The sequence below is a fragment of the Salmo salar genome, chromosome 25 (genome assembly GCF_965601325.2).
Source record: "Salmo salar chromosome 25, fSalSal1, whole genome shotgun sequence".
Lineage (NCBI taxonomy): Eukaryota > Metazoa > Chordata > Actinopteri > Salmoniformes > Salmonidae > Salmo > Salmo salar.
This window is the reverse complement of record NC_138315.1, coordinates 41,462,776-41,532,017: the sequence shown is the minus strand read 5'-3', so window position 1 is coordinate 41,532,017 and position 69,242 is coordinate 41,462,776. Positions and strand designations below refer to the sequence as shown.

General features: G+C 43.9%; 1 protein-coding gene, 1 long non-coding RNA gene and 1 pseudogene across 2 annotated transcripts; 2 read left to right on the top strand and 1 right to left on the bottom strand.

Annotated features, from left to right (window-relative positions):
- Positions 1–14,538: 14,538 nt before the first annotated feature.
- Positions 14,539–23,043, bottom strand: LOC106586767 (uncharacterized). The gene is made up of 7 exons (XM_014174373.3): positions 22,943–23,043; positions 22,770–22,812; positions 17,989–19,995; positions 16,965–17,047; positions 16,679–16,819; positions 16,466–16,577; positions 14,539–16,285 (listed from the first exon to the last, which is right to left on the bottom strand). The coding sequence occupies exons 2-7, from the start codon at positions 22,810–22,812 to the stop codon at positions 16,218–16,220; spliced, it is 2,454 nt and encodes an 817-aa protein (XP_014029848.3). The 5' UTR covers positions 22,943–23,043; the 3' UTR covers positions 14,539–16,217.
- Positions 23,044–28,191: 5,148 nt separating this feature from the next.
- On the top strand, positions 28,192–34,663 carry LOC106586739 (junctional adhesion molecule 2A-like; annotated as a pseudogene).
- A 3,751-nt stretch (positions 34,664–38,414) lies between these two features.
- Positions 38,415–39,417, top strand: LOC145864081 (uncharacterized). Its single transcript, XR_014382658.1, has 2 exons — positions 38,415–38,707; positions 39,123–39,417. It is a non-coding gene; the product is annotated as an uncharacterized LOC145864081 (long non-coding RNA).
- The last annotated feature ends 29,825 nt before the right edge of the window (positions 39,418–69,242 follow it).

The window sequence follows — 69,242 nt, the reverse complement described above, 5'->3', positions numbered from 1 at the left end:
TAAGATGGTGTTAGTATCAGAAATGGAGCAGCATTAGTACCAAGGCTTTTACAGACTCAAATTATGCATTTCCATACAGGATTTTCCCCAGTGTTTTAGCCCAAAGGCTAGGACTTTTCTGTTTCCATCTAAGCGGGCCGGCACCCGTGTCTCTCTGGGCCATGGCTCTGGTGGACCAGCTCTCACTTGGGGATAAAGCCAGGCCACTGGTACTTTTCAGCTGGTATTTACATAACAATTGTTAACCGTAAACTTCAATACCTTCTCACAAAGCAACTGTTCTGATTATGCAGAAGTTGTTGATTCTGCTCTTCACAAGTCCTCACTGTCAGCCCTAGCTATGGAAACACAACATAAGGGTGTGTATACACTAGTGTAACACTGGTGCTACAGTCAAAAAGCAGCAGAAGACACTGATGCAAACACATAAATACCCACATATTGATGTTTACGGGGGCTTGCAGACTCATGCTCCAGAGAGATTAATAAAGTTCCATGGAATTGAACAGAATCAACGGGAGGATGTTGTATGTGATACAGACCTGTATGAGGTGGTTGTCTCTGTCTCTGTCTCTCTCTGTCTTTGTGACTGTCCTACTGCATCCTGATAATACCTGGGCAGCATTCCTTCAAACACGCCCCCAAAATCACTGAGCTATAATGGAGAGAGAGAGAGAGGCAGAAAGTCAGAAAGACTAAGCTAGTATGATAGTGACAGACCGACAGACATAGAGAGAGCGAAAGATATACTGCCTAAAGTGAAACTCCCTCTTTGATCCCACTCACATGGAGCCAAGTAAAGTCCACATTTTCAGAGACGTGTGTGTTAGACTGAGGCTTCATCGTGATGACGAATCTGCCATAGTGCTAAGCAGTAGCGGCTCTGAGTCAAAGCCCTTCACTGGGGAGACATGGGTCAAACAGAGCTGTATCATCGCGCCTACCCTGTTTGCTGTCTTCATTGCTGCCATCCTCCACCACATTGGCCAAGACCTGCCACAGGGAATTAAAATCATGTGCTGAACAAATGGCAGGCTGTACAACCTCAACAGGTTCAAGGTCAAAACAGTCTTCACCATCACCATCATGGAGCTTCAGTATCCTGACAACAATGCCATTGCAGCACACTCCGAAGCAGACCTCCAGTGTGTCCTGGATGCCTTTGCCAAGGCATAGAGGCTCCTGGGTCTAGCCCTGAATTTAAAGAAGCCTCAAATCCTTCAACAAGCCCCCTACTCCGCCCACAATACATGTTGACAATAACACCCTTGAAAATGTGGAACACTTCCCATACCTCGGCAGCCTTCTCTCCTCCAAAACCCACAATGACTCTGAAATACACCTGTTGTATTCGGTGCATGTGACAAATAAAATTAGATTTGATTTGATTTTTGATTTGACTGAGTGAGTGACAGCAAACTTGGCTGTCCCCTGCAGTTGAGGACAGACACACAAACACATCCATCCGCGCGCTGCTCCTAATCTGCAGGTTTTTATGCAGTGACAATGTGCAGGGAGTTATTTGACAACATCTATTTAGGTATATTAAAACACTTCCGTTTTTTTCCCCGATCAAGAGTATCATCGAATCCGACTATCAACTGTAAATTTACGCATACGAACACGTGTACAGCCATGCCGGCACACATCATACTTTACATGCTTGTACACTTAATTAAGGCACTATTTAAAATGTATAGCACACCCCTACCATTTAGTCTTATAGTCTCCACTGGCACAGTCAGAAGAGGACTGGCCAAGCCTCAGAGCCTGGTTCCTCTCTAGGGCCAGTAAACAAAAGGTCGCTGGTTCGATTCCCTGAGCTAACTAGGTAAAAATAATCTGTTGATGTGCCCTCTACAGCCGGCTTCTTCACTTGTGGGATCATCTGAGACCAGCCACCTGGACAGTTGATGAAACTGTGGGATCATCTGAGACCAGCCACCTGGACAGCTGATGAAACTGTGGGATCATCTGAGACCAGCCACCTGGACAGCTGATGAAACTGTGGGATCATCTGAGACCAGCCACCTGGACAGTTGATGAAACTGTGGGATCATCTGAGACCAGCCACCTGGACAGCTGATGAAACTGTGGGTTTGCGCGACCGAAGAACTCTGACACAAACTATCATAAATCGTCTCAGGGAAGCATATCTGCGTGCTTGTCATTCTCACCAGGGTCTTGACCTGACTGCACTTTGGTGTTGGAACTGACTTCGGTGGGAAAAATGCTCACCTTTGATGGCCACTGGCATGCTGGAGAAGTGTGATCATCACAAACAATATGTGAAATGCTTACTTACAAGCCCTTAACTGACAATGCGGTCTTAAGAAAATATTTACTAAATAAATTAAAGTGAAAAATAAAAACATAAAAAAGTAATAAAAAAATAATAACGGGGCTATATACAGTTGAAGTCGGAAGTTTACATACATCTTAGCCAAATACATTTAAACTCAGTTTTTCACAATTCCTGACATTTAATCCTAGTAAAAATTCCCTGTTTTAGGTCAGTTAGGATCACCACTTTATTTTAAGAATGTGAAATGTCAGAATAATAGTAGAGAGAATGATTTATTTCAGCTTTTATTTCTTTCATCACATTCCCAGTGGGTCAGAAGTTAACATACACTCAATTAGTATTTGGTAGCATCGCCTTTAAATTGTTTAACTTGGGTCAAACGTTTCAGGTAGCCTTCCCCAAGCTTCCCACAATAGGTTGGGTGAATTTTGGCCCAATGGTCCTGACAGAGCTGGTGTAACTGAGCCAGGTTTGTAGGCCTCCTTGCTCGCACACGCTTTTTCAGTTCTGCCCACACATTTTCCATAGGATTAAGGTCAGGGCTTTGTGATGGCCACTCCAATACGTTGACTTGGTTGTCCTTAAACCATTTTGACACAACTTTGGAAGTATGCTTGGGGTCAATGTCCATTTGGAAGACCCATTTGTGACCAAGCTTTAACTTCGTGACTGATGTCTTGAGATGTTGCTTCAATATATCCACATAATTTTCCTCCCTCATGATGCCATCTATTTTGTGAAGTGCACCAGTCCCTCCTGCAGCAAAGCACCCCCACAACATGATGCTGCCACCCCCGTGCTTCACGGTTGGGGTGGTGTTTTTCGGCTTGCAAGCCTCCCCCTTTTTCCTCCAAACATAACGATGGTCATTATGGCCAAAGAGTTATATTTTTGTTTCATCAGACCAGAGGACATTACTCCAAAAAGTATGATCTTTGTCCCCATGTGCAGTTGCAAACCGCAGTCTGACTTTTTTTTTGCGGTTTTGGGGCAGTGGCTTCTTCCTTGCTGAGTGGCCTTTAAGGTTATGTCGATATAGGACTCTTTTTACTGTGGATATAGATACTTTTGTACCTGTTTCCTCCATCATCTTCACAAGGTCCTTTGCTGTTGTTCTGGGATTGATTTTGCACTTTTCACACCAAAGTTTGTTCATTTCTAGGAGACAGAATGCGTCTCCTTCCTGAGCGGTATAACGGCTGCGTGGTCCCATGGTGTTTATACTTGCGTACTATTGTTTGTTCAGATGAACGTGGTACCTTCAGGCTTTTGGAAATTGCTCCCAAGGATGAACCAGACTTGTGGATGTCTACAAAAAAAAATCTGAGGTCTTGGTTGATTTCTTTTGATTTTCCCATGATGTCAAGCAAAGAGGCACTGAGTTTGAGGGTAGACCTTGAAATACATCCACAGGTACACCTCCAATTGACTCAAATGATGTCAATTAGCCTATCAGAAGCTTGTAAAGCCATGACATCATTTTCTGGAATTTTCCAAGCTGCTTTAAAGGCACAGTCAACTTAGTGTATGTAAACTTCTGACCCACTGGAATTGTGACACAGTGAAATAATCTGTCTGTAAACAATTGTTGGAAACATTACTTGTGTCATGCATAAAGTAGATGTCCTAACCCACTTGCCAAAACTATAGTTTGTTAACAAGAAATTTGTAGAGTAGTTGAAAAACGAGTTTTAATGACTCCAACCTAAGTGTATGTAAACTTCCGACTTCAACTTCAACCGGTTGTGAGTCAATGTGCGGCAGTACAGGTTAGTCGAGGTAATTTGTACATGTAGTTAGGGGTAAAGTGACACTGCATAGATAATAAACAGCAAGTAGCAGCAGGGGGGTCAATGTAAATAATCCGGGTGGCCATTTGATTAGTTGTTGAGCAGTCTTATGGCTTGGAGGTAGAAGCTGTTAAGGAGCCTTTTGGTCCTAGACTTGGCGCTCCGATACCGCTTGCCATGCAGTAGCAGTACCGGAGTGTATGTATAGTTCCTGGATGACAGGAAGCTTGGCCCCAGTGATGTACGCACTACCCTTTGTAGCGCCTTATTGTCAGATGCAGAGCAGTTGCCATACCAGACGGTGATGGAACCGGTCAGGATGCTCTCGATGGTGCAGGTGCTGAACCTTTTGAAGATCTGGGGACCCATGCCAAATCTTTTCAGTCTCCTGAGGGGGAAAAGGTGTTGTCATGCCCTCTTCACGACTGTCTCGGTGTGTTTGGACCATTGTAGTTCGTAGGTGATGTAGACACCAAGGAACTTGAAACTCTCGACCTGCTCCACTACAGCCCCGTCAATGTTAATGGGGGGGGGCCTGTTCGGCCCGTCTTTTCCTGAAGTTCACGATCAGCTCCTTTGTCTTGCTCACATTGAGGGAGAGATTGTTGTCGTGGCACCACACTGCCAGGTATCTGCCCTCCTCCCTATAGGCTGTCTCGTCGTTGTCGGTGATCAGGCCTACCACTGTTGTGTTGTCAGCAAACTTAATGATGGGGTTGAAGTCGTCTTTGGCCACGCAGTTGTGGGTGAACAGGGAGTACAGGAGGGGACTAAGCACACACCCCTGAGGGGCCCCAGTGTTGAGGATCAAGGTGGCAGAAGTGTTGTTGTGTACCCTTACACCTGGGGACGGCCCGTGAGGAAGTCCAGGATCCAGTTGCAGAGGGAGGTGTTTAGTCCCAGGGTCCTTAGCTTAGTGATGAGCTTCGTGGGCACTATGGTGTTGAACTCTGAGCTGTAGTCAATGAACAGCATTCTCACATAGGTGTTCATTTTTTCCATGTCTGCGAACTACAAAATAACTGTCATCAAGTGGTGAAAGGGTTCAACAGTATAATAATCTTCAGAGGACAACACTCTCTGTTTAGTGACTGTGACTAACACGGCTTGAATGTGTTGAATCTCCAGATATGATTGGATAAGTTCGTCATATTCATATATTGCGTTGTGAAGCTGGTCTAGAGTTCAACACCATGAGAGTTGTGTTGATGGGAGTTGTATTGTGAGGGCTGTTCAAAACGGCCCGGTTCTCTAGAAATGAACAATGAACCTGTTTCAGATCATCCAAACAGGCATCCCTTTAAGGTTGCCTTTCTCAACCACTGGGAGGGAGAGAGGGAGAATTTGTGTCATGACGTATGGGATATGTCTTTGTGTGTGGTAAATATTGATTAAAATAGAAAGATTAGACAGGGTTGATTGTCACCTGAGAGCTGATAATCCTGCCTCTGTCTCAGTAGCCCATAAATAGCCTCTGTAATCACACTCATACACAGCTATGTGAGTCCCAACATGCTTCATATTGTGTGTGTCAAAGGCTCCTAAGCTCCTGGGGGATGGGTGTGGATGGGCATACAGTTGTTTGGTCTATTCTCTCAACTACTCATACAAACTGGAACATATCACAAACAGATGCATACACACTCTTTGTCATCCCTGTGGGCAACGAGACGGAGAGTTGTAATATAAGAGCTGGATGTGAGCAGCCCTGGTCGTCATGGGAGACTGTTGGCCCGGGAACTAATGCTTGCTTGGACAGAGTGGCTCTTCCCTGATCCTACAGATGACATGCAGAAAACACTGGAACGTTTGGAGTTGTGAGGCAGATGAAGAGAGAAAGCCATGTATGGGTTGTATATGGGCCATGTAGCTAGTGGGTCGTTCCACAAAATGAGTGCCTTTTGCGTCCCTTTGATATTTAAAATAGAAATTGTGCACAAATATAGAATTTTAAAATCCTGTTATATTAAGTGCCTGTTATATGAAGTTCCCTTTAATATAGACTGCATGGAACATTTTATAAATCAGATTTTTAATAAAAATAAAGACTTTCTAAAGTGTCAAAATGAAGCATTTTGACATGTCCCTCTGTGCAACCTTTGTGACTTCTAGGAAGATTTTAACTGACTTAATCCCAACATTTCTCCAAGATTTCACCGTCGTTGTAAAGTTAATTTGTTGATTTGACAGAGTCAATGTCTGAAGATGATTATTTATTAGTGATTCATTATTTTAAGATCAACCTGCTGGTGAACCTGTGAACTGAACTTTCGTTTTAATATGGTGAAACTATTTTTCTTCTTAATTTATTTTGTACATCTATTAGTCAAATGATAGTGTAAAATCAGGTGAGTTGGTTACATTTACATTTTGGTCATTTAGCAGATGCCCCCCCCCCCAGAATTAACTCAAAATAATGTTTACGACCACAAATAACAATAACTGTAGCGAACCTGTGTTTATAAACGTGGATATAAACGTGGATTCAGCATGCTTTTGAGGCATAGTTGATGCTACGCAGGGCTATGGGCCAGAAGGTTGAGGTTTCGCTGACCACCACCGACAGCTAACTCTCCCTGCCTGTTTCATTACACTACGATCAGAGCCGGCAGCAGACAATGATCAGCTAGGTGGAAATTACATTTTCAACATTTTTATGCTATATTTATAATTTATATTATCCAGGCTGTATCACAACCGGCTGTGATTGGGAGTCCCATAGGACGGTGCACAATTGCCCCAGTGTCGTCTGGGTCTGGCTGTCACGACTTCTACCGAAGGTGGCTCCTCTTCCTGTTCGGGCGGCGCTCGGCGGTCGTCGTCGCCGGTCTACTAGCTGCCACCGATCCCTTTTCCTTTTCATTTGGTTTGGTCTGTCTTGTGTTTCACCTGTTTCTTGTTTAGGTTCATTAGTGGGGGATTTATTCTCGCCCTACCAGTTTGGGTTCGTGCAGGAATGTTTTGTTTTCCCTGTCATGGTTTTGGGTAGTGTTTTATGTCTTTGGCTCATTTAGACAGGTGTATTTTCTGGACTGCGTTCCGGACCATTGTGTGTGGTCTTATTCTGGTCCTGTGCCTGTTTATTTTGAAGGACTCTGGAATAAATGCTTTCTCTGTATATGAAGTCTCCTGCGCCTGACTTCACCCCCCCACCTCTCCTAGGGAGATTTGACACTGGCTGTTTTCCACCAGCAGGTTTCTGTGCCAATGCACCACAGCCAATAAGCAAAGCATACTGACTTTGGACGCTTCAACTTCGTGGTTTGCGTTTTCAGCACCACAATCTGCACAGTTTGGATGCTGGAATTCTATTTTGGATAACATGCGCAGCTACTGTGGTGGATTTAGGCGTAGGCAACATGTGCAGCTGCCCAGGGCGGCATCTTGCCAGGGGGGAAAGGTGCGTGGAAAATTCCAGAAAATTATGTCATGGCTTTAGACGCTTCTGATAGGCTAATTGACGTCAATTGGGGTGTACCTGTGGATGTATTTCAAGGCCTAGCTTGAAACTCAGTGCCTCTTTGCTTGACATCATGGGAAAATCAAAAGAAATCAGCCAAGACCTCAGAAAAAGAATTGGAGACCTCCACAAGTCTGGTTCATCCTTGGGAGCAATTTACAAATGCCTGAAGGTACAACGTTCATCTGTACAAACAATAGTACGCAAGTATAAACACCATGGGACCACACAGCTGTCATACTGCTCAGGAAGGAGACGTGTTTTGTCTCCTAGAGATTAACGTACTTCGGTGCAAAAAGTGCAAATCAATCCCAGAACAACAGCAAAGGTCCTTGTAAAGATGCTGGAGGAAACAGGTACAAAAGGATCCATATCCACAGTAAAAAGAGTCCTATATCGACATAACCTTAAAGGCCCCTCAGCAAGGAAGAAGCCACTGCTCCAAAACTGCCATAAAAAAGCCAGACTACATTTTGCAATTGCACACGGGGACAAAGATTGTATTTTTTTGAGAAATGTCCTCTGGTCAGAAGAAACAGAAATATAACTGTTTGGCCATAATGACCATCGTTATGTTTGGAGGAAAAAGGGGGAGGCTTGCAAGCCGAAGAACACCATCCCAACCGTGAAGCACGGGGGTGGCAGCATCATGTTGTGGAGGTGCTTTGCTGCAGGAGGGACTGGTGCACTTCACAAAATAGATGGCATCATGAGGAAAGACAATTGTGTGGATATATTGAAGCAACATCTCAAGACATCAGTCACGAAGTTAAAGCTTGGTCACAAATGGTCTTCCAAATGGACATTGACCCCAAGCATTCTTCCAAAGTTGTGGCAAAATGGCTTAAGGACAACAAAGTCAATATATTGGAGTGGCCATCACAAAGCCCTGACCTTAATCCTATAGAAAATTTGTGGGCAGAACTGAAAAAGCATGTGCGAGCAAGGAGGGCTAAAAACCAGACTCAGTTACACCAGAATGGGCCAAAATTCACCCAACTTATTGTGGGAAGCTTGTGGAAGGCAACCTGAAACATTTGACCCAAGTTAAACAATTCAAAGACAATGCTACCAAATACTAATTGAGTGTATTTAAACTTCTGACCCACTGGGAATGTGATGAAAGAAATAAAAGCTGAAATAAATCATTCTCTTTACTATTATTCTGACATTTCACATTCTTAAAATAAAGTGGTGATCCTGACAGACCTAAAACAGGGAATTTTATTAGGATTAAATGTCAGGAATTGTGAAAAACTGAGTTTAAATGTATTTGGCCAAGGTGTATGTAAACTTCTGACTTCAACTGTGTGTGTATATATATATATATATATATATATATATATATATATATATATATATATATATATATATATATATATATATATATATATATATATATATATATATATATACACTGCTCAATAAAATAAAGGGATCACTTAAACAACACAATGTAACTCCAAGTCAATCACACTTCTGTGAAATCAAACTGTCCACTTAGGAAGCAACACTGATTGACAATAAATTTCACATGCTGTTGTGCAAATGGAATAGACAACAGGTGGAAATTATAGGCAATTAGCAAGACACCCCCAATAAAGGAGTGGTTCTGCAGGTGGGGACCACAGACCACTTCTCAGTTCCTATGCTTCCTGGCTGATGTTTTGGTCACTTTTGAATGCTGTACCGCCAGGTGCTTTCACTCTAGTGGTAGCATGAGACGGAGTCTACAACCCACACAAGTGGCTCAGGTAGTGCAGCTCATCCAGGATGGCACATCAATGCGAGCTGTGGCAAGAACGTTTGCTGTGTCTGTCAGCGTAGTGTCCAGAGCATGGAGGCGCTACAGGTGGGGGTTGTGCTTACAGCCCAACACCGTGCAGGACGTTTGGCATTTGCCAGAGAACACCAAGATTGACAAATTCGCCACTGGCGCCCTGTGCTCTTCACAGATGAAAGCAGGTTCACACTGAGCACATGACAGACGTGACAGAGTCTGGAGATGCCGTGGAGAACGTTCTGCTGCCTGCAACATCCTCCAGCATGACCGGTTTGGCGGTGGGTCAGTCATGGGTGGGGTGGCATTTCTTTGGGGGACCGCACAGCCCTCCATGTGCTCGCCAGAGGTAGCCTGACTGTCATTAGGTACCGAGATGAGATCCTCAGACCCCTTGTGAGACCATATGCTGGTGCGGTTGGCCCTGGGTTCCTCCTAATGCAAGACAATGCTAGACCTCATGTGGCTGGAGTGTGTCAGCAGTTCCTGCAAGAGGAAGGCATTGATGCTATGGACTGGCCCGCCCGTTCCCCAGACCTGAATCCAATTGAGCACATCTGGGACATCATGTCTCACTCCATCCACCAACGCCACGTTGCACCACAGACTGTCCAGGAGTTGGCGGATGCTTTAGTCCAGGTCTGGGAGGAGATCCCTCCGGAGACCATCCGCCACCTCATCAGGAGCATGCCCAGGCGTTGTAGGGAGGTCATACAGGCACGTGGAGGCCACACACACTACTGAGCCTCATTTTTACTTGTTTTAAGGACATTACATCAAAGTTGGATCAGCCTGTAGTGTGGTTTTCCACTTTAATTTTGAGTGTGACTCCAAATCCAGACCTCCATGGGTTGATAAATTAGATTTCCATTGATTATTTTGTGTGATTTTGTTGTCAGCACATTCAACTATGTAAAGACAAAAGTATTTAATAAGATTATTTCTTTCATTCAGATCTAGGATGTGTTGTTTAAGTGTTCCCTTTATTTTTTTGAGCAGTATATATATTCCGAATAGTGACATTTAAGCTATCGGTTTTCTATCGCTCATTGGTACGTCACGTCAATGATATCATGTCACTGTGTGCGACTGTGGGTCAATTAACCTTGTCGGAGTGGGCGCCCTGATTCTAGTTTGTGAGCTAGGCAGGCTACTGTCTGGGAAGGTCTCCCACTCAGAAGTACGAGAGGGAGCGGAGGTAGTTTGACCTCAGGTCTCCCCACTGGAAGCCCGAGGTAGGGGGAGCAGGGGAATCTATCAAATGGCGCACCTCTAACTTTGTACAGTACTAATGCAATTAGTAATGCAATTAGTTGTGCAATTTAGTTTGTGTGTTTCTTGTTTGAAGTGCAATAATCAGGTTATCTTCTTTATAAGTGTGTTATTCTATTTGTGTAATATAGGATTTGTGCAATTTAGTTTTATTTGTGTGTTTTTTGTCTTTTTATTTGTATTTATATACTACAATTTGTTTCTATTTTTATTTTTTATTTTAGTTCACCTTTATTTAACCAGGTAGGCCAGTTGAGAACAAGTTCTCATTTACAACTGCGACCTGGCCAAGATAAAGCAAAGCAGTGCGACACAAACAACAACACAGAGTTACACATGGAATAAACTAACATACAGTCAATAACACAATAGAAAAAAAGTCTATATACAGTGTGTGCAAATGAGGTAAGATAAGGGAGGTAAGGCAATAAATAGGCTATAGTGGCGAAATAATTACAATTTAGCAATTAAACACTGGAGTGATAGATGTTCAGAAGATGAATACTTGTACATTAAAAAAAAAAAAAAAAAAATAACAGTGTGGGGATGAGGTAGTTGGATGGGCTATTTACAGATGGGCTATGTACAGGTGCAGTGATCTGTGAGCTGCTCTGACAGCTGGTGCTTAAAGTTGTCTTTGTTACTTCTTATTTATGAGTATATTATTTATATTTTTGAGTTTATTTATGAGTCTATGTTTATGAGTCTTATTTTTGTATATATATTTATATAGTTTTAAATGTTATGGTTACTTATTTGTGTTGTTCCAAATGTCTGAATAAAAATTACAATAAGTGCAGAATGGTGTTTTTTATTTGAAGGGGGGGGTTCGCCCAGAGAGCTAGAACTGCCACTGCCAGCGGAGGTAGCCCACAGGAGACTTTTGAAGCAACGTAATTAGATTAAAACATTGTGACTGGTTGTTTTTATGCCACACATAAAAGGTAATAGATTTTAAAAGATCAATTACAAAAATGTTGGCGATATTGTTCTAGGTGCACGAGGAATTGCCACTCGGATTGGAGAGGAGGGAGAGTGCTGTTGAAGCTCCTGAATAACTGGGTCTGCTGGGAGCATGTGTGGCCACATTATTACAGGACAATTTGGGAGAATTATGATCCACAACAGACAGCACATCGAAAGTAGACCCACATCTGATCCAAATGGAATGAAATATTCAAATCACAGGGCTCTTTTGCTCTGTTATTCAAATGACATTTTCACTGCAGTTTACAGCCTAGAGTAGCATTTTTTTACTCACTTGAAAACAATAATGCAATTATTAATTGTATTGTGGTGTTGTAGGCTAGGCTAGGAAGGATAATTGTATTGTTCCTAAACAAGATCGTTAGGTGAGCTTTTTGAGTTGCATGTTTAATGCGCAATGACGCACCTGGCCTCTCTGCTTATATTGAAAATTGGTGCAGCTTTGAAAGGATGTAATGTGTGGCGTCATTGCTAGTTAGCATATTGCAGATCTGGACAAACGATCAACCTACCACTATTGTCACTATGAATGGTGGATAGAAGGCAGCATAGACAGTTAGACTGGTACACGATACTGACCTATGGTAGAGTTACCGTGTGGAAAAGCATAGTGTGCATGAGGGAAGTTTCCAAAACACCTTGATATTGGGGAGGAGCATGCACGTAGATGAGGAACTTTAGCCAGGATGGAAGAAATGATTTAGTCAAACCTGCTGAAGAGTGAATGTAAAGCAGGGAAAAAACACACAACCCTCCCCCTTCACCGAAGTCAATTTCGAACTGTCCCTTAACCAGAGCAATTTAGGGTGCGTTTATTATTGGTTCTAACGTACGTCCTTTGTCCCGATCCTGTCCACATTCTGATTGGGTCCACATTTTTAGACAGGTGTAGACAATCAAAAGACACAAAGTGATCTGACTGTGATCAGATCTTCCTGCCCACTTCCAGAGGTAGTCAGACACGCAGTGTGTCTGGATATCTTTTTTTTCCTTCAGTTATTTCACCTTTATTTAACCAGGTAGGCTAGTTGACAACAAGTTCTCATTTACAACTGCAACCTGGCCAAGATAGAGCAAAGCAGTTCGACACATACAACAACACAGAGTTACACATGGAATAATCAAGCGTACAGTCAATAACACAATAGAAAAAAAGAAAGTCTATATACAGTGTGTGCAAATGGCGTGAGGAGGTAGGCAATAAATAGGCCATAGTAGCGAAGTAACTACAATTTAGCAGATTAACACTGGAGTGATAAATGAGCAGATGATGATGTGCAAATAGAGATACTGGTGTGCAAAAGAGCAGAAAAGTAAATAAAAACAGTATGGGGATGAGGTAGGTAGATTGGGTGGGCTATTTACAGATGGACTATGTATAGCTGCAGCGATCGGTTAGCTGCTCAGATGGCTGATGTTTAAAATTAGCGATGGAAATATAAGTCTCCAGCTTCAGCGATTTTTGCATTTCGTTCCAGTCACTGGCAGCAGAGAACTGGAAGGAAAGGCGGCCAAAGGAGGTGTTGGCTTTGGGGATGACCAGTGAGATATACCCGCTGGAGCGCGTGCTACGGGTGGGTGTTGTTATCGTGATCAGTGAGCTGAGGAGGAGAGTTTACAGTCTAGCCAGACACCTAGGTATTTGTAAGGGTCCACATATTCTAGGTCAGAACCGTCCAGGGTAGTGATGCTAGTCAGGCGGGTGCGGGCAGCGAACGGTTGAAAAGCATGCATTTGGTTTTACTTGATTTAAGAGCAGTTGAAGGCCACGGAAGGAGTGTTCTATGGAATTGAAGCTTGTTTGGAGGTTAGTTAACACAGTGTGCAAGTGTAGACAGAGCTGGACAAAGAATCAACTTAAATCATCATTATTCCACCCTCTAAAATCATTTACAGGTTGCACCATTAACTGATTCCATCAATGTGTGTCTTACAATAAATAAATAAATATTATTTTCAAAGAATGGCTCTGAAATAATTTGCATAAAGTAAGGAACCAGGAAATCTGGTCACAATGCAGACGCAGTGTCACGTCCTGACCAGTAAAGGGGTAATTTGTCATTGTAGTATGGTCAGGGCGTGGCAGGTGGTGTTGTTTTTGTGTTTTGGGGTTGGTTTATTTAGAGGGGATTTGTTCTAGTTGTAATTTTCTATGTTCGTTTTGTATGTGTGGTCGAGTATGGTTTCCAATCAGAGGTAGGTGTCTTTCGTTGTCTCTGATTGGAAGCCATACTTAGGCAGCCTGTTTTTCCTGTGTTTTTGTGGGTGGTTGTTTCCTGTATAGCCTGTGTGCCTTACGGAACTGTTTCGTCGTTTTGTTTATTTTGTTTGAGAGTTCTCTTTAAAATAAAGAAAAGATGAGCACTATACCCGCTGCGCCTTGGTCTGTCCCTTACGACGCATATGACACGCAGTGGACGGATAAAAGACAATTTTTTTTACCATTTGTAGACACATTTCTGGAAATGTGTGCACAATCAGAATGTAGATAAGGTCAGGAGAAAGGTCTCATGTTAGCACCAGGTATAAACGGGGCCCTACATACCCTACCCTTACAGTAGTGCATAGATGGTTCTACTCTTTTTGGAAATGTTCTGGTGTTTGTGGCGGAAAACTGAGCGGGACGTACATAACACATCAACCTTGTTACCCAGAGATAGACAGGCTAGAAATGTTTTATCAATTACATTTTGCATTCAATTGCCACTCTCTGTTGCGCACAACAAGCTTCCTTCCATTCCCCCTATCACAAGGGGATTTATGGATGATTTAAAATGAAGTCGTCAACCCTGTTACGGTCAACCCTGTTACGGTCAACCCTGTTACGGTCAACCCTGTACATTTATTTGGCACTTAATAGGCATCTACTACAGTGAGGGAAAAAAGTATTTGATCCCCAGATGATTTTGTACGTTTGCCCACTGACAAAGAAATGATCAGTCTATAATTTTAATGGTAGGTTTATTTGAACAGTGAGAGACAAAATAACAACAAAAAAATCCTGAATTTGATTTGCATTTTAATGAGGGAAATAAGTATTTTTAACTTTTACTTTTACTTCACTACATTCCTAAAGATAATTATGTACTTTTACTCCATACATTTTCCCTGACACACAAAAGTACTCATTACATTTTGAATGCTTAGCAGGACAGGAAAATGGTCCAATTCACGCACTTATCAAGAGAACATCCCTGGTCATCCCTACTGCCTCTGATCTGGCGGACTCACTAAACACACATGCTTAGTTTGTAAATTATGTCTGAGTGTTGGAGTGAGCCCCTGGCTATCTGTAAATAAAAAAATCAAGAACATTGTGCGGTCTGGTTTGCTTAATATAAGGAATTGGAAATTATTTATACATTTACTTTTGATACTTATGTACATCTTAGCAATTACATTTACTTGTGATACCTAAGTATATTTAAAACCAAGTACTTTTAGACTTTTAATCAAGTAGTATTTTACTGGGTGACTTCCACTTTTACTTGAGTCATTTTCTGTTAAGGTATCATTACTTTTACTACAGTATGACTTTTGGGTACTTTTTCCACCACTGCTCAAAAGCCACCTAATTGGTGGAACGACCTGATGTATGGGTCTAATGTATGGGTCTAATGTATGGGTCTAATGTATGGGTTTAATGTATGGGTCTAATGTATGGGTCTAATGTATGGGTCTCATGTATGGGTTTAATGTATGGTTCTAATGTATGGGTCTAATGTATGGGTCTAATGTATGGGTCTAATGTATGGTTCTAATGTATGGGTCTAATGTATGGGTCTAATGTATGGGTCTAATGTATGGGTCTAATGTGGGCTGTATGTGAGTCATATATGGGTCTAATATGGGCTGTATATGAGCCATAGACCCACGACAGTTTTCTTGCTGGGTTAACAGTGCTGAGCCAAAGCCCCTCAGACAGCTCTTTGCTATGACCCTGAAGCTTAGCTATAACTGGGTGCCATAAAAATGGAGTCATCTCAAATATGAGACCAGTGAGCAAACATGCACACACAAAGAGAAGTTAGTAATACTGAAAGACAGGACCAAGAACGTTTCTAGCAAAAATGTCCCTTTATAGAATTCATTACAGTCATTTATATAACTTTTACACAAACATATGATCATAGTTCTATCTTCAAAATATAAAAAGGGCTTTCCTATGGCTCTAAAATAGATTGTTTATCATTGAGAAATAATATCTTACAGTGTGAATGCAGTTAAATGTTTAAGAATCTCTTTCACCACTGAAGCCAGGTACTTGAATCCCCCATGACTCAAACTGGAAACCTCCTGAGAGGTTCAAAGTGCAAGGGTCATCAAATCTGACACCGCTGTGTTCCTAGAGCTCGGGATAGAGGATGCACTAATATGTACAGCTCTAGGATCAGTTTCCCCCCAAATCTTCCACACTGGGATGAAGAATGTAATCTGACTATAGATCAGTGTCTTTCTTGGGCGGTGGAGGACAGCTCAATATAATGGCTGGAATGGAGTTAATGGAATGGTATCAAAAACATGGTTTTCATGGGTTTGACACCATTACATTCCATCCATTATAATCCATTCCAGCCATTATTATGAGCCGTTCTCCCCTCAACAGCTTTATCCTACTGTTTCCTAGACAGGGTGAGAGCAGACAAACGCTCGCAGATCCCAGCACGGCATATCATTGAACTTCCCATTTCCTGAAAAGCAGAAAACAAACATCAATAATAGTCCATATAACAGAACAACAAAGTGTTATTCAACTGTGTAAGTCATCAATAATTATATTATCCATAGCTATCCTTCCATACTCTCAATGGCAGTATGGATGTATGCTCAAGAATACATTACACGATTAGTTAGCTTTCAGTGGGACGTACCAAGTGCCAGTAGCTCCAGACAGTTCTCAACCCCTGCCGTGTAATTGGGCTCACCAGGCAGCCAATCCTCATAGGACCAGTGGGCACCATCCAACCAGATGAAGCGACCAGTCTGACAGAGTAGAGGAGAAAATGTGTAAACAAATAAACAGGATAGTGACACACACACACACACACACACACACACACACGTACACACATTCACACACTCACGTCCAGGTAGCGTAGTCCTCCAACCCAGGTGCGTGTGTATCCTCCGATCTGTTGCAGCATGAGGTCCATGACCTGTCTGTGGACGGTCTGACTGGTGATGGATGCCAGGTGGCCACGAGGGAAGTTAGCCTGGCAGTAGAACTGCGGAGGAGCAGAGAAAACACTGGTTAAATGTTGACATGTTTGTTGAGTTAGAGATGGTGAACGATTCACTGAGAGACAAAACAGAGAAGAAACAGAGAAAACATTAAAACATGGAAAAAATAAGATATTATTTCCCACTCACCTCAGCATCTGAAGCTGTCTTTGGGCCTCTGAAGAACTGGTAACATTTCCCCTCCAGGACCACACCACCGCAGGAGCTCCTCCCTGTGGTAGAAATCAGCATTGCAACGTCATTCCATATTTAACACGTTTGTGTAAGTGTGTGTGTGCGCTCGCGTCAGAGGCCGCTGAGGGCAGGACGGCTCATAATAATGGCTGGAACGGAGCGAATGGAATGGCATCAAACACATGGAAACCACTTCTTTGATGTATTTGATACCCTTCCACTGATAACGCTCCAGCCATTATCACGAGCCCGTCCTCCCCAGTTAACGTGCCACAAACCTCCTGTGAGATGTGTGTGTGATTGTTGGAATATGTGGACCTCCCTCCATCTCACTGGTTGATGCTTATTTATAAAACCCTCTTAGGCCTCACTCCCCCCTATCTGAGATATCTACTGCAGCCCTCATCCTCCACATACAACACCCGCTCTGCCAGTCACATTATGTTAAAAGTCCCCAAAGCACACACATCCCTGGGTCGCTCCTCTTTTCAGTTCGCTGCAGCTAGCGACTGGAACGAGCTGCAACAAACACTCAAACTGAACAGTTTTATCTCAATCTCTTCATTCAAAGACTCAATCATGGACACTCTTACTGACAGTTGTGGCTGCTTTGTGTGATGTATTGTTGTCTCTACCTTCTTGCCCTTTGTGCTGTTGTCTGCGCCCTATAATGTTTGTACCATGTTTTGTGCTGCTACCATGTTGTGTTGCTACCATGTTGTTGTCATGTTGTGTTGCTACCATGCTGTGTTGTTGTCTTAGGTCTCTCTTTATGTAGTGTTGTGTTGTCTCTCTTGTCGTGATGTGTGTTTTGTCCTATATTTATAATTTTAATTTTAATTTTTAATCCCAGCCCCCGTCCCCGCAGGAGGCCTTTTGCCTTTTGGTAGGCCGTCATTGTAAATACGTAATTTGTTCTTAACTGACTTGCCTGGTTAAATAAAGGTTAAATAAATAAATACAAATAAAAATCTCTCACCTGTAGGTTCACGTTGGGCCATGTTCTCCATTAGCCCCACCTCCTCCATATTTAAAGACCGCCTCTCCCTCTCTGGTTCCACCCACATGCGCGCCTCTCCATCCATCATTTGGTCCTCGCCCATCATTGGCTGCTCCATAAGAGGCCTCTCTCTTACCCCCTCCTCCAATAGCAAACGCTCTTCCCTAAGACGCCTCTCCTCTTCTAGAGGTTCCAACTCCATCATTGGCTCCTCTACCATCACAGCTGAGTCTGTCATTGGATAATGCCCAGTGTATAGCCCCTCCCTCATTTCAGGTTCCAGCTCCATGATTGGTTCCTCAGCCAGGAAGTACTCCCTCTCCATCATAGGCCCCATGTCTTCCATCAGTTCCCTCACTGGCTCCTCCCCCTTGAAGGCGTAATCTGTCGTGATTGGATTCTCTCCAAAAGGCACATCCCTCGTTTCAGGCTCCAGCTCCATGATTGGTTGTTCCGCCATGACATACTCATCGTCTTCCTCCAGGCTAGGCCCCTCCCTTAGCAACGGCTTCAGTTCTGTCATTGGCTCCTCTTCCAGATCAAAATTATACATCATTTCTGGAGCCATCTTGTTGCCATCCATAGGACTGCCTCCTCTCCAATACTGTTCTGTCAATCTGTCCTCTGGTAGTGGTTCCAAATCCATGATTGGCTCTTCAGCCATGACATATTCACCCTCCATAAGAGCGCCCTCCTCTTGGTAGGTGAGCCCCTTGTCCATTGCAAGCACCATCTCTGCCTCTATTTCTACTTCAGGTTCCATTTTTACCCTTGGTACTTCTGGTTCCTCCATTTCTGGTTCTTCCGTTTCTTTTCCTTCCATCTCTAGTTCTTCCATCTCTGGTTGTTCCATATTTAATCCCATCTCTGCTTCTTCCATCTCTGGTTTCCCCATCTCAGGATCTTCCATCCTCAGTAGATCCTCCTCCATCTCAGCCTCCATCTCCTGCTCAGGCTGAGCCTCCTCCTCTGCTGCTGGGCCCACCTCCCCCAACTCCTCTTCAACCACAGGGGCCACATCTTCCCGTGGTTTCTCCTGCTCAACAGGGCTCAGTTCTTCTGGTTTCTCCTGCTCAACAGGGCTCAGTTCTTCTGGTTTCTCCTGCTCAACAGGGCTCAGTTCTTCTGGTTTCTCCTGCTCAACAGGGCTCAGTTCTTCTAGTTTCTCCTGCTCAACAGGGCTCAGTTCTTCTGGTTTCTCCTGCTCAACAGGGCTCAGTTCTTCTGGTTTCTCCTGCTCAACAGGGCTCAGTTCTTCTGGTTTCTCCTGCTCAACAGGGCTCAGTTCTTCTGGTTTCTCCTGATCAACAGGGCTCAGTTCTTCTGGTTTCTCCTGCTCAACAGGGCTCAGTTCTTCTGGTTTCTCCTGATCAACAGGGCTCAGTTCTTCTGGTTTCTCCTGCTCAACAGGGCTCAGTTCTTCTGGTTTCTCCTGATCAACAGGGCTCAGTTCTTCTGGTTTCTCCTGCTCAACAGGGCTCAGTTCTTCTGGTTTCTCCTGATCAACAGGGCTCAGTGCTTCTGTTTTTTCCTGCACTGGAAGGCTCAGTTCTTCTGGTTTCTCCTGGGCTTTCTCTACTTGTTTCTCCTGGGCTTTCTCTACTGGTTTCTCCTGGGCTTTCTCTACTGGTTTCTCCTGGGCTTTCTCTACTTTCTTCTCCAGCTCCAGCTTCTGAACCACTGCCATCCATTCAGCTGGTTTTTCATGTCTTACTGGAATCACCTGTAAATCCAGGCTGGGTTCCACTAGATTCTCCTGCACCAGGGGGCTCAGCTCTTCTGGTTTCTCCTGCACTAGAGGGCTCAGTTCATTAGGTTTCTCCTCCATCACAGAACTAAGCTGGGTTTGTTTTACAATCGCCTCAGTGTTCCAGCCAGCGGGTTTCTCTAGGTCTCTCGGGACTGGGTAGATCTCTCTCTGGTGCAAAGGTGGTTTCCATTCATCAATCCATTCATCCATGACTCCATGTGGTCTTCCCAGAGCCACTGAGAAAGAGAGAAAAATCAGAAGTGCTTCAATTGACCATTACCCATTTTAACCTGTGTAATCGGTGCATCGTTTTTTAAATGGCCCTGGACAAAAATAATGCACTTTGTAGAAAATATGGAATGATTTGAGATTCAGGAATTGAGTAACTCTGATCCCAGGTATACAGTAGTGCATATCAGTATTGTATCATAAAGTGGCGCAGTGGTCTAAGACACTGGTTCGAATCCAGGCTGGATCACACCCGGCTGTGATTGGGAGTCCCATAGGGCAGCGCACAATTGGCCCAGCATCGTCCGGGTTTGGCCAGGGTAGGTCGTCATTGTAAATAAGAACTTGTTCTTAACTGACTTGCTTAGTCAAATAAAAGTTACATGAAAAAATTTAATTCAACCACCTGATGGAGATAAAGTAAAGGATAATCAGGTAATGATAAGGGTAAATGTAATGCTGATATGAGCCTAGACAACAGAGTCATAAACAGAGATTAAGGTTTGATCACAAAGTCACAGTGACTCTTAACTTTCACTTCAGCCACAGTCTTAGACTTGTAAAAAAAAGATTTGAAAATTAATTATTAAGTTCTTCTTTTAGTAAGACCATCACAATCCAGCCCCCCAAGTACTGTACAGTGCCTTCGGAAAGTATTCAGACCCCTTGATGTTTTCCACATTTTGTTACGTTACAGCCTTATTCTAGAATTGATGAAAGAAATACAAATCCTCAGCAATCTATAGACAAAACAATTTTTTTTTTTAAATCCTGTTTTTGCTTTGTCATTATGGGGTACTGTGTGTTGATTGATGAAGGAAAAAACCATATGAATCAATTTTAGAATAAGGCTGTAACGTAACAAACTGTGGAAAAAGTGAAGGGGTCTAAATACTTTCCGAAGGCACTGTATATCTCAAAAATGTATATTAGCTAGAGTGGCCCCTAAAGTAAACTGTACTGGTATTGCAAACAAAATGCACACAACAATACGCACTAGCACAGAGGGGCCAAGCAACAGAAGAGCTGTAGCACAGTTTCGCGTGGCCCGCAAGGTCCATGCTAATGCTAATTTAGACATTTTGCCATGAGAGAAAATGTTGCTGTTTTAGAGCTTAGGGATTCTTGAAAGATGGGACAATCTCAAATATTTGTCTTAATATTAGCAACATTTGAAATATATATTGTTGATAGACCAAAGTATCAGCTATCACACCATGTAAAGGAACAACCACCCAACTAACTGGATATATATCAACTCCATCAGACACCATAAAATACATTTCATTTCAACAATTACTGTCCAAGTGTTTAAAGTCATTAATTGTCTAATTCTAACAGTATGTTATTCAAATATGTATTAATACAAATCTCTAAACTTCTTTTTATGTTTTTTTATAGCGCTATGAAATGTTCCAGGGCTAATTTCCATATCATTGTGACATGTTTTTCTACATTTAGAACATAACATTTATAAAGAAAGAACAGCAAATACTTCAGTTGTTTAAGCATATGTTGCAGAAAAGTGATGAAAATATTTTTCTGAATATTGACAAAGAAATTGATCATAAGGGTGTTAGCCATCAGTAAACGGAGTTGACAACAGATACTCAAAACATATATATTTTTTGGTCTCGTATAATGTACTTGTATAAAAGTTGAGTACAATCATTTGTAAAATATGGAAATGTTTTCAAATCCCCAATCAAAACATAACCATTATATCAGATCTTTCAGCACTCTGACGGAGTTGACATCAGTCAAAACTCTGACGGAGTTGATGTGATATACACAGTAGCAATATAGTTTTTCCTAAGTTGCTTTATGACTCTAAAACCTAATTAAATGTAACATATTAGAACCAAAATTAATATTATATTTTAATCTATCAGGCAGATGGAGTTGATAGTGTATGGTTGTGACCATGGTGATTCCAAAATTGTTTGTTTAAATCTATTAGCAGTATAGAACCTTCCAGACCATGAGTGATCTTGTTGCATTACATGTAATAAGGACATGAATAAGGGGTCCTTATTGTTTAGCTGACCCTGCCCATTCCTGATTCATTTAGGATTTCATACAAATGTGATGAAATGAACCAAATTTTCGGACACATCTTTTAGGGATCAAAGTTTTGAGAGAAATATCATTTGTCACAGAGGGCTATTGCAAGTTACTACATACAATCATTTTTCAGTGAATATACATTTTTGCCAGATTTGAGAATCTTTGCTCCGGACAAGGGTACTTCCAGGCATAGACCCGACATGGAAATGTATAATATTTAGAAAATTCCCAAACAAGTATTTTCCCTTTTAAATTCCCCTAAATGTAAACTTCAAGCTCAAATAATGACATATATAAAAAAAAATGTAGGATTGTCCCAACTTTCAAGAATCCCTGAGATAATTTCTTGCTATTCTACACATTTTGCCATTAGCCTTAAGGAACATTTCCTGTCATCCCCCCCCAAAAATCATGGCTTATGAGGGGTTCATATGCTATCTAGGGGGCCCGACATCCCCAAAAATAGATTTAGAAAGTTTGTGGGCCCCCCTGCCTTGCTGGGGCGGTGGGGGTGTGTGCTACGGGTGTGTGCTACGCCAATGAAGAAATGTAGTAGGTCAAACACATCTTTGAAATATATATTTTGGTGCTGTATCATGTGATAGGCTATATGTACAACACTTCAGCCTATCATTCTTTAGGAAAATAAGAGAAGAGAACTTTGGGAGAGAACTTAGAAATCTTTCTAGAGCTCTCACTGAGACAGACACCTTACCTGCCAGGCTCAACAACAGTAAGACCAGAGTCTTCATCTTCATCTGGAGAGGGAGAGAAATTACTGATTAGAACACTGAATACTCAAGACACAACTGTCTAATAAATCACCAACCTTGTTCTTTTTGAGTAAAAACAAATAATTAATTCAACGCTTTGCTGTTATTGTCTTACCTGTGAATGGAGTCTAGGTAACGGCTCCAGCTGTCTGCTTTGTGGTGTCTGTCTCTTTATAAGCTTGTTATGAGCTCTCCTGACCCTATAAAGAGCTATTCCTACACTCTTTATGACCCCCCTCCCCTAAACCCCCCCCCCCTCCACTCCTATCACCTGCAGGTTAGTCCATCAACACATCTGTTCCCCTACCTCAGTATCTCTTTAGCAGCCCTCTATTTTTCTCCCTATGCTTCCTGGTTCGCCAGACATTACATGGGCCCAAAGTGCACAACACTCTGATAACTTCTCATTACAGAAGAAAAACAATATCCCTATCTCAATATGCAATAACCATATAGCAATAATCAACAACAGTCGCTGGCAGACTTTATTACAGCATGTTTTGGTCACGTGTATGAGGCCTTGCAGAATGTGTCTAATCTACAATGAATATAAAATGAAATAGTGAATGAAGCTCCTACTTCTCACAGGGGCAGATGTATAACATCAGGTTAAGGAATGGCTATTCAACTGTAAAGTGGTCCTTTTCTAACAATCCTGCAATGGTTAATTTCCTTTGGATATTTTGAATGTGATTAAAGATATCATAACAATTGACTTGCTCAAACCTGTCGTTTTCTGAACAGCAATTCTAAGTCATGACTAGCCACTGGACACAGACGTCAGTTCAATGTCTCAATTCTTTGGTTGAATAACTTGGAAACAACATTCATTCACCCAGTTTGTTTCCTGGTTTGGGACATGGGGTCGAAAGTATGGTCCTTGTTCAGACTGAATAGTATGTTCCTATCCCACTAGGGGGCAACCTCCTAATTCAGTGGTCACTACAGAACAGAGAGGTTTGACAGGACAGGATTATACTATTACTATATGCCATTTAGCAGACACTTTCATCCAAAGAAATGTACAGTCATGCGTGCATACACTTTTTGGTATGGGTGGCCCCAGCGGGAATCAAACCAATGACGTTGCAAGCGCCATTCTCTACCAACTGAGCCACACAGAACAGGAGACTGAGGTTCTGTCTTAAAACAATCCAACAGATCCTCCCCTTCATTGTTTACTGGTTTAGTTCAGCTCAAACTTCTTAAAACAGTTGCTATCAAAAACAAGAAATGATGCTGAAAGTCTGTTTCTAGAGCTCAGGAAAGGGATAGGTCGATAGGTGTAACGGCACTGGCTGAAACTCCCCTAAGATCTTTGGAAGGTAAGGTTGAACCATCACCAAAGAGCTACAACCGATCCGGAAGGTACAAGACTAGATCAGAGGATTGTTTTTCAGTTTAGACTGGGCTAAAGAACGTCAACAGTCAGAAACTGAGGAATAAGGAAATGTTTGTATTTCCATACACATCACATCGAAAGCCAGCCTGTCATTAATCTGTCGCTCACGTTTTGTTTTGTGAACTTTGACCCGCTGCTTATCGGTTTTCGTGGCCTGACAAGAAAAGGTAGTAAATATGGTAGAATACTGATGAATGGTGCCTGTGTGGTCATGTGCAGTGAGTGTGTAGTCAGAGGGAATGGTTGTGGGTAATGGAAATAGGGTTTCATGACAACCCCTCCACATGTGTCTAATCTACAACAAATATTAAATGAAATAGTGAATGTAGCTCCTACTTCTCATAGGGCAGTGCACAATTGGCCCAGCGTCGTTAGGGATTGGCCAGGGTAGGATGACATTGTCAATAAGAATGTGTTCTTAACTGACTTGCCTAGTTAAATAAAGGTTAAATAAATAAAAAACAATGTGCTGTGTGTGTTGAGGTAACAGCAGCGGGGCTGTCTCTCAACACAGCAGCTACACAGACAGTAACTAACTTAGGAACACTGTGTGTGTTGAGGTAACAGCAGCGGGGCTGTCTCTCAACATAGAAGCTACACAGACAGTAACTAACTTAGGAACACTGTGTGTGTTGAGGTAACAGCAGCGGGGCTGTCTCTCAACACAGCAGCTACACAGACAGTAACTAACTTAGGAACACTGTGTGTGTTGAGGTAACAGCAGCGGGGCTGTCTCTCAACACAGCAGCTACACAGACAGTAACTAACTTAGGAACACTGTGTGTGTTGAGGTAACAGCAGCGGGGCTGTCTCTCAACACAGCAGCTACACAGACAGTAACTTAGGAACACTGTGTGTGTTGAGGTAACAGCAGCGGGGCTCTCTCTCAACACAGCAGCTACACAGACAGTAACTTAGGAACACTGTGTGTGTTGAGGTAACAGCAGCGGGGCTCTCTCTCAACACAGCAGCTACACAGACAGTAACTAACTTAGGAACACTGTGTGTGTGTGGTCCGGGTAGATATTTGGTTAACTATTTAACAAACTATTTACAGTCTTATGGTTTGGGGGTAGAAGCTGTTAGTTAGCTGTTAGTCCTGGTCCTGTTGGTTCCAGACTTGGTGCGTGGGTATCACTTGCCGTGCGATATCCGAGAGAACCGTCTATAACAGGTGTCTGGAGTCTTTGAACATTTTTAGGGCCTTCCTCTGACACCGCCTGGTATAAAGGTCCTGGATGGCAGGAAGCTTGGCCCCAGTGATGTGCTTATGTATGGAACTAAACAAGACAGTTCAAACTGTTGGAAACAGCCATTCTGAATTTATAAATCACCTCACCAACAATATCAAAGTAAGTCTTATCGAACTATAAGTTATTACAACAACTAAAAAGTATAAAAATACAAATATCACAAATAGATGTCAACGCTCCAAAGCAGAGTCGTAGATCTTACAAGGAGCACAACAGACATCTTAATGACAAAACCTTAACTTAGAAATAGTTAAGTCAACAAGAGTAAAATCGCATCTTGTCACAAATTGATAAAAATAAATGTTTATTACAAATTGTTGGAAATTACAAATTGATCATCAATATGTAGGCTACTGTAGGCTATGATAGTAACAATGGCACATCAAGACCCACAATTTTGATGCGACGTTATGTGGTGGTTGTGTGTTTGCTGTGTGGTGTGTTGTGACGGTTTATAATTGGTCCCGTTAATAACATCGTTTATAGCCGTTTACAACCTACGCATACGTTGGCCGAAATACACATTAGAGATACATATGCGGTAAAATCCTCTATGGGAGCAAAACGTTTGCCCACCACGAACCACAGACGCGTGTTTCATGGTGAGCGCGCGCCTGAGTTCCTCCGCTAGATGAGATGGTCTCCATTGGGAGCGCGCACATGGAAAACTTCAGGAACTTCTCAGTCTGGAATTTCATCAGTCTCTTGTGGAGCGTGTGTTCTCAGACACTCAAGAGCATTTCCAGGATATTTCAGTTCACTGCTCAGTAGTGTTTAATAACTATGGACAGCATGGGGATTTTGTCTCTCACCCTTCTCCTCCTCTTGTCACAGAGTGAGTAGCCTTTTACTTTCTGAATTATCCCTAACGTAAATTTTGTCTAAAAATATCATTTTTAAGGGAGTGAATGAACAATCATACAAACTATAGCCTTCATACATGACTAATGCAGGAGAGTAGTATTCAATAGGACCATACATGACTAATGCAGGAGAGTAGTATTTAATAGGACCATATATGACTAATGCAGGAGAGTAGTATTTAATAGGACCATACATGACTAATGCAGGAGAATAGTATTCAATAGGACCATACATGACTAATGCAGGAGAGTAGTATTCAATAGGACCATACATGACTAATGCAGGAGAGTAGTATTCAATAGGACCATACATGACTAATGCAGGAGAGTAGTATTCAATAGGATCATACATGACTAATGCAGGAGAGTAGTATTCAATAGGACCATACATGACTAATGCAGGAGAGTAGTATTCAATAGGACCATACATGACTAATGCAGGAGAGTAGTATTCAATAGGACCATACATGACTAATGCAGGAGAGTACTATTCAATAGGACCATACATGACTAATGCAGGAGAGTAGTATTCAATAGGACCATACATGACTAATGCAGGAGAGTAGTATTCAATAGGACCATACATGCCATAGTGTTGATGTGTGATGATTTCAGATGTTGTATTTTTACATTGCAAAACAGATATCATTTGTGTAATGACAGTAAGTTAAGAGGCAGTTTGCACGTCAGGCTAAATATCATTTTTCTAGTATACCCATCATGCACTGCATCAGCGCCTCTCAAGCTGTGTGTGTGTGCATGCGTCTGTATGTATGTATGTATGTATGTGTGTGTGTGTGTGTGTGTGTGTGTGTGTGTGTGTGTGTGTGTGTGTGTGTGTGTGTGTGTGTGTGTGTGTGTGTGTATATATGCAGGCTATGTATGTATGTACGTTTCCGAGCACACTTTTAACAGTTAGGTTTGGTGAAGTGTGTGTGTAGTGTGTAATGTGTTTAGGGGCTGGGCGTGCGTTGGGATTGGGAGGACTGGTTCTGGGATCATACAGGTCTTCGGTTTACATTAAACCCTCTGATGCTGTCCAAGCCCAGAGACCCAGAGACCCAGAGACCCAGAGGCTGATGAAAGGCCAGACCACTAAGGGGCTTCAGGGCTCTGGAGAGCCAACCTCTGTGATGCCCAGGCAGGCAGGCTGATCTCCCTGTTTGATGTTGTCGATAGCACCGTCATGACCCTGCTTCTAATTGAATCAATCAGAGAGAGAGAGAAAGTGTGTATAAACAAATCATCTGCCAGTTGATGTGTGTTCGCCTGTGTTGATATTTACATGTTGTTTCAGCAGTGTGTAATCATATGTTAGTGTGTGTGTGTGTGTGTGTGTGTGTGTGTGTGTGTGTGTGTGTGTGTGTGTGTGTGTGTGTGTGTGTGTGTGTGGGAAGGTTAATCAGGTCTAGCAGTAGTAGACAGGCTGTCATCAATCACCTCTATATCTCCTACACACTCCATTCCTGCTGGTACCACCAGGCACCAGGTCATGTACTGTACATTCTGAAGGTTTACTCCACCTCTCTCTCTCTGTGTGTGTTAACATGTGTTAGTGAGGGTGTATAGTAGGTGTGTGAATGAGTGTTTGCAATGTGTGTGTGTGTGTGTCTGGCTGTGTGTCTGCTCTTTCGCAAACAAATATCTTCTGAAGTACCCCCCTCAGCCCAATCTGGACTGTGTAGCACAAATCTCAGTTGAATCAATGTTTAACTTTGCATTTAAGAAAGTTAGAAACATTGCTACAAATAGTTATCATTCAGTGCTGCTGTGTGTACTATTTACTTGTGAATCATCTCTCTCTCTCTCTCTCTCTCTCTCTCTCTCTCTCTCTCTCTCTCTCTCTCTCTCTCTCTCTCTCTCAGGTCCTGCCTGCCTCTCTTTGACAGTGAGCACCAGTAAGGCCAAAATGGAGGTCCATGAGTACTCAGGTAAGAGAGGAGGAGGGATGAATTGTGACAGTTGATGAACTGTTTTTGTACATCTCTCTCTTTCTCTCTCAGACGCTGTGCTGTCCTGTCAGTTCAAGACAGAGAAGGAGACTAACCCTCGTATTGAGTGGAAGAAGAAAGGGAAGGACATCCACTTTGTTTATTTCGCTGGAGAATTCCCCGGTGACTACTAGACCTCGCTCTGCCTCGTTTCCCCTACCTCTCTTCCATCTCTCCCCCTCTTCACATGTTTCTTCTCTCTTTCCTCAACCCTCACCACCTCAAGCTGAACCTCGGCAAGACGGAGCTGCTCTTCCTCCTGGGGAAGGACTGCCCGTTCCATGATCTCGCCATCACGGTTGACAACTCCATTGTGTCCTCCTCCCAGAGTGCTAAGAACCTTGGCGTGACCCTGGACAACACCCTGTCGTTCTCCACTAACATCAAGGCGGTGACCCGATCCTGTAGGTTCATGCTCTACAACATTCGCAGAGTATGACCCTGCCTCACACAGGAAGCGGCGCAGGTCCTAATCCAGGCACTTGTCATCTCCCGTCTGGATTACTGCAACTCGCTGTTGGCTAGGCTCCCTGCCTGTGCCATTAAAGCCCTACAACTCATCCAGAACGCCGCAGCCCGTCTGGTGTTCAACCTTCCCAAGTTCTCTCACGTCACCCCGCTCCTCCGCTCTCTCCACTGGCTTCCTGTTGAAGCTCGCATCCGCTACAAGACCATGGTGCTTGCCTACGGAGCTGTGAGGGGAACGGCACCTCCGTACCTTCAGGCTCTGATCAGTCCCTACACCCAAACAAGGGCACTGCGTTCATCCACCTCTGGCCTGCTCGCCTCCCTACCTCTGAGGAAGCACAGTTCCCGCTCAGCCCAGTCAAAACTGTTCGCTGCTCTGGCACCCCAATGGTGGAACAAGCTCCCTCATGACGCCAGGACAGCGGAGTCAATCACCACCTTCCGGAGACACCTGAAACCCCACCTCTTTAAGGAATACCTAGGATAGCATAAAGTAATCCTTCTAACCCCCCCCCCCCCCCCCCCTTAAAAGATTTAGATGCACTATTGTAAAGTGGTTGTTCCACTGGATATCATAAGGTGAATCCACCAATTTGTAAGTCGCTCTGGATAAGAGCGTCTGCTAAATGACGTAAATGTTAAATGTGGTCCTTGTGGTATTCCAGGATCCTTTGCAGGTCGGGCCAAGATCAAGGGGGCAACGGTGACACTGCATGCCGTTACCCAGAAGGACTCTGGGTTGTACCGCTGTGAGGTCAGCGCACCAGCAGACCACACCAACCTGGAGAGGTCAACGTTACCCTCAACGTACTGGGTGAGCTGCTGTGTGTGTGTGTGTGTGTGTGTGTTAGTAACAGTGTCATCCACCCACCCTGTGCCTTTACATTTGAGTAATTTAACACTTATTCAGAGCAACTTATTTTCATACATTTATTATTCTGGTAGTGTTCTCGTGTTGGAATGGAAACCACAACCCTGGCGTTGCAAGCACCATGCTCTACTAACTGAGCCACACGGTTGTCTTGTGTGTTGTCAAATCAAATCAAATTGGTCACATACACATATTTAGCAGATGTTATTAAGGTGTAGCTAAATGCTTGTGTTCCTAGCTCCAACAGTGCAGTAGTATCTAACAATTCACAACAAAACACACACATCTAAAGTTAAAGAATGGAATTAAGAAATAAGATGGAGTAATGTTGGACTGGCATTGACTAAAATACAGTAGAATACAATATATACATATGAAATGAGTAAAACAGTATGTAAACATTATTAAAGGGACTATTTAAGTCACAGAGAGAGGAAAGAGGTGAGGACAGAGAGGAGAGAGGGGTGAGGACAGAGAGGAGAGAGGGGTGAGGACAGAGAGGAGAGAGGAGTGAGGACAGAGAGGAAAGAGGTGAGGACAGAGAGGAGAGAGGGGTGAGGACAGAGAGGAGAGAGGGGTGAGGACAGAGAGGAGAGAGGGGTGAGGACAGAGAGGAGAGAGGGGTGAGGACAGAGAGGAGAGAGGAGTGAGGACAGAGAGGAGAGAGGGGTGAGGACAGAGAGGAGAGAGGAGTGAGGACAGAGAGGAGAGAGGAGTGAGGACAGAGAGGAGAGAGGGGTGAGGACAGAGAGGAGAGAGGAGTGAGGACAGAGAGGAGAGAGGGGTGAGGACAGAGAGGAGAGAGGAGAGAGGAGTGAGGACAGAGAGGAGAGAGGAGTGAGGACAGAGAGGAGAGAGGGGTGAGGACAGAGAGGAGAGAGGGGTGAGGACAGAGAGGAGAGAGGAGTGAGGACAGAGAGGAGAGAGGGGTGAGGACAGAGAGGAGAGAGGAGTGAGGACAGAGAGGAGAGAGGGGTGAGGACAGACAGGAGAGAGGAGTGAGGACAGAGAGGAGAGAGGAGTGAGGACAGAGAGGAGAGAGGACAGAGAGGAGGTGAGGACAGAGAGAGGAGGTGAGGACAGAGAAGAGAGGACAAAGAGGAGAGAGGAGGTGATGACAGAGAGGATAGAGGAGTGAGGACAGAGAGGAGAGAGGGGTGAGGACAGAGAGGAGAGAGGACAGAGAGGAGGTGAAGACAGAGAGAGGAGGTGAGGACAGAGAGGAGAGAGGACAGAGAGGAGAGAGGAGGTGATGACAGAGAGGATAGAGGAGTGAGGACAGAGAGGAGAGAGGGGTGAGGACAGAGAGGAGAGAGGGGTGAGGACAGAAAGGAGGTGAGGACAGAGGGGTGAGGACAGAGAGGAGGTGAGGACAGAGAGGAGAGAGGGGTGAGGACAGAGAGGAGAGAGGGGTGAGGACAGAGAGGAGGTGAGGACAGAGAGGAGAGAGGAGGTGAGGAGAGAGAGGAGAGAGGAGAGAGAGGAGAGAGGACAGAGAGGAGAGAGGACAGAGAGGAGAGAGGACAGAGAGGAGAGAGGACAGAGAGGAGGTGAGGAGAGAGGACAGAGAGGAGAGAGGGGTGAGGACAGAGAGAGGAGGTGAGGACAGAGAGGAGAGGAGAGAGGGGTGAGGACAGAGAGGGGTGAGGACAGAGGGAGGAGAGACAGGGTGATGACAGAAGGAGGAGAGACAGGGTGATGACAGAGGGAGGAGAGACGTCTCTCCTCCCTCTGTCCTCACTCCGTCGCTCCTCCGTCTATCATCACCCTGCCTCTCCTCCCTCTGTCCTCACTCCGTCTCTCCTCCCTCTGTCATCACCCTGTCTCTCCTCCCTCTGTCCTCACTCCATCTCCTCTCCCTCTGTCCTCACTCTGTCTCTCCTCCCTCTGTCATCACCCTGTCTCTCCTCCCTCTGTCATCACCCTGTCTCTCCTCCCTCTGTCATCACCCTGTCTCTCCTCCCTCTGTCCTCACTCCGTTCTCCCTCTGTCCTCACTCCGTCTCTCCTCCCTCTGTTCTCACCCTGTCTCTCCTCCCTCTGTCCTCACTCCATCTCTCCTCCCTCTGTCCTCAGTCCGTCTCTCCTCCCTCTGTCCTAACTCCGTCTCTCCTCCCTCTGTCATCACCCTGTCTCTCCTCCCTCTGTCCTCACTCCGTCTCTCCTCCCTCTGTCCTCACCCTGTCTCTCCTCCCTCTGTCCTCACTCCGTCTCTCCTCCCTCTGTCATCACCCTGTCTCTCCTCCCTCTGTCATCACTCTGTCTCTCCTCCCTCTGTTCTCACCCTGTCTCTCCTCCCTCTGTCCTCACTCCGTCTCTCCTCCCTCTATCATCACCCTGCCTCTCCTCCCTCTGTCCTCACTCCGTCTCTCCTCCCTCTGTCATCACCCTGTCTCTCCTCCCTCTGTCCTCACTCCGTCTCTCCTCCCTCTGTCCTCACTCCGTCTCTCCTCCCTCTGTCATCACCCTGTCTCCCCTCCCTCTGTCATCACCCTGTCTCTCCTCCCTCTGTCATCACCCTGTCTCTCCTCCGTCTGTCCTCACTCCGTCTCTCCTCCCTCTGTCCTCACTCCGTCTCTCCTCCCACTGTCATCACCCTGTCTCTCCTCCCTCTGTCCTCACCCTGTCTCTCCTCCCTCTGTCCTCACTCCGTCTCTCCTCCCTCTGTATTCACCCCGTCTCTCCTCCCTCTGTCCTCACCCTGTCTCTCCTCCCTCTATCATCACCCTGCCTCTCCTCCCACTATCATCACCCTGTCTCTCCTCCCTCTGTCATCACTCCGTCTCTCCTCCCTCTGTCCTCACCCTGTCTCTCCTCCCTCTGTCATCACCCTGTCTCTCCTCCCTTTGTCCTCACTCTGTCTCTCCTCCCTCTGTCATCACTCCATCTCTCCTCCCTCTGTCCTTACCCCGTCTCTCCTCCCTCTGTCCTCACCCTGTCTCTCCTCCCTCTGTCCTCACTCCGTCTCTCCTCCCTCTGTCATCACTCCGTCTCTCCTCCCTCTGTCATCACCTTTTTCTCTCCTCCCTCTGTCACTCCTCCCTCTTTGACATCACCCTGTCTCTCCTCCCTCTGTCATCACCCTGTCTCTCCTCCCTTTGTCCTCACTCTGTCTCTCCTCCCTCTGTCATCACTCCATCTCTCCTCCCTCTGTCCTCACCCCGTCTCTCCTCCCTCTGTCCTCACTCCGTCTCTCCTCCCTCTGTCCTCACTCCGTCTCTCCTCCCTCTGTCATCACTCCGTCTCTCCTCCCTCTATCATCACCTTTTTCTCTCCTCCCTCTGTCACTCCTCCCTCTTTGACATCACCCTGTCTCTCCTCCCTCTGTCATCACCCTGTCTCTCCTCCCTCTGTCATCACCCTGTCTCTCCTCCCTCTGTCATCACTCCGTCTCTCCTCCCTCTGTCCTCACTCCGTCTCTTCTCCCTCTGTCCTCACTCCGTCTCTCCTCCCTCTGTCATCACTCCGTCTCTCCTCCCTCTGTCATCACCTTTTTCTCTCCTCCCTCTGTCACTCCTCCCTCTTTGACATCACCCTGTCTCTCCTCCCTCTGTCATCACCCTGTCTCTCCTCCCTCTGTCATCACCCTGTCTCTCCTCCCTCTGTCATCACTCCGTCTCTCCTCCCTCTGTCATCACTCCGTCTCTCCTCCCTCTGTCCTCACCCCCTTTCTTCTCCCTCTATGCTCACCACCTCACTACTCTTTCTGTCCTCACCCCTCTCTCCTCGCTCTGTCCTCACCTCCTCTCTTCTCTCTCTGTCCTCACCTCTCTTCTCTATCTGTCCTCACCCCTCTCTCCTCACCTTTATCCTCTCTCTGTCCTCACCCCCTCTCTCTTCATTCTCTGTCCTCACCCCCTCTCTCCTCTCTCTGTGTGTCTCCGGAGCAGAAGATTAAGAGTGTGTCCAAGGCCGACTCGGGCCAGTACCGCTGTGAAGTCTCCAATAGCATGGGGGCGTCCAAAAGCTCTGTGGCCCATCACATGAAGGTCATATAATGTACGTACAATCCAGTGTGTCTGTGTGTGTCTGTGTGTGTCTGTGTGTGTGTGTGTGTGTATGTGTGTGTGTATGTGTGTGTATGTGTGTGTATGTGTGTGCGCTAGAATGTCTGTGGGTTTGTGGAAATTGAACTATTTCTGTATTTTCTTTTCCTTTTCTTCGTCATCTCTTCTATCATCCTTCATCCTTCTCCAATCATCCTTCATCCTTCTCCAATCATCCTTCATCCATCACCAATCATCCTTCATCCTTTTCCAATCATCCTTCATCCTTTTCCAATCATCCTTCTCCAATCATCCTTCATCCTCCAATCATCCTTAATCCTTCTCCAATCCTCCTTCATCCTTAATCCTTCTCCAATCATCCTTCATCCTTCTCCAATCATCTTTCATCCTTCTCCAATCATCCCTTATCCTTCTCCAATAATCCTTCATCCTTCTCCTATCATCCTTCTCCAATCATCCTTCATCCTTAATCTTTCTCCAATCATCCTTCATCCTTCTCCAATCATCCTTCATCCTTCTCCAACCATCCTTCATCCTTATCTTTCCTGCCTCTCTCTGTTCTCTCTTGACCCCTGTCCCCTGTGCCGGGTAGGAGCGTTGGGCCAGTAACCGAAAGGTTGCTGGATCGAATCCCCGAGCTGACAAGGTAAAAATCTGTCGTTCTACACCTGAGCAAGTCAGTTAACCCATTGTTCCCCGGGCGCCGATGACGTGGATGTTGATTAAGGCAGCCCCCCGCACCTCTGATTCAGAGGGGTGGGTTAAATGAGGAAGACATTTCAGTTGAATGTCTTCAGTTGTACAACTGACTAGGTATCACCCCTTTCCCCTTTCTTCATCCCTCTCTCCCTCTGTCCCCCCTCCTTCAGATTCGTTCAGCATGACGACACTGATAGCCGGAGCTGTAGGCCTCTTCCTACTCATCCTCATGTGCTGCCTGGATGTGTGTCTCCCATTGACAGGGCTGCTGCAAAAAGGGTGAGTACATCACCACACAGACTATATGTGCTTGTGGCCGACTGATACAATTAAGCAATAAGGCACGAGGGGGTGTGGCATAAGGCCGATATACCACGGCTAACGGATGTTCTTATGCACAACGCAACGCGGAGTGCCTGGATACAGCCCTTAGCCGTGGTATAATGGCCATATACCACAAACCCCTGAGGTGTTATTATAAACTGGATACCAACGTAATTAGAGCAGGGAAAATAAATGTTTTGTCATACCCGTGGTATACGGTCTGATATACCACGGCTGTCAGCCAATCAGCATTCAGGGCTCGAACCACCCAGTTTACAATTAACAATATTTTCTAATTGTCCTGTTCCTCTTCTTTCTTCATGCTTGCCAACAGAGGAGCAGGAAGGAAGCAGGTCAGTATTTCAGACAACCATTCTGTCAACTTCTTATTGTGTTGCTGATGTGTATGCATGTTATAGTTACACGTGCAAGAGGTACAGTTTCACACAACATATACACACATATATAAATATATATATATATACAGTTGAAGTCGGAAGTTTACATACACTTAGGTTGGAGTCATTAAAACTTGATTTTCAACCACTCCACAAATTTGTTGGTAACAAACTATAGTTTTGGCAAGTCGGTTAGGACATCTACTTTGTGCTTGACACAAGTAATTTCTCTAACAAATGTTTACAGACAGATTATTTCACTTATAACTCACTGTATCACAATTCCAGTGGGTCAGAAGTGTACATTCACTAAGTTGACTGTGCCTTTAAACAGCTTGGAAAATTCCAGAAAATTATGTCATGGCTTTAGAAACTTCTGATAGGCTAATTGACATCATTTGAGTCAATTGGAGGTGTACCTGTGGATGTATTTCAAGGTCTGCCTTCAAACGCAGTGCCTCGTTGCTTGACATCATGGGAAAACCAAAAGAAATCAGCCAAGAACTCAGAAAGAAAATTGTAGACCTCCACAAGTCTGGTTCATCCTTGGGAGCAATTTCCAAATGCCCGAAGGTACCATGTTCATCTGTACAAACAATAGTACGCAAGTATAAACACCATGGGACCATGCAGCCATCATACCGCTCAGGAAGGAGACGCATTCTGTCTCCTAGAGATGAACGTACTTTGGTGCGAAAAGTGCAAAATCAATCCCAGAACAACAGCAAAGTACCTTGTGAAGATGCTGGAGGAAACAGGTACAAAAGTATCTATATCCACAGTAAAACGAGTCCTATATCGATATAACCTGAAAGGCCGCTCAGTAAGGAAGAAGCCGCTGCTCCAAAGCCGCCATAAAAAACCCAGACTACGGTTTTCAACTGCACATGGGGACAAAGATCGTACTTTTTGGAGAAATGTCCTCTGGTCTGATGACACAAAAATACAACTGTTTGGCCATAATGACCATCGTTATGTTTGGAGGAAAAAGGGGGAGGCTTGCAATCCGAAGAACACCATCCCAACCGTGAAGCACGGGGGTGGCAGCATCATGTTGTGGAGGTGCTTTGCGGCAGGAGGGACTGGTGCACTTCACAAAATAGATGGCGTCATGAGGAAGGGAAATTATGTGGATATATTGAAGCAACATCTCAAGACATCAGTCAGGAAGTTAAAGCTTGGTCGCAAATGGGTCTTCCAAATGGACAATGACCCCAAGCATACTTCCAAAGTTGTGTCAAAATGGCTTAAGGACAACAAAGTCAATGTATTGGAGTGGCCATCACAAAGCCGTGACCTTAATCCTATAAAAAATGTGTGGGCAGGACTGAAAAAGCGTGTGAGAGCAAGGAGGCCTACAAACCTGACTCAGTTACACCAGCTCAGCCAGGAGGAATGGGTCAAAATTCACCCAACCTCCGGTGGGAAGCTTGTGGAAGGCTACCTTAAACGTTTGACCCAAGTTAAACAATTTAAAGGCGATGCTACCAAATACTAATTGAGTGTATGTAAACTTCTGACCCACTGGGAATGTGATGAAAGAAATAAAATCTGAAAGAAAGAAATCTCTCTACTATTACTCTGACATTTCACATTCTTAAAATAAAGTGGTGATCCTAACTGACCTAAGACATGGATTTTTTACTAGGATTAAATGTCAGGAATACTGAAAAACCGAGTTTAAATGTATTTGGCCAAGGTGTATGTAAACTTCTGACTTCAACTGTATAGGTCACCTTCATTGGGCTCCCGAGTGGTGCAGCAGTCTAAGGCACTGCATTTCAGTGCTAGAGGCATCACCACAGACACCCTGGTTCAATCCCAGGCTCTATCGCAACCGGCTGTGATTTGGAGTCCCATAGGGTGGCGCACAATTGGCCCTGCATTGTGTAGGTTGTCATTGGAAATTAGAATTTGTTTTTAACTTACTGGCCTAGTTAAATAGAGGTAAGAAAGGACAGGCTTGTGGTAATGGCTGGAGCGGAATTAGTGAAATGGTATCAAATATGTGAAACATATCGTTTCCATGCGTTTGATGCCGTTCCAGCTATTATTATGAGTCGTCCTCCCCTCAGCAGCCTCCACTGATATACATGGCTGAGACTCTTAATGTCATAACTCTTCTTAACAGAAAAAGAAAGTCATTCATTGTGGTGTTTGTTTCTTTGCTTTTTGTTGCACCAACTTCTACAGTCCCACCAGAAATGTGAGTGTGTTGCCATTCCCAGTTGTTGTTGATCAGGAACTGTTATTATTCCTTCTACTGTCAGTATTAACTTAGTTGAGCAGTGGTCTTGTTTTAAATTGGACTGTTCTTGGAGCAGTTGTTGACCACACCAGTGTATTGATAAGCCTGAGTTGTTGAGTGAGTTGGTGATAATAGTAACCAGTCTAGTTAACTGATGGATACGCCTTTCCCTTTCTGCAGCCTAAGAACTACAACCACACCCAGTCCTTCATGATCTGAGGGTATAGCACGTACATACACACACACACACAGACACATTCGGTGGATGGATGGAGAGAATGTGCAACAGAATACATATTTTAGCTAGCTTACACCACCTATGATAAAGCTCACTGCTGTACCCTTCTCAGTGTGTTTTATTTACAATTCTGCTGTTTATTACTGTACTGAGAAGCAATGAATTATATTAACATTGTTGTTTTACAGAGATATTTGTATACCCATATTTTTTAAGTATTTGTTTTGGGCTTTTGTGTGATGAAGGATGTGTCATGTTTGAACAGGTGTTTGTACGCACATGTGACTATTAAATCATCTGAATATCTTGTTTTCATTAAATATATTTTACCACACGTTGCCTCCTATTTGACAACATGATACATTTGGCTATAAACCTTATACTGATCCTATTACTTTTTTTAAATATCTTAAAATGTATAAGGAATAAAGTGGTAGGTAGGTAAAAAGTAGTCGGTTGAAAAAATGAACAAACGTTTGAATGTTCATGCTGTCATCATGCACATATTTCCTTTGAGTTGGTTCCCTCAAGGTGGTGCTACTGAGCAGGGTATTTCTCTGGGGAAAACACTGCACAGAGACCTTAGCTAAGACTTAGCTTGTATCTATTAGTGGTCCAGAAACAATGTCTCTCGTGTTCATTTAGTTATTTTATTGTTCTATTGTTAATCTGCTGCCTCTACGTTTGGGCCATAAACTGTTTTTCTGAACATCAATTCAATTCAGTTTTTTTCAAATACTCGTGTGTATGTAGTAGAGTTAAAATGGTTATTCCAGCAAACTTCAAATTATTAGAATAGTACACAACGCAGAACAGAATAATCAGGTTGAGGGTCAGTGGCCAAAAGCCCGCGAACAGGAATGTTCCAAGTTCAGACAGAAGGGGGGAGTCAGATCGCCAGGAACTTTACTTTTGGTTTCTAATTGTAATTGTTGCGCTACTGGTGATGCCTGTTGATGTTAGGTAGGCAGCTACAGTAGCTGAATGATGTTAACATCTTCAGGTTTTGTTTCATTAAATGTATTTTATTTTATCTGGGTGCTTACGTCACCTACTGACACCCTGGTACTACCCATAGATCCCGCTCTCCTCAGTCTGAGAAAACACTGAGAGAGAAAGGTACGGGTTGCAGATTACTCCTTTGTAGAAGTCCGTAACGTGAAATAAATAAACGTCCCAAGGTTAATGCTGTAGATATTGTTATAAGGGGATGTGAGACTATCGAAACACGTAACTTTCAGAGTTTTATTGTTGTTATTAATATAGTTACAGAGTGCTAAAAGTGTTGCTAGCTAGTATGACTTTCTTTCTGTGATGCAGACGGCTAGCTGAGCTGCCGACTAGTGATGGTGTTGCATTATGGGGGATGTAGTTTTGCCCTCTAAGGCGATTTTATGTTGTAACTTGTTTGTGTTGCAGTGGTTTTGTACATGAGTTGTTGTATTTTGCTACTATCAACACTGAAAGCACCTAGCAATGTATTGGGGATGTGAGACAGGATATGTGTTTTACCTTTCTTCATGCTCCTGTGTAGAACAACTTGTCAGGTGGTGCATTGGAGACTGATGTGTTCCTGTCCTGTCTTTTCATAATACTATTGCAGGTATGGTTCTATTGTCTAAGAATTAAGATTATACATTCTTTGTATTAAGGACTGGTTATTATTTTATACTATACATTATGGCTTTATGTATGAGTGTGATTGTGAGAGTCTGAGAAAACACTGAGAGAGAAAGAACAACTTGTCAGGTGGTACATTGGAGACTGATGTGTTCCTGTCCTGTCTTTTCATAATACTATTGCAGATCGACATAAAAGCCTAAAAGACAGCCGTGGTGTCGCTCTTCATTTCTTGGTTCTCCTGTGGTGCATAAGAAACCCGCTACATGTATGTGCATATGTTTGGGATCTTGTGTTTGTGTACATGCGTGTGTGTGAGTGTGGTCTTGTCACCGTGTGTTTGACCTTGGACTTGTCACCGTGTGTGTGACCTTGGTCTTGTCACCGTGTGTGTGAGGTGATGGCTGTCCCCCAGATTCTGCGCCAGAACCTCCTGTTGTCAGATGTTAAATTAAGCCTCAAACAAGCTCTCCTCTAAGACGTATCCTTGGCCTGTCTCTCTCTGTGCCCGCCTCTGCTAAACAGACATTAGCCATGCATCACATAACACTGAGAAAACAGTAGTGCTGAGTGGTTAGTGATTTTTTGAGGTCGGTGATTAGTGCTAATTGAGGTCGGTTTGGGTTGGGTTCGTAAATGTTTTTATTCTTTTTTTTATTATTTTCGTTTTTTAATAGAAATTCCAAAGCTAAATATTGAGAACATTCAATTGCCAAAACATTGGAAACATTCTATTGTCTCCAAAAACATAGGACAAAGCAATTAATAAGAACCAAATGATGGTGACTGCCCGTCAGCTTATCACTTATTAACCATCATTTACTCTCATTACTTTAATTCAATAAAATATTTAAGTTGTGTATAGCATATAACTTTATCAGATTACTTTATTATTTAATTTCTTAAAGTCGTCATCTCTCAGGCAGTAGCAGCCAAACAACCATCTAACGTTATATATGTGCTCTTGACTAGCGAAAACGGTAGTCAATGATCATTGGGTCGCAACAGCTGCCCATACTGCAGAGCTGTCGGACGAAATCAATATTTGAGTAGTTCTTCAAAGTAGAGAATACATTCTTTCAAGGCTGCTACAACTATGAATCCGCTAGAACTACCTCACAAACTGTCTCTATCCTTCTCGTCATTGTGTTTACATTCCTCTCTCATGCTGTGTGCAGTGCCTGGAAGAATAGGCGCAATGGATTCTGGTCATTGTAGTTCATTACCACGTTTTCTGCGCTGAACTAAGTCGAATATTTTCCTATTGAAACTATTTATATTTAGAGAAACGGCACGGTTATTTCACAAAAAATAATGAAGTAAATGGAATTTAAGTAATTGAACCAACGTCGGTCAATTAGTTGTTTAATAATAAAACAACGACATTTCATTAACGCTCAGCACGAGAAAACAGTTAGCGAGGCATCAGTATCACATCACGCTGAGAAAACAGACTTTACCGTAGGCAGCAGCATCACAATAGACTTGGACCAAGGTTCCTGAGACATTACATCTGGGGTGTATTCACTGAGGTGAAACATCCAGAACAATATAATTAGAATACAGGACCTCTATGTTCAGAACATTGCAGATGGGAATTCAATTTGTACTTATTAAGGATCCCCTTTAGCTTCTGCAAAGGCAGCAGCTACTCTTCCTGGGGTCCAGAAACTTCAAGGCAGTTATATACAATACAAAATATTACATGACATATCTACCACGTATCTACAGTACAAAATCCATGTGTACGTGTGTGTAGAGTGTGTGTGTTATCATGTGTATGTCTGTGCCTTTGTGTCTTTTCACAGTCCATGCTGTTCCATGAGCTGTATTTGTATCTGTTTTTTTTATCTGATTCTAATGCTTGCATCAGTTACCTGATGTGGAATAGAGTTCCATGTAGCCATGGCTTTATGTAGTACTGTGCGCCTCCCATAGTCAGCTCTGGACTTGGGGATTGTGAAGAGACCTTTAGTGGCATGTCTGTAATGAATAGAGCTGACATGATGCCCAATTGAGTTCTGCATGACTGAATATCATATCTGTTCTATACTGAACAAAAATATAAATGCAGCATGTAAGGTGTTGGTCCCATGTTTCATGAGCTAAAGTAAAAGATCACAGAAATGTTCCATACGCACAAACTTATTTCTCTCAAATTTTGTGCACAAGTATGTTTACTTCCCTGTTACTGAACATTTCTCCTTTGCCAAGATAATCCATCCACCTGACAGGTGTGACATATCAATAAGCTAATTAAACAGCATGATCATTACACAGGTGCACCTTGTGCTGTGGACAACAAAAGGCCACTCTAAAATGTGCAGTTTTGTCACAGCAGTGGCATAGTACTAAGGAGGTTTGCCGGAAGGGAGAAGGAAATGGCGATTGTTCTTGAATCTGAAAGTGTGGCAAGTGAAGTGTGTGATAAGGAATGGAAAATAGTGAAATCAAAGAATGGATCAGCACAAGCAAATGTTGTAGTAGACATTGGACTGTGTTTTTTTTGGACGAGGAGATTTATTTTGGAAATCCATTTGTAATATCGAGGACTGTGTAGAAAGCAGTGGGAAAGGTGGATTCAATCAAGGTGACTAGAAGCGGCCTTGTTTTGGTTAATTGTGTTGATGAAGAACAGAAGAAGCGTGTACTGGATCTGGCTAAATTGTCCACGTCAGAAGTAACATATTGATCTTCGGAGCAGGGCGCCTGCCAAAGGAGTTATAGCTGGAGTCTCGTTAAATATAGATGATGAGTACATTAGTCATAAAATCCCAGGAGTGGTCAGTACACATCGCCTGACCCATATGGTAAATGGAAGGAAGGAGAAAAGCCTGTCAATATTATTGTTGTTTGAGGAGACTCTACCTGAATATGTGAAGCTTGGATATGTGAGGTATGCCGTGAGAGCATTTGTGTGTGGAAATTGTAAAGGATATGGTCACATTTCAAATGTTCTCTGACAGGAGAAGTATGAATTTGAAAAATCTGTGATTGAAAAATGTTGCAACTGTGGTGGGGATAATACTCCGGACTTCCCTGAGTGCCCTGTTAGGGTGAAGGAGGTCAAGGTGTCAAGGATCAGGGCTTCCAACGGATCTCCTATGTGGAGGCGGTGAACAGTCGAAGGGGCAAGAGGCAACAGTGTTGAAAATATGGAGGTGGATGCATTGCAACCAGTTGCTAATGTTTTAAGTAAATCGGGTGATCTGGATACATTCATCGTGAAGAAGGTGGATTTTGTGGCATTTATAGCCACAGTGATTAATATCTAAGAAGTCCAAAATCTGGATATCATTATATCTACAGCCGAGAAGTTTTTGGGGCACTTCATGACAGAAACACTACAAGGACTATTGTCGCTTGGAAATGTCCAGCCCTCACAAGAGGCTTCTGGGGATCTTCTGTGTTGGGACTTGATTAGAATTAGGTTTTTACAGAAAAGCAGGTTGATTTTGTTTAGTTAATTTTCTTTTTTGTAGTTTGTATGATTTTCTATTTATCTTTACCCAAATGTTTTACTTTTTGGGATCCTTATTATCCGCCTACATGATAGGTGGCGGAATGCACATCTAATTGTTGCAAACACCATTATACCATAGAATAATATTTTTTTTATCACACAACACAATGCCACAGATGTCTCAAGTTTTGACGGAGTGTACAATTGGCATGCAGACTGCAGATATGTCTACCAGAGCTGTTGCCAGAGAATTGAATGTTCATTTGTCTACCATAAACCGCCTCCAACGTCGTTTTAGAAAATTTGGCAGTATGTCCAACCGGCTTCACAACCGCAGACCAGGGGTGGCAGTGTAGCCTAGTGGTTAGAGCGTTGGACTAGTAACCGAAAGGTTGCAAGCTCAAATCCCTGAGCTGACAAGGTACAAATCTGTTGTTCTGCCCCCACTGTTCCTAGGCTGTCATTGAAAATAAGAATTTGTTCTTAACTGACTTGCCTAGTTAACTGAAGGTAAAATGTGTAAACATGCCAGCCCAGGAACTCCACATCTGGCTTTTTCACCTGTGGGATGGTCTGAGATGCCGGACAGCTGATAAAACTGTGGGTTTGCACAATCGAAGAATGTCTGCACAAGCTTTTAGAAACAGTCTCAGGGAAGCTCATCTGCATGCTTGTTGTCCTCACCAAGGTCTTGACCTGATTGCAGTATGACGTCGTAACTGACTTCAGCTCACATTTGATGGCCACTGGCACCCTGGAGAAGTTGGTTCTTCACAGTTTCAACTGGTGTGGGCGAGTGGTTTGCTGATGTTAGCAAACCATTCTCTTGAGTATGTTCTTATGAGGACGAGAATGTGGAGAACGCATAAAAAGCATTCGCACTTCCCCTACCGTATTACCTCACGCTGCACATCTCCATTCACTGAACCTTCTTCCAGCCAGGACAATGGGAACAATAAAGATCAAACAAGATATACGCAAAGGAAACTTTTTACTTCATAATTACCAGCAAGCTCTATGTGAACGTAATAATTGAGCAATCCAGATAGTTAAACAGGCTAAAATGACCTAAAACCAATGGTATACAAGGTAGACGTACATTTTTCATAAGTAGCTAGCTACCAATTCTTCGCTCTATTGACTTACTATGGACTTACTCTTTCACTGAACCTTCTTCCAGCCAGGACAATGGCAATAGAGACCAAACAAGATATACACAAAGCAAACGTTTTACTTCATAACTATCAGCTAGCTACATGTGTATCATAATAATGCCGCTAACCAGACAGTTGAACAGGCAAAAATGACCTAAAACTAGTGGGTAGATGTCAATTATTCGTGGGTAGCTAGCTAGCAAACTATTCTTCGCGGATATCTGGCTAGCTAACAGTAGTAGCTAGCCGGTTAACCCAATTGACTTACTATGGGCTTGCAATTTACGCACACTACAGTGGGTATTGTAGGCAGGTAAACATGGCAAAATTAACACAGCATGTATTTACAAACGTATCAAGATAAAATATTGCAGTCAGGCAACATCAGAGATGTGAATAGGCAATATTTCATTCCAAAGTCGGAATGTATTTTCTCTCGCTTCAGCTGAAATAATGGCCGCCATTGACTTCCATAAATGTAGAAAACATTTTTACGTGGTTACATCATATTTCTGTGCATACTTTCCCTTGAAGCTTGCATGCTTCAAAATATGTACAAACGGAGTACGCATTTGAGAAGTGCCCTCTGTGCTCCGTTTCGTATACTTTGATTTGGACTCATTCTTCGACCCTCCCGTGCTCCAATTTGCGTGCTCGGAGCATGGTAGTTTGCATTTTGATAAATACCCCTTGTCGCTGAGAATATGCTCCTTATTTGAAACAGGTGACAAAACACACATATCGTCTGACACACTCCTCTTTCACAGTTCCTCCTTTCACTTTCATGTTTAAAATAAACTGGTAGTGTTGTTGTCGAGAACTCACACACACTCACACACAGATTCATGAGCACACACACAACGACTCACATGTAACGGCCGTCGTTAGAGAAAGACCAAGGTGCAGCGGAGGATGTGTTCATCTTGAATGAATTTTAATACAAAAGAGAACACTACAAAAATGAACAAAAGACGACAGCAAAACAGTCCTGTTAGGAAATACTCTAAACAGAAACAATCACCCACAAAACCCCAAAGGAAAACCAGGCTACTTATGTGTGACTCCCAATCAGCAACAACGAACTACAGCTGTGCCTGATTGGGAGCCACACACGGCCCAAAACAAAGAAATACAAAAACATAGAAAAATGAACATAGAACGCCCACCCAATGTAACACCCTGGCCTAACCAAAATAAAGAACAAAAACCCCTCTTTATGGCCAGGGCGTTACGTCACAAAAATATTCACATACATATACAGGTGCAATCAGAAAGTATTCAGACCCCCTTTTCCACATTTTGTTACATTACAGCCTTATTCTTAAAACTTAAATGTGACATTTACATAAGTATTCAGATCTGTATTTGGAAGTTTATCTCATTCTTCTCTGCAGACCTCTCAAGCTCTGTCAGGTTGGATTGGGAGCGTCGCTGTACAGCTCTTTTCAGGTCTCTCCAGAGATGTTCGAACGGGTTCAAGTCCGGGCTCTGGCTGGGCCACTCAAGGACATTCACAGACTTGTCCCGAAGTCAATCCTGCGTTTTCTTGGCTGTGTTCTTAGGGTTGTTATCCTGTTGGAAGGTGAACCTTTGCCCCAGTCAAAGGTCCTGAGCCCTCCGGTGCCAGGTTTCCTCCAGGCCAAAGAGTTCAATCTTGGTTTCATCAGACCAGAGAATCTTGTTTGTCATGGTCTGAGTGTCCTTTAGGTGCCTTTTGGCAAACTCCAAGTGGGCTGTCATGTGCTTTTTACTGTGGAGTGGCTTCCGTCTGTCCACTCTACCATAAAGGCCTGATTGGTGGAGTGCTGATGAGATGATTGTCCTTCTGGACGTTTCTTCCAGCTCCACAGAGGAACTCTGGAGCTCTGTCAGAGTGACCATTGGGTTCTTGATCACCTCCCTGACCAAGGCCCTTCTCCCCCAATTGGTGGTTTCTAACTTCTTTCATTTAAGAATGATGAAGGCCACCGTGTTCTTGGGGACCTTCAATGCTGCAGGAATTTTTTGGTACCCTACCCCAGATCTGTGCCTCGACACAATCCTATCTCAGAGCACTACGGAGAATTCCTTTGTCCTCATGGCTTGGTTTTTGCTCTGACACGCACTGTCAACTGTGGGACCTTATATAGACAGGTGTGTACCTTTCCAAATAATGTCCAATCAATTGAATTTACCACAAGTGTACTCCAATCATGTTGTAGAAACATCTCAAGGATGATCGATGGGAACAGGACGCGCCTGAGCTCAATTTCGAGTCTCATAGGAAAGGTTCTGAAAACGTATGTAATTGGCAAAAATCTATCAAAACCTGTTTTCGGTTTGTCATTATCGGGTATTGTGTGTAGATTGATGAGGATATATAATTTTTTTAATCCATTTTAGAATAAGGCTGGAATGTAACAAAATGTAGAAAAGGGGGTCTGAATACTTTCTGATTGCACCTGTATATGTATGTGAATATCTTTGTGAGTCGTTGTGTGTGTGCTCATGAGTCTGTGTGTGAGTGTGTGTGAGTTCTCGACAACAACACTACCAGTTTATTTTAAACATGAAAGTGAAAGGAGGAACTGTGAAAGAGGAGTGTGTCAGACGATATGTGTGTTTTGTCACCTGTTTCAAATAAGGAGCATATTCTCAGCGACAAGGGGTATTTATCAAAATGCAAACTACCATGCTCCGAGCACGCAAATTGGAGCACGGGAGGGTCGAAGAATGAGTCCAAATCAAAGTATACGAAACGGAGCACAGAGGGCACTTCTCAAATGTGTACTCCGTTTGTACATATTTTGAAGCATGCAAGCTTCAATGGAAAGTATGCACAGAAATATGATGCAACCACGTAAAAATGTTTTCTACATTTCTGGAAGTCAATGGTGGCCATTATTTCAGCTGAAGCAAGAGAAAATACATTGCGACTTTGGAAATAAATATTGCCTATTCACATCTCTGATGTTGCCTGACTGCAATACTTTATCTTGATACGTTTGTAAATAAACTAACATGTCTATGCTTGTGGGGGAATTGGTTCTATTCATTATTTTTCTATGTTTCCATTTGACTGTGTGTTCAGTTCTGTTTCCCTACTATACATCTGTTTTCCACCTGTACAAATGTTTAGCTGTGCTCAGTATCTTTTCCCAGTTCTAGTTTCTATTAATTTACAGAAAGTATTTACACCGAGTGGTGATTTGAGCATGTAAATCTTGGTCAGGCTTTGCTGGATGCATGCCAGCAAAGCCACTACACAACACAACACAACACTTAACAATACATTAATTGAACTATACCAGTGACAAATGGTACCCACAAACTGTTAGGGCCTACATAAAGCTGTCCCAACAGCAGAGTCCCAAACAGCAGAGTCCCAACATCTTACCACTGCTACACCTTGCTTTCAGTGGAGCCTTGTCTGGCAGCGAAACAGTTCATTCAGCCTCATTTACTGCCTTTCAAAAAAACATCATTTTTATTTAACCTTTATTTATCCAGATAAGAAAGACCCTTTGAGGTTAGAAACCTCTTTTAAACATAGCTGATATGTGTTACGTGTGCTCCCTCTACCGCCTCTAGGTGTCACGTCCTGACCCTAGTAAGATGTTATTTTCTATAGTAGAGTAGGTCAGGGCGTGACAGGGGGTGTTTTGTGTTTTTCTATGTTTTCTATTTCTATGTTTGTGTTCTAGGTTTTCTATTTCTATGTTGTTGTTTTTTGGGTTGATCTCCAATTGGAGGCAGCTGGTCCTCGTTGCCTCTGATTGGAGATCATATTTAAGCAGGGGTTTTTCTTCCTGGGATTTTGTGGGTAGTTGTTTTCCGTTTTGTCTATGTACCTGACGGAACTGTTGGCTGTCGTTTTTTGTTATTTTGTTTAAGTGTTATCATTGAAAGGAAATATGAGCACTTTACACGCTACGCCTTGGTCCCCTTTAGACGACCCCTGTTACAGAACTACCCACCATGATTGGATCAAGCGGCGTCCCCGGGCAGAAATAGACACCTGGTCATATACGGAGTGGATGGAGAGGAGGAACTGGACTTGGGGCCAGGTAATCGATAGATATCGGAGCCTACCTGGGAAAAATGAGAGGCAGCCCCAAAAATGTTTTTGGGGGGCACACGGGTAGTTTGGCTGGGCCAGAGGTGAGGCCTGAGTCAACTACCCATGCTTTTTGTGGTAAGCATGTGCCTGCCTCTCGCGCTCTCCCTCCAGCGCGCCTCCAGAATCCAGTAGGTCCTGTGCCTGTTCTTCGCACTCTCCCTCCAGTGCACATCCATAACCCAGTACGGCCGGTGCCTGCTTTGAGCACTCGGTCCTCAGTGCGTCTCCCCAGTCCGGTGAGACCGGTTCCTGCTGCACGTACAAAGCCTCCAGTGATAATCGATGGTCCGACACCTGTAGAGATGATCCATGGCACTAAGCCTCTAGTGATGATCCATGGCCCGGTGCCTGTAGGGATATTCCATGGCACGAAGCCTCCAGAGGTAATCCATGGCCCGGAACCTGAAGAGATAATCCTTGGCAAAAAGCCTGGAGGGATTATAAATGGACCGGAGCCTGTAGGGATAAACCAGGGCACGAAGCCGGTAGGAATAATCCATGGCCCGGCACCTGTAGAGACAATCCATGGTAAGAAGCCTCCAGTGATGATCCATGGCACGGAACCTGTAGAGATGATCCATGGCATGGAGCCAGCAGCAACGGTCACTAGTCCGGAACCTATTATGACGCCTCCCAGTCCGGAGCCTGCGGCGACGCTCCTCAGTCCGAAGCCTCCGGCGACGCTCCTCAGTCCGGAGCCTCCGGCGACGCTCCTCAGTCCGGAGCCTCCTGCTACACTCCCCAGTCCGGAGCCACCAGCGACGCTCCCCAGTCCGGAGCCTCCAGCGACGCTCCCCAGTCCAGAGCCTTCAGCGGTGGTCCGCAGCCCAGAACCTCCAGCGGCGGCCCGCAGCCCAGAACCTCCAGCGGCGGCCCGCAGCCCAGAACCTCCAGCAATGATCTACAGTCCGGTTCCTTCAATGACGATCCACGGTCAGGTGGTAATAAAGCAGAAGGATCAGCGGGTGGAGCGAGGAGTACGCCCAGAACCGGAGCCGCCATAGACAATTAACATTTAAAGCTAAATGCTCTGATCTGTTGCGTCAGCCACATTGCGTAAAACGTTTTTTTTTATGCTAGTGGTTGGATTAATTTGGAATCTATTGCATCCCACAACAGTCCCAGACTATGCTTGGAATATTTATTTCTCACACAGAATAGCATAGGTCAACTTTTGTATGATGGGGATAGTAGAATACACAGAATAGAATAGATCAACTTTTGTACTATGGGGATAGTAGAATACACAGAATAGAATAGATCAACTTTTGTACTATAGGGGATAGTAGAATACTCTAACTCTGAATGATCAGCTATGAAGAGCCAACTGACATTTACTCCTGAGGTGCTGACCTGTTGCACCCTCTACCACCACTGTGATTATTATTATTTGACCCTGTTAGAATGTTTGAACATCTTGGCCATGTACTGTTATAATCTCCACCTGGCACAGCCAGAAGAGGACTGGCCACCCCTCAGAGCCTGTTTCCTCTCTGTTTCTTCCTAGGTTCCTGCCTTTCTAGGGAGTTTTTCCTAGCCACCGTGCTTCTACATCTGCATTGTTTGGGGTTTTAGACTGGGTTTCTGTACAGCACTTTGTGACATCAGCTGATGTAAAAAGGGCTTCATAAATATATTTGATTGATTGATTGAAAGAATGACATAGGCTAGTGCTTTTGCTGTTTGTTAGGTCTACTCATTTGTTGGCTGATGAAAAGTAAATGTGGACAGTTCTTCCAATATCTTCAATATGCACCTCGGAATTGGATAAGAAAGTGTGCAGTTGCGTCCCTGATGTGTCTGTCTTCACTTGTAGCCTGTGAGAAAGACCCGATCAACTAATGGAGCGCAGATCAAGTGATGGAGAGCCATGCGAGTGAGAGGTGCGCCGGAGCACACACCACTCAGGGAGAAGGGCGCAACGGAGCACTCCGGGCCAAGAGCACAACGGCCACTGGCCGCAAAAGGCATGGATTGTTGTAAGGTGCATAACAGCCATGCGAAGTGGATGCCGCCATGATATGCGAGGCATTATTATTATTGTCTGCTAAATGAACTAGTGTAGCCCACAGCCATTTGGCATAGCCAGATCAGGACCTAACATAAGGGCAACTCAGAGTATGCTATTCTGTTCTTCTGAAATAGACTACATTTTCTTCATATCATGCTTCTTCAGACCTAAAATAAATAATGGATTTATTGTGAAGGTGTAGGCTATATTACATGGATTTATTAGACTTTTTAAAATGTAGATATTCCAAAGGTCTGCATCAGTGGCTTGTACGCTATGTGTGGAAGTCAGGAGATGCTAAATGAGTTTGTGAAAATTAACCAACAGTTATTTGAAATTTCGTGACCCTCATTGAAAGCCTAAGCTACAGCTAGCTAGACAGTGCAGTGCATACAATGTGGTGAGTAGTTGACACAAAGAGAGAGAAAGACAGTAGTTGAACAATTTTAAACAAATACATTTATTCCAAAATTAAGGACAAACGAGAGCGCGATATATTTGGTTTTATTAGCCTACTCAAACACTCGGGTCAAACAGAGAGGGATGCTATGTAAGCTAGCTGGCTATGGCTATTCAACACTGGAACGCTTCCAAGTCAAGGTAAGCTTTTGGTTTTATTAATTTATTGCCACTGGGGCCGCCAGTGTAACTGCTAAACTGCATTCTGACTGTACACTGTATTGCATGATTGTAGCGGGTTTACTAACGCGTTACTTCTAGTATGTTACTATGACGTCGCAATGATGTAGGCTGTGTGTAGCTATTAGCGATCATGATATGAGGGTTTGGCTTGGAAAGTGTTTTTGACATGGTCACAGACAGCTGATGTGTTGTACATTGAAGTCCAAAAATGAAGGGAAAAGGTGAGAGGAGGAGAGTGCACACATAGTTGCGATAAGGAATTATATATACAATGAGCAAAGTGATCATGCTGTTTATATGTGGATGCTATGAAAGTGAACTGTGTTTGCGCGTGTATTCATTCAGCTGATTCTGTTGAAAAACGTTTCTTAAATGGAAGCAAATGGAATGAAACAGAATAGACATACCTGAATTTGTCCAATAGAAACTCTCATTTGCAACTGTTGGACTAATGATTACACCCTAGATGCAAGATGCAGGCAAGAGTGTGCAGGGCAGTATTGAATGTGTCACTGTCTGTCACCTTGATTACTCTAAATTCTCTCGACCTGTGCACCTAGATTGTACACTTTAATTCATAGGCTAGGATGTAGCAACCTCATGATGGGTACAGGGAAAAGTGATTGCATCCATCTTCATACGTTTTCATACTGGTCCCCCGTGGGATTCCAACCCTGGCGTTGCAAGTGCCGTGCTCGAACTACTGAGCTACACAGAACCAATTACACTTTGGATGGTGTATCAATACACCCAGTCACTACTACGATTTCACAATGAGTCCAAATTGTGACTTTAAAACAGTTTAAAACAGTTACAGAGTTTAATGGCTGTGATAGGACAAAACAGATGATGGATATACAACATTGTAGTTACTTCACAATACTAACCTAATTGACAGAGGGAAAAGAAGGAAGCCTGTACAGAATAAAAAATATTCCAAAACATGCATCCTGTTTGCAACAAGGCAAAAATAAAGGGGCAAAGCAATTAACTTTTTGCCCTGAATACAAAGTGTTATGTTTGGGGCAAATCCAATACAACACATTACTGAGTACCACTCTCCATATTTTCAAGCATAGTGGTGGCTGCATCATATTATGGGTATGCTTGTAATCGTTAACAACTGGGGAGTTTTTCAGGATAAAAAAAACCTGGAATGGAGCTAAGTGCAGCCAAAATCCTAGAGGAAACCCTGGTTCAGTCTGCTTTCCACTAGACACTGGGAGATGAATTCACCTTTCAGCAGAACTATAACCTGAAACACAAGGCCAAATCGACACTGGAGTTGCTTACAGTGAGGACAGTGAATGTTCCTGAGTGGCCGAGTTACAGTTTAGACTTAAATCTACTTGAAAATCTATGGCAAGACCTGAAAATTGTTGTCTAGCAATGATCAACAACAAATTTGACAGAGCTTGAAGAATTTTGAAAATAATAATCGGTAAATGTTGCACAATCTAGGTGAGGAAAGCTCTCACCGTTGTAATCACTGTCAAAGGTGCTTCTACAAAGTATTGACTCAGGGGTGTGAATACTTACAGTACCAGTCAAAAGTTTGTACACACCTACTCATTCAAGGGTTTTTCTTAATTTTTTACTATTTTCTAAATTTTTACTATTTTCTACACTATTGTCTACAACTCCAGGCTGTATAAGTGCTATTTGACCAAGAAGGAGAGTGATGGAGTGCTGCATCAGATAACCTGGCCTCCACAATCACCCGACCTCAACCCAATTGAGATGGTTTGGGATGAGTTGGACCGCAGAGTGAAGCAAAAGCAGCCAACAAGTGCTCAGCATATGTGGCAACTCCTTCAAGACTGTTGGAAAAGCATTCCAGGTGAAGCTGGTTGAGAGAATGCCAAGAGTTTGCAATGCTGTCATCAAGGCAAAGGGGGGCTACTTTGAAGAATCTCAAATATAAAATATATTTTCATTTGTTTAACACTTTTTTGGTTACTACATGATTCCATATGGGTTATTTCATCGTTATGATGTCTTTGCTATTATTCTACAATGTGGAAAATAGTAAAAATAAAGAAAAACCTTTGAATGAGTAGATGTGTCCAAACTTTTGACTGGTCCTGTTTGTAATTGAGATATTTCTGTATTTCATTTTCAATACATTTGCAAAATGGGGTATTGTGTGTAGATGGGTGAGAAAAAAAAACATATATTTAATCCATTTTGAATTCAGGCTGTAACACAACGAAATGTGGAAAAAGTCAAGATGTGTGATTAATTTTTGAAATAACTGTATACACTGAGTATACCAGACATTAGGAACACCTTGTGCCCTCATTACAGCCCCAATTCATCAGGGCATGGACTCTACAAGGTGTCCAAAGTGTTCCACAGGGATACTGGCCCATGTTGACTCCAATGCTTCCCACAGTTGTGTCAAGTTGGCTGGATGTCCTTTGGGTGGTGGACCTTTCTTGATACACACAGGAAACGATTGAACGTGAAAAACCCAGCAGCGTTGCAGTTCTTGACACAAACCAGGCCGCTTGCCACCTACTACCATACCCCGTTCCAAGGCACTTCAATCTTTTGTCTTGCCCATTCACTCTCTGAACGGCATACACACAATCCATGTCTCCGGTGTTTCAAGGCTTGAAAATCCATCTTTAACCTGTCTCCTCCCTTTCAGCTACACTAATTGAAGTGGATTTAACAAGTAACATCAATAAAGGATCATAGCTTTCACCTGGATTCACCTGGTCAGTCTATTTCATGAAATGTAATGTTTTGTATACTCAGTGTATATAACAACATATGCAATTTAGTAGATGTTTTTCTGCAACGCGACTTACAGTCAGGCATGTGTAGCACATAGGGATGTGGGAAACGTAGTCCTAAAGTGTCCCACTTGCATGCCAAAAAGCTAGCTTTTTGTGTGGCATAAGGCTTCAGGAGGGTGTTCACACAAAGCAGAGGTCCTAGGTTCAAGCCTTGGTGTGAGACAAATCAGGAGGAGGTGTTACTTGCTAAGCAAGCAGTGTGGTATCTTTTCACATATGGGTGGCCCCAGGAATCACACCCACTATCCTGGCGTTGCAAGCACCATGCTCTACCGAGTTACAGAGGACCACTGTATTACGTGGTCAGTATCAATCTCAAAGGAGTCTGACAACAGCATGCTAGTTAGTTTGTCTTTTACTTTCTAATGACTGTAACGGGACCTTCTGAGAGAGGCCGTTTTATGAAGCCTTATGAATATGACCAAGAGTAATAAGAACCAAGAAAAACAATGTTTTGTTGTTCAATAGAGAACTATGTTATTCTGGCCTCCATACTGCAGCGCTGTGGACCGTGTAGGGCTCAGTTCAGGAGAGTGGAGTATATTTGTATGTTTGTGTGTGTGTGTGTGTGTGTGTGTGTGTGTGTGTGTGTGTGTGTGTGTGTGTGTGTGTGTGTGTGTGTATTGGTGTGTGTGAAGTTAAAGTTGACCAGATGACATAGATTGTGCCAAGCGATTAGTACTTTCTGAGGTCGGTTCAGTTTCGGTTCTGTTATTTAAAAAAGAATTCCGGTTTTCAGTTAAATGCACTATGCATTATGTGGGTTGAAAGCTGTAACACAGAATAAAACAATGAATAAAAGTAGTGACTGCCCATTACTACTTATGACTTATTAACATTTATTCACATTACTTTAATAAGATATTTGTTTTATTTGATTACTTTATTATTTCATTTCAAGTCTCTATAGAGCTGCTGCCTATGCTGTCTGACAAAATCACTATTTGAGTAGTTCTTCAAAGTAAATAAGACATACTTTTATGACTGCTGAATACCATCAATCACTTCATTTGTGTATTTTTGGGTTGGCAAAGCAACTGCTTTCTATCCTCACCATCAAGCAATCTCTCTCGGTGTCTGCTCCACACAGACCGGACAAGTTTAAGCAGGTGCGCAATGGATTTTCGTCATTGTAGTTAATTACCACTTTTTCTGTGCTAAACTATGTAGAATATTGGCCTGTTAGAAACTACAACTCCCTACTGTATCGCACAGTTCAGGCTTGATCTGATTTATCTCTACAGAAACTGCGCATTGAGGTCACAGAAAAAAACCGAACTAAATGGAATTCAAATAATTGAACCGACTTCGATCAATTAGTTGTTTAAAAAACGAAAAATAACCAAAATGTTGGTTAATCACTCAGCATTAGACAGTGATGAACCTGCCTAGACCTACATTAGACCAGTGGTGTCTAGGACCCTGTGATGCTATGTAGAGTGCCATTTGATAAGACTGTTTAACATTCATCATGAACCCTCAGCTCTCAAGTAGCCCCAGTAATGTGCTTTTAACTCATCCCCCCGAGAGAGATGAGAGGGTGAGGAAGAAAGTGAGAGGAGAGAGATAGAGGGGATGGAGAGAGAGAAAGAGAGAGCGACAGAAAGAGAGAGAGAGAGTGGAAGAGATATCCTTGAGGGAAGAGTGAAATTTCACAAGACATATTTAATTCTTGCCATGATACTAGGGATAATGCCTACAGGGCCAAGTCCCAGACACTTTTAAACGCTTCTTAAAAAAGACAGACAGAAGCCCATCCCCATCTGATTTCATTAGCAGGAACAGTGTTACTGCAAATGACCGCCACAGGGTGTTGGATGGATCTCATCTAGTTCTAGTTGTGGACTACTCATTTATGAAACTTCTCATTCAGACTCAAAATTCTCTAAACTTCTCTACAGGTTTTCACTTCATCCATGATGTGCAGAATAGAAGCCATTTTGACAGTAGATACAGACGATACGTTCACCATGCTGTTGAGTTCCACATAGACCACTAGCATAGTTTAGGTTCTCCTGAAGACTTCCAAAGATTTTGTTTAAGCAATATAGTAAGGAGCCTGAGTGGTTGTCTGGGAGTCATTAGCCGACCAAAGAGACCATAATAACACCTGATTGCTTTGAGTCGTCTTCAGGCCCTCAGCTCATCAATACGCAAGCGCACACACACACACACACACACACACACACACACACACACACACACACACACACACACAATCAACCAGATGAATATTCAGCTAAGTAAATAAACTGCCCAGTAATTTGATCAGTCTCACAGATGAACAAACAGAGCGAGGCTTCCGCTCAGCCAGCCACATAATGGTACTTCAAAACAACAATGATTAAACCAGGGATATCATAGTAAGACAAACAACATGTATTTTTATTTATCCAGTTTCCACAGCAGTTCTACGCATTTACATAATGCACCTTGGTATTATTGTGGGGCAGCAACAGATCCGCAGTCTAGGAAATGAAAACAGCCACGACATCAAATAGGGATGTTTTGGTGTGTTCTGAAGATTATACAATTCTGATGGATTATTGGAGATGCCCCTCCTAATCTGGTGGGATTATTTGGGATGCTCAGTTGGGAGAGGTGGATTATTAGGTAACAAAGGGTTACGAGTCGGGAGATGGAGAGAGTAGCTGTCAGGACATCAGAACATATCCTGTTTCTACCTGACTGGGATTAACAGATCCGCCTACGAATGATCAGATTACAATCAGGGCACGTTGTAGCTACAACTGGCATTAAAATGTGTCACTGCCATGTGCCCCATTCAAAGACAGTAGAGGAAACACAAAGAGAGCAGTGGAGCAGAGAGACAAGTTTTGTCTAACCTTGCTGAACTCATCCGTCATGCCTTCGGCCGACTCTCAGACCCTTCTTTTATTCTTCATCTCTTCGCCTTTTTCTTTCTCTATCCATGTCCGTTATTCAAACCCCTCCACTGTACCTCTGTCTCTAAATGATGAGAGAGAGTGCTTTTCTTGATTACAGGAAGTTAAAAATATCACCACTCTACTCCAGTCTTCTCTTTTTGGTTTTCTCAACAATCAATTTATCTAAGTCTCTGCCACTCAGTCCTCCTCCATCCCTCTCTCCTTTTGATTGCAACCTCCTTCTCCTTCTCTTTCTCTCAATCTCCCTCCTCATCGTTGATTACAACGACTTTCCCAGCGGAGGGTCTCCGTCTTTCCCTCTTTCCCGCTCTCTTCTTTCCTTCACTACTCTGAGTGTGACCTCTGTGTCTGCGAACAGTGACATCTCCCTGTTTCTCTCTTGCTATCAGTCAGTCAGTCAGTCAGTGAGTCAGTCAGTCAGTGAGTGAGTCAGGCAGCGAGTCAGTCAGTGAATCAGTCAATCAGTCAGTGAATCAGTGAGTGAGCCAGCCAGTAAGTCAACCAGCCAGTCAGCCAGTCAGCCAGTGAATCAGTTAGTCAGTCAGTCAGTGAATCAGTCAGTCATTGAGTCAGTCAGTCATTGAGTCAGTCAGTCATTGAGTCAGTCAGTTGGTCAGTGAATCAGTGAGTCAGTGAGTCAGTCAGTCAATCAGTCAGTGAGTCAGTCAGTCAGTCAGCCAGTCAGTGAGTCAATCAGTGAGTCAGTCAGTCAGTGAGTCTTTTCAGTCAGTGAGTCAATCAGTCAGTCAGTGAGTGAGTCAGTCATCAGTCAGTGAGTCAGTGAGTCAGTCAGTCAATCAGTCAGTGAGTCAGTCAGTCAGTCAGTCAATCAGTCAGTGAGTCAGTCAGTCAGTCAGCCAGTCAGTGAGTCAGTGAGTCAGTCAATCAGTCAGTGAGTCATTCAGTCAGTGAGTCAATCAGTCAGTCAGTGAGTGAGTCAGTCATCAGTCAGTTAGTCAGTCAGTCAGTGAGTCAGTCAGTCAATCAGTCAGTGAGTCAGTCAGCCAGTCAGTGAGTCAGGCAGTCAGTGAGTCAGTCAGTGAGTCAGTCAGTCAGTGAGTCAGTCAGGCAGTCAGTGAATCAGTCAGTCAGTCAATCAGTCAGTGAATCAGTGAGTGAGCCAGCCAGCCTGTAAGTCAACCAGCCAGTCAGCCAGTCAGCCAGTGAATCAGTTAGTCAGTCAATCAGTGAATCAGTCAGTCAGTCATTGAGTCAGTCAGGCATTGAGTCAGTCAGCCAGCCAGTCAGTCAGTCAGCCAGCCAGTCAGTCTGCCAGTCAGTGACCTTGGCAGGCTGATCGCATCATTCAGTGTAGAAAACGTTTTTCTCTCTCTGCACGTGAGTGTGTGTGTTTTTGTGTGAAAGTTATGTGTAAGTGTGTGTGTGGGTGCATATGCCAGTGTGTGTATGTGCATGTGTGTGAGAGTATGTGTGTGCTGTGTACATGTGTGTATGTATGTGTATGTGTGTGTCCTGGGTGTTGAGATAGCTCTATTTGTGTGTCATCTATCCCCAGAGTTGTCTGGTTCAATCGGAACAGAGCTGCCTCACCAGCCTCTGTGTAGATGGATAGAGACAGTGTGAAGATTGGGGAGGAGGTGGAGAAGGGGGGAGAGAAAGGGAGGGTATGGATGAGGGATATGGGAAGGAGGGGCCGTAGTTCTCTAGTAGATGACTGGCACTCTGACCCCTCCACTACAACCCACTGTGCCCCACGCCCAGTAGGAGAGATGGAGAGTGTGACGTCGGGTTTAAAACAGAGCTCCAAACCTGGACCAGTATATCAAACCCTATCAGCATTTGTTCTGTTATTTTGCTCTTCTCTTTGTCAATATGTAGAGATTCCCTTAAGGAAAGGATATTGAAATACAATTCTAGAGAAATGTTAGTGTGGGAGATCATCGACAGATAAACAGAGACAGTGAATGAAATCAAAAGGTGAGCAGGTGACAGAGTCAGAGAGAACCAAAGGGAGGGAGAGAGAGTGAGAGAGTGAGAACAAGAGAGCGGGAGAGAGAGAGGGAGAGAGAGAGAGACAGAGGGAGGGAGAGAGAGAGAACCAGAGGGAGAGATAAAAAGAGAGTGAGAGAGAGAGAACCAGAGGGAGAGAGAGAAAGAGAGTGAGAGAGAGAGAGAGAGAGAGAGAGAGCCTCCACTGGGATATATCTGTCTCACACTGTAAATCAATGGAAGCCATTAATAATTCCCCTGGCACTGGATATATTGCTTTCATTGAAGACGCACCGATATCATCCATCTTTCTCTCTTTTCTCATTCTCATCTATCCATCATATTCATCTGCCATTATCCCTTAATCACTATCACTCCCTGTATGTCTGTCCCTCTCTCATTCCCTGTATCTGTGTGTCTCTACACTCTTAGAAAAAAAGGTTCCAAAAGGGTTCTTTGGCTATCCCCATAGGAGAACCCTTTATGGTTCCAGGTAGAACTATTTTGGGTTCGATGTAGAACCCTCTGAGTAAAGGGTTCTACATGGAACTCAAAACAGTTCAACCTGGAACCATAAAGGGTTATTTAAAAGGTTCTCCTATGGGGAAACCCAAAGATCCCTTCTCTCTCTCTCATCCCCATGCATGGAGAGTCTATACACATTTTAGTCATTTAGCAGACGCTCTTATCCAGAGCGACTTACAGTAGTGAGTGCAAACATTTCATGCATTTTTTTGTTGTTGTACTGGCCCCCCATGGGAATTGAACCCACAACCCTGGCGTTCCACACACCATGCTCTACCAACTGAGCCACAGGGAAGACCTGATTTGATGCAGTAACAAAGCTTTGAGAACAGTGTGTACAGATATGATATACATGGCTCTGGCTTTCCTCTCCCCTCCTGTCACAAGATATGAAAAACAGTGCTGTCTGCTATATCACAGGATAAGGCTGTCTGACGACCCCTCTGCTCCACCCTTGAACCCCTCTGAAGCCATTAACCCCACTCCATATATCCCTAACCCTGACTGGACCCCCCTCCACTTGTCATGCTCTTCCCCTATTTCTTCTCATTTTTCTACCTCGCCCTCTCTCTGTCCCTCTATCTTTCCATTCCTTCAGCCCATCCAACCCCACCTCTTCTCTTGTGGAGATCACGTGTCTCATTGGTCCAGACAGACAGGAAGTCACACAGGAAGTGTCTCTGCAGATACCTCAAACAGGAAACAGCCGGGAGGAAGATTAGGTGTTTTTGTAGTATTTTGATTGTCAGGCATGGCCATCATGTCCCTAACTGAAAGTTTCTTATCTGAAGATAAGAAAAACATACTTTCTCTCTCCAATATAAGACTGCATAATAAGTTCAATCCTGGGAAAATATCATGAAAAATATGAGTCCTGAACAGCCCCCTCGTAATAAATTTCTGCAGAAACATCCAACATGTAAAACACATATGGTACAGAACAGAGGACAAGAGACAGAGAGATGGAGGGAGAAAAAGATAGAGGGAGGGTACCAAAGAAAGAAGGGAAGAAATACAAAGAGAGAGAGAGAGAATAGAGAGATGGAGAGGGAGATACATTCTTAGAAAAAAAGGGAAATGTATTTGTTTTCAGCTTTGCAGTTTAAAAAACACTGAACTGAGCTGACCACTCATTGAACTGATTGAAATGATTCCCTCATTGAACTACAGTACCAGTCAAAAGTTTGGACACACCTACTCATTCAAGGGTTTTTCTTTATTTCACAATTTTCTACATTGTAGAATAATAGTGAAGACATCAACACTATGAAATAACACATATGGAATCATGTAGTAACCAAAAAAGTGTTAAACAAATCAAAATATATTTTATATTTGAGACTCTTCAAAGTAGCCACCCTTTGCCTTGATGACAGCTTTGCACATTCTATCAACCAGCTTCATGAGGTAGTCACCTGGAATGCATTTCAATTAACAGGTGTGCCTTGTTAAAAGTTAATTTGTGGGATTTCTTTCCTTAATGCGTTTGAGCCAATCAGTTGTGTTGTGACAAGGTAGGGATGGAATACAGAATTTGGTAAGAACAAGTCCATATTATGGCAAGAACAGCTTAAATAAGAAAAGAGAAACGACAGTCCATCATTACTTTAAGACATGAAGGTCAGTCAATCTGGAACTTTTCAAGAACTTTGAAAGTTTCTTCAAGTGCAGTCGCAAAAACCATCAAGCGCTATGATGAAACTGGCTCTCATTAGGACCACCACAGGAAAGGAAGACCCAGAGTTAACTCTGATATAGAGGATAAGTTCATTAGAGTTACCAGCCTCAGAAATCGCAGCCCAAATAAATGCTTCACAGATTTCAAGTAACAGACACATCTCAACATCAACTGTTCAGATGAGACTGCGTGAATCAGGCCTTCATGGTTGAATTTCTGCGAAGAAACCACTGCTGAAGGACACCAATAAGAAGAAGAGACTTGCTTGGGCCAAGAAACACGAGCAATGGACATTAGACCACTGGTAATCTGTCCTTTGGTCTGATGATTTCAGATTTCTGGTTTCAACTGCCCTGTGAGACACAGAGTAGTTAAACGGATGATCTCCGCATGTGTGGTTCCCACCGTGGAGCATGGAGGAGGAAGTGTGAGTGTGATGGTGTGCTTTGTCGGTGACACTGTCAGTGATTTATTTAGAAATGAAGGCACACTTAACCAGCATGGTTACCACAACATTCTGCAGCCATCCCAATCTGGTTTGCGCTTAGTGGGACTATCATTTGTTTTTCAACAGGACAATGACCCAACACACCTCCAGGCTGAGTAAGGGCTATTTGACCAAGAAGTAGAGTGATGGAGTGCTGCATCAGATGACCTGGCCTCCACAATCACCCAACCTCAACCCAATTGAGATGGTTTGGGATGAGTTGGACCTCAGAGTGAAGAAAAAGCAGCCAACAAGTGCTCAGTATCTGTTGAAACTCCTTCAAGACTGTTGGAAAAGCATTCCAGGTGAAGCTGGTTGAGAGAATGCCAAGAGTTTGAAAAGCTGTCATCAAGGCAAAGGCTGGCTACTTTGATGAATCTCAAATATGAAATATATTTGATTTGTTTAACACTTTCGTGGTGTTAAACAAATTTAGACAATAGTATAAATAAAGAAAAACTGCTTGGATAATCAATCTAAGGTGAACTTAAACTTAAACTAAATTCAGTGTGGTGTCAATTCAATTCAGTGTGGAGTCAATTCAATTCAGTGTGGTGTCAATTCAATTTAGTGTGGAGTCAGGTCAGTTCAGTTCACTAATCTAGTCCACTTCAATGAATCCAGTCAGTCCCTAGTGTCTCTGCATATCTAATTGATGTCTCGTTAATGGCTCTGTGTGATAAACATGAGGAGACACACGCAAACGCAGGCAGGCAGGCAGGCAGGCAGGCAGGCAGGCAGGCAGGCAGGCAGGCAGGCAGGCAGGCAGGCAGGTGGCAGCGTCTAGTTGAGTTTGCCTGCTCATTCTGGAGGACATGTTTTTCCACCTCAGTCTGCCAGGAGGATGTGTCATTCATGTGTATTCATGTTAATGTCTTCTGTGGCACAGCACTGTGACACGTCTTGCTATTTCCTGTCATAACACATGGACCACGTGTCTGAAGAAGGAACAACCCCATGTCAAACTTACGAACTCAAACTTGTTGATGTGTTTTTTTGTTGCTCTGCATTGGCTGACGTGCTGCCAATCATTAAGTTCCAGAACGCTAAAGGCTGAGACACTTCTAGATAAACGATAGAAGGCTACGAAACTAATCCCAACCATTTCAGAGGCCTAATTGTTTTCTTTCTCAGTGCTTTCCTTTTAACTGGTTAGACTGTAAACTCTCCTTCCAGACTCACATTAAGCATCTCCAATAAAAAAATTAAATCTAGAATCGGCTTCCTATTGCGCAACAAAGCCTCCACTCATGCTGCCAAACATCCCCTCGTAAAACAGACAATTCTACCGATCCTTGTCTTCTGCGATGTCATTTACAGGTCATCTATAAGTCTTTGCGAGGTAAAGCCCCGCCTTATCTCAGCTCACTGGTCACCAAATAAACACCCACCCATAGCATGCGCTCCAGCAGGTATATTTTACTGGTCATCCCCAAAGCCAACACCTCCTTTGGCCACCTTTCCTTCCAGTTCTCTGCTGCCAATGACTGGAACGAATTGCAAAGAACACTGAAGCTGGAGACGTATATCTCCCTCTCTAACTTTAAGCATCAGCTGTCAGAGCAGCTTACTCACTGTACCTGTACGTAGCCCATCTGTAAATAGCACACCCAACTACCTCATCCCCATATTGTTATTTTATTTTTTTTAAGTATATATTTTTGCTCTTTTGCACCCCAGTATCTCTACTTGCACATCATCATCTGCACATCTATCACTCCAGTGTTAATGCTAAATTGTAATTATTTTGCCTCTATGGCCTATTTATTGCCTTACCTCCCTACTTTTACTACATTTGCACACACTGTACATATATTTTTATATTGTGTTTTTGACTGTACGTTTGTTTATCCCGTGTGTAACTCTGTGTTGTTGTTTTTGTCGCACTGCTTTGCTTGATCTTGACCAGAGGTCGCAGTTGTAAATGATAACTTGCTCTCAACTGGCCTACCTGGTTAAATAAAGGTGAAATAAATTAAATAAAATAAAAACTATGAGTGGCCTGGAACCTCTGCCATCATATCCCCCCTCCCCAACCCTTAACCCCCCACTATCCTCCCCCAGTCCCCCCCATGCATCTGGGCCAGTCAGACCAGTCAGGCCAGTCAGGCATGGGGTGGGTTGTATAAATGTTATCTCAAGGTCTGCCAGTTTTTTGAAGGCATGCTGCCAAGGCAACACCATGGTTGCCAGCTCTGAATGGGTCTTTGCTGACTCCCGTTCTTGCTGCCATCACACTCGGGTGAGCACGCAGAACGACTCTCTCATTCCACAGCCTTAATGGCCACCCCCAGGCAGCCCTTGGCAGCATTTCACAGAGATGCACTATGGGTAGAGAGGAGAGGAGGAGCAAGGCAGAACGCATGCTTTCAGTGGTTTGGATTTATGTTCTGACTGTATGTTACCGTGTGTGTGTGTGTGTGTGTGTGTGTGTGTGTGTGTGTGTGTGTGTGTGTGTGTGTGTGTGTGTGTGTGTGTGTGTGTGTGTGTGTGTGTGTGTGTGTGTGTACACAGTACGTGTACTACGTCTAGAGAGATGGTGGTTCCATCGTCCTTCCCAGTACACGCACACACACACACACACACACACAGTTAAAAGGGTTAAGATCTGTAAAGGGTTGTGGGGATCAGGCTTGATTTCCAATGATGACATCATCATTATTCAGGATCAGGGGCTGATCTAGAGGGCTTTGAGGTTCAGAAGACCAGGTCAGAGATCAGATCACAGAGGAACACAAAGAGGATATTGAGGTTCAGGACAGAGCTAGTTTGTTAAGAACCTGGATTTATTTGTAAGACATTTCAAATCCTTTGACTGGGGAACACTCTTCAACAGAGTATGATGGGTGGGGGGGTGGGGGAGTCCTTCAAAAACTCCCAAGCAGTTTCTGTGATGCATATGAGAGAAACAGGAAGACCAAAGCCACAGTAGGGGTAGACCTATCATCCAGAAATGTAGGTCAATAAACTGTCAAGAACTGAGATGTGTTTAACAGGGGAATCCTTTAAATGTTGTATACATCTTCTGTATCCCAGTACACCACAGTATATGTCCACATAGCTTTTTCTATAGCTCCTCAGAGTGTGAACAAAAATCTGCGCTGAACACACACTTTCTGACCACATGCAGACTAGGAAGCAGTGCACTGTGATTAAACTGCTGAGGTGTGTGAGTGTGAGTATGAGTGTGAGTGTGTGTGTGCTTCCAGACAGCAGTGGACATTCAGCATGTTGTCCATACCCTATGAAAGTCCCGCCTACTTCCGGGTGCAAGACCCATACTGTTTTTTGAATTGCCATCAAGATTATACCATCAAATTCATGAAAATGGGTTCATTTAAGAGATATGTAAAATTATATTTGTATTTAACTCTACCCAATGCCTTTTATGAAGGTTTTCGATTATGAAAAAATAAACAATCAAAAACCTTCATGAAAGGCATCAGGTAGAAGTAAATTAATCCACGAATGCAAATATAATTTTACATATATCTTAAATTGTCACGTCCTGACCAGTATAGAGTATATTTGGTTATTGTAGTTTGGTCAGGACGTGGCAGAGGGTAGTTGATGTATGTTTATGGGGTTTGTCACTGGTCTATGTCTGTGTTTCTATATATAGTTGATTGGGGTTGGACTCTCAATTGAAGGCAGGTGTGTTGAGTTGCCTTTGATTGGGAGTCCTATATAGTAGGGTGTGTTTGTCTTTGTGTTTCGTGGGTAGTTGTATTTCGCACTGCGAGTGAATGTATAGCCTGTGAAACTGTCACTAGTCATTCGTTGTTTTCTTGTTTTCACGTGTTCACATTCATTTAATAAATTAAGATGATTAGCACGCAACCCGCTGCGTATTGGTCCACTTTCTCTGACAGTGACTTCAACATATCGTCAGAAGACGAGGATCGTGACAGAACTACCCACCACAACAGGACCAAGCAGCGGAGAAGGGAGCGGGACGATGAATACATGGATTATTGTGAGAAGTGGACTTGGGAAGAGATACTGGCCGGAGAGGGCCCGTGGAAGAAGGCTGGGGTGGAACAGGAATGCTACCGGGGGACACGTCTGGCTAGGAAGCCGGAGAGGCACCCCCAATAATTTTTTTTTGGGGGGGGCACACGGGTAGTTTGGCTGGGCGTAGGAAGAGCCATAAGCCAGCTACCCGTGAGTGCAGGAAGGAGCGAAGAAGGTGGAGAGCGCCGTGTTTCGCCGAGGTGCACACTATCTCGCCCATACGCACACACAGCCCAATCCGCCCTGTACCAGCACCCCGCTCGTGCAGGGCTACTAGTTCCATCCAGCCAGGACGGGTTGTGCAGGCGGTGCGATCACGGCCCCCTGTGCGCCTCCATGGCCCAGTCTTTCCGGTTCCTGCCTCTCGGAGTATCCCGGAAATGAGTACCCCCAGTCTAGCACGACCAGTACCAGCAACCCGGACCAGGCTTCCCAATAGTCAGCCTAGTCCTGTTCGGCCTGTTCCCGCTCCCCGCACTAGCCTTGAGGTGCGTGTGCCCAGGCTGGCACATCCTGTACCAGCCCCACGCATCAGGCTTCAAGTGCGTCAGCCCAGCCTCGCCAGTCTGGAGCCGCCAGAGCCGCCCGTCAGTCAGGAGTCGCCAGAGCCGCCCGCCAGTCAGGAGTCGCCAGAGCTGCCCGCCAGTCAGGAGTCGCCAGAGCCGCCCGCCAGTCAGGAGCTGCCAGAGCCGCCCGCTAGACAAGAGCAGCCAGAGTGGCCCGTCTGCCCGGAGCTGCCAGAGTGGCCCGTCTGCCCGGAGCTGCCAGAGTGGCCCGCCGTGCCGGATCTGCCAGAGTGGCCCACCATGCCAGATCTGCCAGAGTGGCCCGCCGTGACGGATCTACCAGAGTGGCCGTCCGCCAGCCGGGCGCGGCAAGGGTCGTCCGCCAGCCGGGCGCAGCCATCGCCGCTCACCAGCCGGGCGCAGCCAGGGTCGTCCGCCAGTCGGGCGCAGCAAGGGTCGTCCGCCAGCTGGGCGCAGCAAGGGTCGTCCGCCAGCCGGGCGCAGCAAGGGTCGTCCGCCAGCCGGGCGCGGCCAGAGACACCCGCCAGCCGGGCGCGGCCAGAATCGCCCGCCAGCCGGGCAAAGTTAGGGGCGCCACTTAAGTGGACTACGTCAGGGATGGAGCGGAGTCCACAGCCCGCACCTGAACTGCCTCCCATATAGGTGGGTTGGGGAGGGGGGCTGTAGCACTGTGCCGTCATTGACGGTTGGAGTTGGACTCTCAATTGAAGCCAGGTGTGTTGAGTTGCCTTTGATTGGGAGTCCTATATAGTAGGGTGTGTTTGTCTTTGTGTTTCGTGGGTAGTTGTATTTCGTACTGCGAGTGAATGTATAGCCTGTGAAACTGTCACTAGTCGTTCGTTGTTTTCTTGTTTTCACGTGTTCACATTCATTTAATAAATTAAGATGATTAGCACGCAACCCGCTGTGTATTGGTCCACTTTCTCTGACAGTGACTTCAACATATCGTCAGAAGACGAGGATCGTGACATAAATGAACATGTTTTCATGAATATGATAATGTCAGCTTGAAGCCCATTCAAAAACAGTATTGGTGTCACGCTCATAGAAATGGTCGGACCAAGGCACAGTATGATTTGAGTTTCACATCTTTTATTTCTGTGAAACTTAAACAAAACAATAAACAAACTACTACAAACGCCGTAGTGCACAAAACACTAACACAAACAATATCCCACAACCCAGGTGGGAACAATGGAGAACTTAAGTATGATCCCCAATTAGAGACAACAAAACATCAGCTGCCTCTAATTGGGAACCATACCAAGAGCACCAACATAGAAATGAAAAGACTAGAACACCCCCTAGTCACGCCCTGAGCTACAACACCATAGAGAACCAAGGGCTCTCTATGGTCAGGGCGTGACAATTGGACTTGCACCAGGAAGTGCTGGGTTTCAGGCTGGGTTTCTGTACAGCACTTTGTGACATCAGCTGATGTAAGAAGGGCTTTATAAATACATTTGATTGATTGATTGATTGAAGTAGGCGGGACTTTCATAGGGTGTTATGCCAGCTGGTGGAGGGTCAGTAAACTGAGCTGCTTAGCTAGAGATAATTGTTGGTTAAGAATTATAAGGTAAAACAAGTAAGTAATTCATAGGTTATTGCTGTGTACATTCATACCATTTCACTATATATTTTCCTAATAAATACCATGTCATTTAAAGTAAAGTGCTATGTTAAGATTACACAATTGTTTTCCAAGTTAGCAGACATGGTCATGGAAACTATTGTTCTTAAAATATGAATTAACTACTTGTAGTATTAATAGTGTTACTAAATTCACAGTACACCACAGTTAAATATATGACCTCATCTATATGTGCTCCTGTCCATTCCCCTCTCCTTTCTACTCCTTTCTAATTCTGCCATGCTATTTCAGTTTCTGCTGTCTCCCAGTAACATGGACGCCTAGTCAGTACTTCCCCAGCTTGGTGAGACTGGTGGCCATTTTGGCTCATTATTGTCTGAAGCAGGGCCAGCCCTGGCAGTCTGGAACTCGGGAACACACAGCGGTTTGAAGCCACCAGGGGACAAGTCAAATTACATGGTGGTGTTCCCACACCCACTAAGCAAAACTGGTGGCTTCTCTGGCCGACACCGAGTGCGAGCAGGCCTCCTTTGAGTGTTTTGATGTGTGTGTGTGTGTGTGTGTGTGTGTGTGTGTGTGTGTGTGTGTGTGTGTGTGTGTGTGTGTGTGTGTGTGTGTGTGTGTGTGTGTGTGTGTGTGTGTGTGTGTGGTGTGTGTGTGTGTGTGTGTGTGTGTGCATTATCATGTGTGTGTTTGAGTGTAAACTGTATTTGTACGGACACCTTCCACTGTGTTGTGGTGCTGTTGTTTTTGAAGTGTGTGTAGTGACCCTTCTCATTTGTTTCAAGTGTGAATGTCCTGATATACACTGTATGTGTACTTATGATCATGTACAGCATGTGGAGGTGTATTGTTGCCTTGAATTCTGCAGAGCATTGCGATGGGGATGGTGGGTTTATAATGCTCCCTTCTGATTCCAAATACAACTATTTCTACTATTTCCAGCTGACCTATATTGTTCAGACCCAAGCAGTGAATCAGAATGCTGTATGTTAGGTAACCTTGAGATTCTAGAAAGGTGTCTAAAATGTATTATATTGTAACTATAATGTGGCATATTTCCTTGACCTTCGTTGACGTTATCAACAGTATTTAATGAAAGACCTCTGCACCTTGCAACAGTATAATAACTTGGCCCAAACTCTATGTTTTCAGCTCTGTGGAACTGAAGGTCATATGACTGAGGCAGAATTCTTGTCCTCTCAAAATATATATTTTCCTCCATCCCTCTGTTGATGTCTGTTAACTTATCTCTTGTTCCTTTTGCATACCGATATCAAGAAGCCCTCGTCCACGGAACATCAGACTGAAAGTAACATTTCTGTCAATTCCATTACTAACTGGTCATTCTGCATTCTGATGCTCATTGTGATGTTTTCTGCTCACACTCAAGAGTTTAAAGTTCCCTGATTCCCCCTCCTTTTGTTGACTGGACCAGTACAGTGAAATTCTTGTGCAGATGTCTCTAGGTAACTCAACTATGTGTTTTAGTATGTGTAGCACATACTGGGATGTGTGAAACTTACTCCTCATCCCGAAGTGTCACCTACTACTTATGCCACTGAATAGCTAGCTTTTCTGATGGCGCTGCCTGGTAAGATGCTTCAGGAGGGTGGTCACCTGTACTGGCAAGGAAGAGGTCCTGGGTGTGAGCTTAATTAGGAGGAAGTGGTACTCACTAAGCAAGCAGCTTGACGCCCTTTAAATCAGATCTAATGTTATTGGTCACTTACGCGTGGTTAGCATGGTCCCGTGTGGCTCAGTTGGTAGAGCATGGTGTTTGCAATGCCAGGGTTGTGGGTTTGATTCCCATGGTGGACCAGTACGGAGAAAAAATGTATGAAATGTATGCATTCGCTACTGTAAGTCGCTCTGGATAAGAGTGTCTGCTCAATGACTGACATGTAAAAAATGTAGCAGATATTATTGTGAGTGTAGCGAAATGCTTGGTTTCAAAAGTAATTCTGTTGGAGAACGTGTTTTTACGCTTTTAATTTTATTTATTTAAGCAAGTCAGTTAACAACAAATTCTTATTTACAATGATGGTCTACCCCGGCCAAACCCTAACCCGGACAACGCTGGCGGGTTGATGTTGTGCTAGAGAAGTGTCATCCACGTCATGGGGGGGTACTGTAGCAGATGTGTTGTGTGCTACACTCAAAAAAGGGTTCTTTGG

What these genes read in the sequence shown, in the direction of transcription:
- LOC106586767 (XM_014174373.3), bottom strand. Translation starts at nt 22,812, where the DNA reads ATGAAGATGAAGACTCTGGTCTTACTGTTGTTGAGCCTGGCAG. An exon ending in GGCCCAACGTGAACCTACAG is followed by an intron (nt 17,048 to 17,988) that starts GTGAGAGATTTT and finishes TTTCTACCACAG; the next exon opens with GGAGGAGCTCCTGCGGTGGT. An exon ending in GAGGACTACGCTACCTGGAC is followed by an intron (nt 16,578 to 16,678) that starts GTGAGTGTGTGA and finishes CTACTCTGTCAG; the next exon opens with ACTGGTCGCTTCATCTGGTT.